Here is a 72,089-nt window from a genome sequence, read left to right on the forward strand (position 1 = left end):
TTATCAAATCACACAAAGCTCGTGTAGAAACAAACAAACAAATGAACAAAATATGTTCTCCTTCATTTCTGTCAACCACACGTTTCCAGCTATCATGGTTGCTAGGCAACCTGGGAAGCGCAACGGAGGCTAGACCGTCCCATTTCACAAGCCTCACACTTAGCGGTCTTTGAGTACGCGGACCTTGAGGCTGCGTACTTTAAGGCTGCAGACCCTGAATTGGGATACAGCCAGTGTCTGGCTCAGATGCTGGCAGTTCTCGCTGCAGTCTGCCGGTAGCGTCTCCTTTCAGGCCAGGATAGACGAACGTCACCGAGCAGTGACTCAGTTTGTGGTCAAAGGCTTGCACCCGTTTGCCACAGCAGATGATTTTCAGTAAGTGAATGTGTTTAATTGTAGGCAGGGACATTACTGGATATTCTTGTGTAATTGCTACAGAATAATTCATGTTATACTTTGTTATTGCTACAGAAGAATATTTATTTTATTATTTTACATTTACAATGTGGACTGGGGACCCTGTGACGCCCCATTGAAGAGCCGTAGGCTGGATCTCTTAAGATCTCACTGTTGGGTTTCTAAGGCCATGTTACTCCTAAATTTCTATCTTGTTCAAAGAGAAGATATAAAACAAAGTTCTAAGCTAATCGACCTTAGTGTTCTCCTTTTTTAAAAAGAATCGATAAGAGAATCGAATCGTTAAACAGAATCAAAAATGGAATCGGAATCGTGAAAATCTTATCAATACCCATCCCTAGTGATCACTGATATCCATAGAAACCTGAATTTTCTAAATAAATAAATACATTTGAGCCTTCACGAGTAGCCTAATTTCAGAATGTTTTATGGTCAAGACCAAAAAATAAAATTTTTCAAGTCCAGTCCAGTGCAGCTACAGACAAGGTCGATAGAACTGCAGCAAGCACTGGGCAATTACCGTATTTTTGCGTATAAGGCGCACTGAAACAAAACAGTCTGATAAGTCAAACTTTACTCAGCTCATTCTTCTTGCTTCCTCCACTTTCGTACCATTGATTTATTAATGTTGAATTCTCTGGCAGCTGCTCTATTCCCATGGTGTTGCAGTATATTACTGACTTACCTCGTATTGTGGATGGATTATCTCAGTCAATCTCCTGACTGAAGTTTGGTCCGTTTACAGCATCCTGCCATGTGATTGTATTTGTCCCTAACCATCAGGAACCCTCACGTTAACTTTTATCAAGTGGAAAAAAGTTAGCGTTCATCCTCCAGCTTCACTGTGATTATGTTATGCTAACATAGCTGTGTAGCTAGCCACCACGTAGCACATCATTATATACCAGCTAGCACAACTTCCAAGCACAACTAGAATTCATACATAAGGCGCACTGTCAATTTTTGAGAAAATTAAAGGATTTTAAGTGCGCCTTATAGTGCGAAAAATACAGTAACTTCATGCAAGCGTACAGTCTAAAGGGGAAACAAAGGTTATGGTGACACAGGGCGACTGTGGATCAGGTGTGTGTGTGTGTGTGTGTGTGTGTGTGTGTGTGTGTGTGTGTGTGTGTTTTTGCAGAGAACTCAGGACTAACTAACCACTCAAATGTACACAAAATATTCCTCAATAACTGATACTGAAAATGTAACTAATGTAACTAAGATTCGCACTAAAATCTGAAAAGTTCAAATATTATGTGAGAGATTTAGAGACAGGCAGAACAGAGTGCGTATCGGTGTGTGGGAGGATGAGTACCACAAAATTATTTTGTTGCATTATCCATATTCGTTTGTATGGGCAGTAGCAAAGAGTTCTACTAACCATTTTGGTAGAAAATACTCTACTCTGTGTAGAATCAGGTGAGCAGGTAATTAAAAATGCAATCTTTCTATCAGCAGAAACATCAGCAAACACTGCCCGAGTGCAGTTTGTGTGTGTGTGTCACTAGCTGTATTTCCAGGGAGAGAAAAATTTGCAAGATAACTTTACTCAAAGATGTTTGAAGTAAATGCCAACTTTATACTGTCTAGTACAGTCATTCTCAAACAGGCCACGGGAAGTCTAAGATTTTTTTTTAAAGATAACATAATTATATATGTCACGGGCAGTGTTGCCAACTTAGTGACTTTGTCGCTATATTTAGCGAGTTTTCAGACCCCCTTAGCAACTTTTTTTCTAAAAAGCGACTAGCAACAAATCTGGTAACTTTTTCTGGTGTTATTGGAGACTTATTTATGATGACTTTTTGACATGAAAGCGTCTATCGCTCTTTCGGTGCGTACATGCGATAGAAGTGACCAGAGAGTCAGGTTTACATGTAGAGTCAATGAAGGAGCACAATGAAGCACGGCTGCAGGTCCTGCGACAAATCAGAAGCAGATTTGCATCGCGAAAAGGCTTTTCTGCCTTATTCGCGCAAACAATTAGCGCAACTGTTATGGCCCTGTCCATAATCTATTTTGGTGGCTGTTGTTGTCTGTGCCTTTAAGTCTTTGCAGGTCCCGGAGTGGATGAGCTGACGGCTGCTGATTGGTCCCCTGGCCATGTGATCTTCTTCAAATCCCTCACCAGCAGTTGTCCCGGGGCAGCCACTGACAGCAGCAGCAGACCTGACCCTGGCCTCCAAAACCTGAGACTTTTGTGCTTGTGATTTTTGCGGCTTTTCTGAGTTTTGTATATAGTGTGTACATTAGTTTTCATTGTAAATAGCACATTGTAAATAGCACTGCAACAGAAGGGGTGAGCTGCCTTATTGTTTTTCCTTGCACTGTTTTCTCCTGTTTATTTCAGCTAGGGAGTTAGGTGTAGCGCTTGTCTTTTGTTTGATGTTTGATTTCACATAGGGTTTTAGATAGCACCTCCTCCTGACTTAGTTTGTTTTGTTTGTTATTTTGGCCTTTGTTCACCCCGGAGCTTCATTTTTGCAGTGTAGAAAAATAAATCACGATTCACTAAGAAATTGGTTTCCCTCTGTGTATGGTTTTGGGGACCAGGGCGGGGCAATCTTTTCAAACTTATGTTGCGTTCCTGTACCCCTAGACTGGGGCGTAACAGCGACTGACAGAGGTGGGACCAAGTCATTGTTTTGCAAGTCTCAAGTAAGTCTCAAGTCTTTATCCTCAAGTCTCAAGTCAAGTCTCAAGTAATGTCAGGCAAGTCAGAGTCGAGTCTCAAGTCACTGGTGTAAAAGTCCAAGTAAAGTCAGAAGTCTGAAATTTTGAATTTCAAGTCCTTTCGAGTCTTTAAAAAAAATACGAAAAAAAGCATGTTGCAGTTTTATGCTAAATGTAAATATTAGACCATGTAATTTTTAAATCTGTGTTTTTCTCAACACATGACAAAATAGTGAACTTAGAAAATATACACAAATTGTGAAATTGCACCTCTTTAAAATGCAGCTCAATTAAACCTAGCTCCAAGAATAATTTTCACCGACAGTTCTGAGATAAGCTGCATGTTATTCTTGGATGCGGTTGTAGGACCAGCTTTAAAATCGCATGACAAAAATATCATACATAAATAAATGATATTTTTTTTAAAATATCATTTTAAAAAAAACTGCATCACCAACGTAGCCTGGAAAACATTTGCTAGTTAGATGAAGTCAGCTATCTCATCTTAGCATATTTATATGCATATTTATAATCATACGGTTCTTGGAGTGAGTGCACACACTCATGAAGTTTAGTAACTTCCGGTCACTGCAACAAGCCCAGGTACAGTTTACCGACGGATGGGTGCAGGACCTTGAAATGCACCGTGTAGAAAGTAAAGACCATCGTACGTATCATAAGTTTACCAGTCTCACAAATCGTCGTCATAAATACACATTCGTTAACCGTTTATTAATAGGACCTTTGAGCTCAACGGTAATTAATTAGCAGTGGAAATAATTTCTGGTAGCATCACAGAAATGTAGCAGTGACAATAATACTGTATGCTGTAATCGTACTGGGCAATTAGTGATACAAAAAACCTGTTTTATCCTGTGAATAAAAGTATATGTTTTTGTCAATGTACCATGGTAATAACAGAAGCGAAACACAATATTGTGTCAGGATAATTTACTATTTATGCACAATAAACAAAGGAGCATAGCGCGACAATTTCTGTTCAGCGCCAGACTTGCTTGTAACCTATATCACCAATTATGTTAAGAAAAATGACGCATTAACTACAACAGCAGACTGACCTTTGTGGAAATGCTTGGAGCAGACTAACCTGTGAGCTGGAGTGTTCTGAGACGTTATATTTGATCTTTGAATGGCTGCAATCCAGTCGCCTCTTTGTTACTTCGGAAACATGGCTGAACAATTTCTCTTCAACGACGTAATCCGATAACAACCGATCTCTTTACCCGTCGGCTTCCCGTGGCTGTCATGCGACCGGCTATTGAAGTTAATAATACAACAGCTTCTTGACATTTTTGTGTTTCTTTTTATCGCTGTGTAACTGATTTCAATTGAAAGCCTGCGTGCGCTAGTACCGCTTGCCACGAGTTCCCAGAATCCTTTGCGGTTCTACCCGTGAATGACGTCACATTTTCAATCTCTATATAATATGCATGTTAAATTTTATATTTGGGGTAAAATATCAAGTCTTTTCAAGTAAACCGGTTCAAGTCCAATTCAAGTCCCAAGTCATTGGTGTAAAAGTCCAAGTCAAGTCACAAGTCTTAGAACATTTTTTCAAGTCAAGTCTAAAGTCATAAAATTAATGACTCGAGTCTGACTCGAGTCCAAGTCATGTGACTCGAGTCCACACCTCTGGCGACTGATGCGTTAGAAGCGCAAAGTAAAATACGCGTGGCATTTTAGGTGGTGCATTTTGTGCATTCGCGCTTATCGCATCTGCCACTCAAGTTGGAAAAATCTGAACGCCACAACAACCAATCAGGTGACGGGTGTCAGTGATGCTGTGACTAAGTGAATGGAGTCAGAGCATCAGCAGGACATGGATACTGATAAACACCATGGCTAATCACCCCGAGCTACATGACGCCAGCTGTTTTCTATACAGAGACATGAATAAAAAAATAAAAAAGGTTAAACTATTTAGACAGGAAAGCTCTTAAGAGGTTTGTGGGTGGCTCTTAAAAGAGCTGTTGTGGCTGCAAAGGCCCCGCTCTCTCTGTCGAGAAGTGAGCCATGAACAGCTTCCTCACCCGGACACCCAGGCCTAATGGCTCCACCACAGCACGTCCTGCGCCGCTCTCATATTATAAACTTTTACTAACCACAGGCAGATGGACAAGCGCTCTGCAGTTGTGATTGAGCGCCTGTAGTTGGTGTCTAGGTGGGCGATGCTTGGACCGACGCGGAACAGCAGCTCCTCAAACTGGGCGAGGGACAGACGGTGGTACCGCTGTCCCTCATCCAGACGCAGCTCCTGGAGCAGGTGCTGAAACTCACCAAACTGCTCACGCTTCTGGAGGACCTGATGGACCCAGGTACGGTGAGGATGTCCTTAACACTGCTGCTCTGCTCTTCTCAGTAAATAGAGAAGGCATACTCTCTCTTCAAACGCTAGATTGACGGCTGCCATCTTGCAAACATACCATCTGGCACTACTTCCTCCCACATTCCCGGTTACGTGCATGAAAATTGCATATTTTAAAGAACACGCTTCAAGGTGCGAATGTGCAAGCGACCAGCTAGGGGCGTTGTAACCAACAATGTAGGTTACAATTACATTAGCATGACCAATTATGCAAATTAGGCAATGACATCATTTAGCAACTTTTAGGACAGCCAATAGCGATTTTCTTTACTGAGGAGTTGCCAACTCTGGTCACGGGTGTGACCAGTCACGCCCTTCTAAACGAGGCAGCAGCATGGGGTAATTACAGAAGCAGAAAGATGTAGAACCCAGTCAAATTATACAAAAAATATATATACACTTTTTTTTGTCCCGTTTGGATCTTTAGCCATCAGAATTGTTGTCTTAAGGCCAAGAAAGATGCCAAGCAGATTTACTTTACCAAGTGGATCATCATGGCTTTGCCATATTGGTCCATTTGTTTGACCTTTATTATAATTATGTATTTATTTGATTTTATTTTCGGTTGCTACAGACCGGACAGACATGACTGAGGGATAGGACAGGGAGAAAGAATGAAAGAAAGAGAGGGAGAGAAAGAAAGAAAAACAAACAAAACACCTGGATCACCTGTATGGAGAAAAAAAAAGAAGAGAAAGCAAACAAAAAAGAGCAACATAATAAATACAGCACCATCACAATAAACTAGCTAGCAGTAGATAACAGTAGATACTAAATATTGCAGCACAGAGTCCGGGGCAGCCCACCCGACTCCACCGCAGAGAAAACTGCACCCACCCCATCATCCAATCATCTCCCAAACTACACAAGACAATAGACACCCAGGTTGAGTTCATTCTCTACCTCTCCTATATCTCTCCCCCACCTGCAGAGTGAGCTCCTGTAGAGAGGAGACCACCTGCAAAGATATAACAGCCTCCCCACCAGTTAGAGAGCCCCCTAGTTGGGCTAACATACAGTTGATAACTATCCTGTGGAAGTCGTCCGCCATCAGCCTTGCTCAGCAAACAGCTGAACTTAGTGCCGCTTTCCAACGATGCAGTGTCGCGGTGAATAAGATCCATAGCAGATGATGTTAAAAACACACTGAGCGCATTAAAGTTAGTCGCTATTTTTCTATTCAGTTTGGTGAGACTACATACGTTGCAGATACGGCTAATTTGCTTGTTTACATTAGATATGAACACGAAAGTGCAGCTCAAGAAGACTTTCTGTTCTGTAAGTCACTTCAGACCAGAACTACAGCTGAACACATTTTCCAGTTATTGAATGAATTTTTTCAAGGAAATGGGCTGGATTGGAAAAGGTGCGTTGGAGTCTGCACGGATGGTGCTAAAGGTCCATGACAGGTCGCCATAGCGGAGTAGCAGCCCAAACTGCAGTATCCATCGCGAGGCCTTCGCAGTGCAAAAAAATGCCTGAAGAAGCTGTACTAGACTCAGCTGTGAAAACTGTCAACTTCATAAAGAGCAGGTCGGCGCACTCTCGCTTATTTCATGTGCTCTGTGATGAGATGGGCAGTGAACACCTCCAACTTCTGCTCTGTACAGAAGTAAGATGGCTTTCAAGAAAGAAGGTCCTTTCTAGGCTTTTCAAATTGCACAGAGAGATTCAGATGTTTTTACAGGACAAAAACTTCCCCTCATCAGATGTTTCTGAAGACACTGTGTGGCTCAGTCAGCTGGCATACTTGTCGGACATTTTCTCTCGTTTAAATGAGCACAATTTGGGCCTACATGGACTCTCCATCAGTGTTTTTGATGTGCAGGACAAAATCAATGCAATGTTGAAAAAACTGGAGTTATTTGTAATCAAAGTCAAGACAGGGGATGTTTCAGCTTTCCCCACTTTGGAGTGTTTCCTGTCTGACAACAATCTGACCTTCACCGATGGAGTCAGAGACAACATTGTTGCCACCTTGTATCTCTCAGACAGCAGTTCAGTGAATATTTCCCAGCAACAGTAGATTTTCTCCTCCCATTTGCGACCACGTATCTATGTGAGAATTGCTTGTCTTCACTCTCCTTCATAAAGACAAAATATAGAAACAGATTAGATGCTGAATCCAACTTTAGGCTGAAGCTGACCTCAATCAACCCAGACATCACAGAACGCCATGCACATCCCTCTCAATAGATATGTAGACCAAGTTGCAAATAACAACAACATTTAAATGTTTTGATTGTTTTCATGGAGCCGTTATTATTAATATCGCTTTTGCTGTGAATGTTTTCATGCAGTACATGATCAGTACAGTACAGTACAGATCTTACTAAATGTTTCAGTGCAGTACAGTTGTTATTTTCCCTTGTCACATCCTGAATGTTTAAATGCAGTGCACTTCATATTGTCGCTTGATGGGTGATTTAGTCAAGTACAGTTGTGGTGTTTTATGACAGTTAAAATAAATAACATTCCTATAAGAAATAAAATTATCTTGTGTAAACTGTATATGTTGTTAAAATAGGCCTATACTACTGTATTTTAATGTCGGTCATAAGAGTGAATAATAATAATAATGGATTGGATTTATATAGCGCTTTACAATGCCACTATTCAGTCACTCTCACATTCACACACTGGTGGAGGCAAGCTACAGTTGTAGCCACAGCTGCCCTGGGGCAGACTGACAGAAGCGAGGTATTTCAAGAGCTACATATTTTATGAGGTGGTAGTCATTGTGAAAAGTTTGAGAACCGCTGGTCTAGTATAAAGAGTGTAGTGTGATTGTAGGGGATGGAAATCATGGTAAATGGACTGATTCTTGTATAGAACGTTTCTACTCCCAGTGTACTCAAAGCACTCTATACAACATGCCACATTCACAGCTTCTAAGCTTTCAGTCAAAGCTAACATTCATACTCTGATGGATGCATCAGAGAGAAACTTGGAGTTGGTGTCTTGCCCAAATATATTTGGCATGCAGACTGGAGGAGCCAGGGTTCGACCCACCAACCTTCTGATGTAGATGACCTGCTCTACCTCCCGAGCTACAGCCAATCACATCATCCAAGATGGCTTGTGAAGGTGTGAACATCTTGTGAAACATCAGTTGTATAAATCCACACAGATCAGCAGGTTTGCTGATCACATCATGTACACTCTGCCTGTGCTGAGCCACGACACAGATTTTAGTGTTCCCCCATGAAGGTGAAGAGGACTGGGTGAAATGGGCACAGCTTCATTCCTGACAGTCAGCAGACCTCAGTCTCATGAGGTTGTTGAAAAGCAAATAAAAGTCACAAACTCCCAGTTAGAGAACTGGTCACAGTAACAAGATTAAACATTAAAAACAGCTTAAATGTGTTTATGTTACTTGTAGGGGTGCAACGATACAGAAAATTCACGGTTCGGTTCGATACTTTGTTGTCACGGTTCGATATTTTTTTGATACAAAAAACATGTTCATGCCTTTTTAATTTGTCATTTATTAAATTTCCACGGCACATTCTGCACCACATTTCTGTGCGTTCATCATTTGTTTGAAGCCAGCTCACCTCCTGCAACCACTTTTCCGAGAATACGCGATTCTTTTGTGGTTCGGACTCCTGACATTTCTTTGGAGGTGGAGGAACATCACAGTAATTGCTTAAAGGAGCTTCTGTTCATATTAGTGAATATTCACACACATAGTCAGACTTATGGAGCCTCTCACCACACTTCTTTTTCTCTTTCTATTTACAAACAAGGGATGTTTCTACATTCTCTCCACCTGTCTAAACGAAACACCCAGAGTACATCATTAGACATACACACACAATTATGGGCATGCTGAGGTTTGTCACATGGAATGTAAATGGAGCTGGCACCAGAGGAAAGAGGTTAAAGATATTTAACCAGCTTAAAAAACTACAGGCAGATGTTGTTTTATTACAAGAAACTCACAGACCTGTCACAGGTTTAAACGAACTTAAAACACCTGAGTTTCCTAACGTGTTTGCAGCCTGTTATAATTCTAGACAACGGGGAGTAGCAATCTTAATACATAAAAATGTTAATTTTACAGTACTCGATACAGTTATAGATCCAGAGGGTAGATTTCTAATTATTAAACTATCAATATTGAACAAAAAACTATGTATTGTAAGTATATATGGTCCAAATGTTGATGATCCCTCATTCTTCCACGGATTTTTTAGTGCACTCTCTGAACACCTCGATTGCACACTCATTCTTGGCGGTGACCTCAACCTTGGACTAAATGAAGACATTGATAGGCTCAACACAACAGGAACTCAGCGTAATTGGCAGTCCACAAATATGATCAAACAGTATATGAGCGACTTTGGTCTTTGCGATGCATGGCACTCCCTTCACCCCACCAGTAAGGAATATACTTTTTTCTCACATATTCATCACTCCTACTGTCGTCTGGATTATTTTTTGGTCAGCAGCTCACTGCTGAACGACATTTCAGACACTGAGATTCATCCTATAGCTGTCAGCGATCATGCTCCTGTATCTTTAACACTAATGCACAAGAATAATACTACGCCAAGTAAAAACTGGAGATTTAATATATCACTACTTAAAGATGAAGACTTTATTAAATATTTTAAAAAGGAATGGACTTCATATTTAGACTTTAATGACACTCCCGGAATATCTGCTTCTGTTCTATGGGAAGCAGGGAAAGCTGTGATGAGAGGTAAAATAATCTCTTTCTCATCACACAAAAAGAAAGAAGAAAACAAAAATATTCAGGAATTAGAAAAAAACATCAAATCACTAGAAGAAGCCTACGCGTGCGACCAAGATCAGGAAACATTGAACAAAATACGCAAAACAAAACTAGAATTAAATGAAACTATTAATAAAAAAACACAATTCCTTATACAAAGACTTCGCTTGCAGAATTTTGAACACAGTAACAAATCAGGTCGATTTCTAGCTAACCAGCTAAAAATAAATAAAGAAAAAACAACTATATGTGCTGCTAAAGATTTATCGGGGAACACAACATATGATCCTGGAAGAATAAACAACATTTTTAGGGATTTCTAATAGACTACTCATACGATAAAAACATCGAAGCCATAATATTATCTCTAGATGCAGAAAAAGCATTTGACAGAGTTAACTGGAAATTTTTATTCGCAACTTTACACAAATTTGGTTTTGGAAACTCTTTCATAAACTGGATAAGAATATTATAGAATTCCCCAAGAGCTTGTGTCAGAACAAATGACCAGACATCCTCCAGCTTCTGTCTCCTGAGGGGCACCAGACAGGGATGCCCACTCTCCCCTTCACTGTTTGCAATTTTTATCGAACCTCTAGCAGCAGCAATTAAATTTCTCAATAACTTTATCCCTGACCTGTCTGGTGTGTTCTTTGGACTTCATGGTGTTGTTGCTCCCAATATTCTCTTAGACAACCTCTGAGGCCGTCACATGGCAGTTGTGGAGCTGTTTTCCAAAGAAGAATGGGCAAGAATTTCAGTCTCAAGATGTGCAAAGCAGGTAGAGACATACCCTAAAACAGCGGTCCCCAACCTTTTTTGCGCCACGGACTGGTTTATGCCCAACATTATTTTCACGGACCGGCCTTTAAGGTGTCTCGGATAAATGCAACAAAATAAAACTTGTACCGGTACCGAAAAAAATAAGATTTATTCATAACACATGTGAAAAGACCCAGGAAAACCAAGTTAACGATAAAAGCGATAACAAAATAACGCTGAAAACCGATAAAAACCCTGAAAAGCATACATTTCACACCTGAGCCTCAACTCTCGTGGCCCGGTACCAAATGACTCACGGACCGGTACTGGTCCGAGGCCCGGGGGTTGGGAACCGCTGCCCTAAAAGACTGGCAGCTGGAACTGCAGCAAAAGGTGGTTCTACAAAGTATTGACTCAGGGGCTGAATAATTACGCACGCCCCAGTTTACTGTTATTGATTTGTAACAAATGTTTGGAATCATGTATGATTTTCGTTCCACTTCTCACGTGTGCACCACTTTGTGTTGGTCTTTCACCTGGAATTCCAATAACATTGATTCATGTTTGTGGCTGTAATGTGACAGAATGTGGAAAAGTTCAAGGGGGCCGAATACTTTTGCAAGCCACTGTAGGTATCGTGGTTGTATGTAAATGACAAAAGTAGTGAAAAAACAAGGAGGAAAAAATTGTCACCAGCCTTCACTCATAAAACTGTTCCTGTTTGGGGGTTCCTCCTTCAGCAGCTGAAACCGACTAACACCTCTACTGCTTAAATGACCAAACCAGTACCCCAGAAGATTGACTGACTTGATGCTATACGCTAATTAAAAGTGTTCCTTTAGTCTTTTTGAGCAGTGCATAAACAATAAACCAATTATATACGCTTGTATTATAAAAACTGTTGTTTATTAATGCATTTATTGACTACAGATGACCAAGAAACAGTTCTGTCTCTTTATATTCACCCATTCAAACTGACACTAAGCCCTTGTGGGACCTATATGAACTATCCAAAAGGTGCAGGAGTCATGTGTTGAACCATTTTGAATGGCTGCTAACTAGGTCTGGCTGTGACTCAGTGTAGGTCAGTGGCTCCCAAACATTTTTTGCTAAGCCCCCCTTTGTCTAACAAGAAAAATGCCCCCCCCCCCACACACACACACACACACACACACACAAACACATCTGCCAACCACACACAAACCATATTTTGTTCCACTGCGGTTTATTTCACACCTCAAACATTTAGTAAACAATTAAGCAAATACAAGTAATAATAAATTAATAAATAAATTACAAGTAGTAATAAAATAAACTACTCTACTAACTCTTTTATGCTACGTCCGCACCTACACGGGTATTTTTGAAAACGCAGCTGTTTCGTCCACATAAACGGCGTTTCCAATCACCGAAAACTGAGATTTTTTAAAACTCCTTTTTTGCATTTACATGTGGACGAGGAATACAGAGTTCGTCACGCAACATCAAAGGTATGTGCCTTTATTCACGTCACGCTGTGCGCCACGTTATTTTTTACATGAGATTGTCATGGTCCTGGGCCGTGTTGGCCCAGTATTCTTAGTTCTCTTGTATTTTTGTATTCAGTTCCCTGTTTAGGTTCTGTTTCCGGAGTTGCCCTGTTATGTTGTTCCCTGTGTGCTTTCCCTTTGTGACTCTCACCCCCTGTGTGCCCCTCTATGTATTCATGAGCCCTTGTCCCCTTTCGTGTTTTATTCCATGTTTTCCCCAGCCTGTTATGTCTGTGTTCTCCCCGTGCTCTCTCCTCCTGTCTGAACCTCTGCGTACTTCCTGTTTTACTTTGACAGTCTCTCGTCAGTATGCGTCATGTTGTGTTCACTCCTGCCCTGTCTCATTATGATTATCTGTGTCAGCTGTGTTCCCCGTGTGCTCCCACTTCCCTCGTTAACCCTCTGTGTATTTATGTCTGCGTCTCCCTCAGTTCTGTGTCGTAGTCTCCCTCATAGCTGCGTGGATTTCCCTGTGTCTCTCTGCAAGTGTTAGTTTTTGTTCCCAGTTTAAGTTTTGTATTTCTTGTGATCTGCCTTCCAGCATTAAAGCTGTGATTTTGAGTTTATCCCCTGAGTCCGTGAGTTTGCATTCTGGGTCCTCATCCTGCCTGCCACGCAGCGACCATGACAGAGATGAATTGCAGAATGGCAGATAGAGACAAAATACTGTTAATCTGACTGTCTGCAGGTTTTACACGCAGTTACTGTCCCTCCATTTACAAAGCCAGAGGCGTCACAGTGTCATTATTTTACATGTAGTTGTTTTTTTCCTGTGTAATAATATTCAACGTTGCTGTCAATACATTTTTCAAAAACATGTCTCTCTGTGCAAAAATGGGTTCAAAAACATAAACAGCTGTGGGATCCTGTTTTTCCGTGATTTAGACAGGGGGAACAAAGTGTAGCAGGATCAGCCTGATATTATTTGTATCCCGCTGTAACTTTACTGTATAAAGAGCAAACATCTCCAAAATGTCAGGAGCAGTTAGTCATTACAACAAGTGTTTGTGAACTAAAAATCAAGAATGTGGGATCCTGTTTGTCTGTGATTTGAACAGCCCAGTGCATGCTCCCAACGCAGCGGAGACCTACCTCAGCACTTGTGCAGGTGAAACCAAAGGGCAGATTTGCTTCACCATATTTTCTAGTCTTTGGCTTAGAATGAAGTTGGTTTGGAAACATATATAGCGATGCTTCATCTCCTGCTTTGCGTTTTGTGGGCGCCCCGTGCTAGCAGTGTCCAAGCGTTTTTTTGGGGGGGGGGGGTTTCCCCTTTTTTCCCCTTGCAATGGCTCTGCGCCCCCCTTAGGGGGCGGGCCCCACACTTTGGGAAGCTCTGGTGTAGGTCATCTACTAACTGGAAAGTTGGTGATTCAATCCCTGGCTGCTCCTACATGCGAAAGTATACTTGGCCAAGATACTGAACCACAGATTTCACTCTAGTATGGTCACTGGAGTGAAAATAGGAAAGAAAAGTGCTTGTGTGGATGAATGAATGAATGAATGAATGAGCCATGTCGCATAAAGTTCTTTGAGTGCTTGAGTAGAGTAAAGAGCACTACACAAGGACCAGCCCATTTACAACTGGATATAATTACTGTTCCAGTGTGTTTTCTTGTGAAACACATGATTTGTGATTAAATGTTTCTACAGCAGTGTATCTAACGTGTATCTAATGATGTAAGATTTGGTTAAGCACATAACTGTACTGACTTAGCCTTAAACCAGAGAAGCAGCTAAAAGCACCCAAGGAAGAAGGAGAGTTCAGCTAACTAAATGAAGTTTACATCAAGTGAGTGGACCTTTATTTTGAACAAAGACTGTGTGTGTGTGTGTGTGTGTGTGTGTGTGTGTGTGTGTGTGTGTGTGTGTGCGCGCGCGCGCCCCTTCCCTAACTTGAAGGCTGATTGGTTGGGTGTTGTCAAGGAGATGACTGGACACGAGAGGATAAGGTTCAACTCGAATAACAAAGTAACAGAAGAGAGCAGCACACCGCTAAACAGACAGTCACACTCTTGCATGCTGCACTTTCTATTTTGGACAAATGTGACAAATTTAGGTTAAAGTGACTCTGTTAACCTGTGAACTGACTGAACCCTCCTCTGCTTTTCACGTTCGTATCCCAGTTTGGATAATGGAGAGCTGCAATCAGCGGGTGTTCACACTGCTGCTCCTGCTGCGCTGCTTCATGAGTCTCTCCACCTCGTCCATCGACACCAGTAAGTTTTTAACACCCGGATACAACTGTGTGAAATACTCCACAAACTCAACTAAAAGAGGCTTGGTGCACGTGTGTGTGCTGTATTTCTCTGTGCACAACGCTCTGATTGCGCTAAATATGTGAGAGTCAAAGTAACAAAACAAAGACATGCAATCATTTTTAAAATCTCTGTGAGTGTGTTAACAAGGTTTTTCCAAAGACACCAGCAACACATTTCAAATAAACCAGGCCAAGTTTATTTGTTAGTATTTCTACTAATTACTTCAAAAACATGAGAGGCTGAGACGTTCTAGTGCTTCAGTGTGTGCTCAGGCTGTACTGCTGTCCATAAAGTAGAAATCACTGACTAGGCTCAGGAACACTGACCCTGTATATCACACACGTTTTGCCTTCTACATAACTTCTGTTGAACTAAAGGTCTATGAAGACAGTGCCCAACAAAATTCGGCTTGTAATCACAAACAAGTGTCACAGTCCACCGTGTCCATTTCACAGTTTGCCTGTCCAAAGCCTGAAACGTCCCGCATGCAGAAGTTGCATTACTAGAAGGGGGAGATAATATATTTATAATATATATAAGTCGGTAGGAGGGATGGGTACCGTTATCCGGTGCCATGATGGCACCGGTTCTGACATAAATGGTAGTAACCAGACCGAAAAGCAGCGCACATTTCGGTGCTTTATTTCGGTGCTTTTTTTTCCTGAGCTGTGATACACTTCTAGCCAATCATTTTACGTTTCCGAGGATAGTAGGCGGGCCCAGGTATGTACGTTCTTTTAGAGCAGAGCTACAGATTAAAAATGCCCAAGGCGAAGTGATCAAAGTCTGGCTGTATTTCACAGCAAAATATGCAAACTCAGCAGCAACAAGTGCTTTAAGCTGATACTGTGATACTGTCAAAGGAGGTAACACCTCGAATCTGATGAAACACCTGGCGACGCATAGCGTTTTCTTAAAAGTCGAGAAATGCACCGTATTTGATAGCTTGCTGCGAGACCTCACACCGAGCACATCTACTGCGGGTGTGGTGCCTGTTATCGGACCCGGAGTTAGCAACATCCCCCAAAAACCCGAAGAGGAGAGTCCTGGCCCCTAGCCCTGCCAGTGTAGCAGAAATGATGAGGATGATGATGCAGCAGCAGCCATTCTTCTCTGCGTGAGTAGCTTCATGTTGTTCGTGTGTAATTTACGTTGAGTAGGCTAACCACGTTATTACATTAATGCATGTAAGGTGAACTAGCAAACACCGTCGTAGTTACATGCGGCTGTCTTCTTGTTTGATGGCAGATACTCCCTTCACCCTGGCCAAAAAGGCTAAAATGACCAAAGAAAAAGTGGAAAACAGTTAAACATGAGAGGTTTTTGGACAAAGTTGGTGTTTTTTCCATTGTTTAAGCACTGCTTCCAGCCAAGAGTGATACCATATATGCCCTATAGCTGCAGAAAAGGCTAACATTGTTATCTTTTTACAAAAAAACAGCTGAACATGAGAAGTTTTTGGACCAATTTTGTGTTCTCCATTCTTTAAGCACCGGTTTGAGCACCGTTTAAGCACCGGCACCGTTTCAAAAGTACCGATTTGGCACCGGTATCGGATAAAACCTAAACGATACCCATCCCTAGTCGGTAGTGAGATAAACATGTATGATGTACACTCCAGAGTCCTTCATCACTAGAAACAATTAAGCTAGGCTGCTAACATGTATTTGCTTGTAAATGTGTTCTGTGTCTTAATAAATTAATTATTGTACATGAAATATACAGATGGGAGCCAAATTCAAGAGCAAACCTAGACCAGACCTCTAAAGTAAGGAGATGTGATGGCTGATGTTGTTATACCTAAGGGTTTGTCTTACTTATGCTCACACCATATGAGACCAAATATTTTAATTGTGGGAGAAATTTAAAAGGTCAAAGTGGGACATGACCAGTAGCGTGATGGAGAATGACCGAGCTAAGATCCTGTGGGACTTCCAGATACAGAAGAATTGGTTCTTATACAGGACTTTTCTACTCTGAGCACTCTATACAACTCGTTCATTCACCCAATCACGCAAGCTAAGTTGTTAAGTGCTCCCTATCTAACATTCACACTCAGAGAGCAACATGGGAACCACTAACCTTCCAGTTAGTAGCTGACCTGCTGTGACGGAGTGACCCGTCTCAAGGCAGAGTCCGCTGAGTATGGCACCGCCACCATTAGATCACCACCATTAGTTCGATTTGGCACCCGGGGCGGCGTATCTTTCTGACGACCGAGTAGAGGAATAAAAGGGGTGAGGAGCAAGTTGTGAGCCGCATCGGGGGAGGCTAGATTTTGGTTCCCACTTACTTGTTAAGGGCGTCGGTCGGGGGGACGTGCGGGGGATCGCCAATCGTGCAGGGTGACGCAAGCCGATGGTATGGGGGTGTGGGGTTTAAATAATGAGTTCACGTGTGTCTGGACCGTCATGAGAATGGCCTCATTACGTGGGCCGTTAATGTGTATATGAAGTCGGGTAGACTTCCGGGAAATAGTTGAGAGCCTGTATCAATGTATATGTTTTGTGAGTGTATAATGAAAAAGAAATTCTGGGGGAGGGAGACGGGGATTAAAGTTAGAATAAAGAATTGGTGGTGACGCCAAGGGGGAGGGGTTACGGGATATAAGAGACGGCGAGCCGGATATGAAGGGGGGTGTGTGTTGTAACATACAGGCTGTGTAGCGTGGCTCTCAGTTTTATGTCTTTGCAACCATCTTTTTATGCACTGGGGAGGCCGTTTCAAATAAAGTATCCACACTAATACCTTACCGACTACGCCTGTGTTTGTCCGGGAGAGGTCTGGAAGGGGACCCCGTGACACCTGCTCTACCACCTGAGCTACAACCACCCCGGACAAAATGGTGGTGGCTAACCAACCAGACATAGTGGTGGTGGACCAACTGAAGAAGACGGCCGTAGTGATAGATGTAGCAATACTGAATGACGGCAACATCAGGAAGTAGTAACACGAGAAGCTGGAGAAATACCAAGGGCTCTAGAAGATGTGGAGGATGAAGGTAGCAGTGGTGGCAATCGGAGCGCTTGGTGCAGTGACTCCCAAGCAAGGCGAATGGCTCCAGCAGATTACAGGAACAACATCAACAACATTGTCGAAGACCCAAGCTTGCAGCATGAAAAACAAAAGTTTGATGCTGATGCTTTGGTGCCTGCTTCCTGAACTGACACTGGGAGCTGGTTCCACCACAGGTGATGGTCCTGGTTGAAGATTCACTGAACTCAGAGTGCCTCCACACTCACCAGAATTCAGTCTAATAGAAAATATTCAGATTTGGTGGAATGGGAGATTTTGAACACACACAGTGGGATGCCTTCTACATCCGGGTGTCCCCAAACCACCACCCACCTGCTCTTGGATAAAGGACTTCTTGGTCAACAGACCCCAGCCGGTGAAGCTCGGCCCTCACCTCTCTTCCCCTCACACTCTCAGTCCTGAAACTGGGAAAATGGTGTGCATCAAACAACCTGACACTTAACGTCACCAAGACCAAGGAACTCATCCTGCACTTCAGGTGGAACAGAACTGCCTCTGCCCCCCTGCACATCAACGGAGAAAGTGTAGAGCGAGTGGAGTCCTTCAAATTCCTTGGCGTCCACATCTCTGCAGACCTCTCCTGGTCAACTAACACCACGGCGCTAGTCAAGATGGCCCAGCAGCGGCTACACATCCTAAGGGTGCTTGCACAAAAAGTAATCAGTTCTCTGCCTGTCTGTCTCTGTCATCCAGTACTGTACTGTGTATTTATATTTATATTAAGTGTATAGTTAAATTATTGTATAGTCTTTATAATGTGCTAAGGTACCCATGCACTTTTCTAGAGCTGTTTCTAATCTTCTTATACTATGTATAATGACAATAAAGGCTTTCAATTTAATTAAATAGTGTCGCTAACAAAGTGGCCAGTGAGTGTATTTCTGTTGTTTGTATGTGTTCTTGAGTGCTTGTACAGCTTAGGCACTGGACAAGCACTGTTGACTGGTTGTTGGTTGCTCCAGTCTGCAGGCCAAATATCCTTGAGCAAATTACTAACCCTAAGTTGCTCTCCAAAGCATCCATCAGTGTATGAGTGTGTGTGAATATTACGTAGAGAGAAAAAGTGCATGTTGTCTAAAACACTGAGTGCTCTGGGAGAGTAGAAAAGGACTATATAAGAATGGGTCAAATGACCGTTTTTAACCTCTAGGAACTCATGAAAGCTGCCCAAGAAAAAAAACAATTACTAAACTACAAAGGTTATCAAATCAAATCTAAATATAACCTGTGAGCATTGTGAATAACCCCTCGTCTGTCAGCTCAACAAATAGACTTAATTTACAATACATTTTTGAGAGATGAATTGAATTTTCAACCTGCAAAATTCTTTAGTGAGGCCTCTGTACCTTCTGGTCACCCGTGCATTGGATGTTATCCTCTCCAGGTCTTGTATTTACTTAGGCCATGTGGAGGGGATGAGCTGTTTCCCACCAACAGGGGCTCATGTGCCCTAGGACATTCAAGTTGCCATGGAAACAAAGCTAATAAACTTCAGGGGTGGTCATAAATTTCCTCATTATTTGGCCTGTGGCCCAGAGGGAAGGGGCCATGGGTGACAGTGTGGAGGCTGCCGGAGCCTGCTTTTAGATAAGCTGCGTCTTAGACGTTGGTCCCACGGTAGATTTAGCAGACCAGGTCTACAATGTTATGATATGTGTGTCCTCCGAGGATCTGCTCTTCAGATGTGGTTTAACTAACTCTGACCTATCAGGCTAAAATGGTCCTGTTCCTTGTCAGCCAGCTATTTTTCTGCCAAGGGTGTTGTTTTGACCTCCTTGGCATTTTAATAATTCTGTAACTCTGTTAAATTAAAACCACATTATGTTATTTTTCATGACTTTTGTTTAAATGGGCTTATTTAGCAAATATTGAATTTTTGGGTGTATGGGATCAAAAGGAAAAAAGTCACGACAACTTCTACCTAGAACCACCATTTAAACCTGTCCTGCATGAATTATGACACCATCAATCAGGATTTGAAAAAAGATTTTTGAGCTTAATTTTTTTTAAATTTACTTTTCAAAGAGTTTTTTTTACAAGTACACTGGCTGACCAGTGGGTGGCAGGGTATGGAGTGACACATCAGTGTGTAGTGATTTATGTGCAAGTATACCATCAACACTGACACAAATACAAGAAAACCACCTATAAATACCTGTCTACTGTAGTGAGCACTGTGTGTGAAAGGGTTAATGTAACACCAGACTGGTTAGCACACATTTTGTGCGCACATTTTGAGTTGAAGATTGATAAAAACATCCCAGAGCTAGCCAGAGATGACTGAAAAACATGGTAGCACCAGAGATACTCTGCATAGACCCAATAAGGAAGAAAAAAAAACAGAAAAGAAGAAGGAATTCAAATTTTAGTCAAGTGTAAACCAAAAAGCTGGTATCTTGGGTTGGTAATTGTGAACAAAATGGTATTCAGGTGGAAGCCTTCATCTCGTTTGCAAATCCATATCTGTGCTGATGTGCAAACGTTAGTTTCATTTTTTTTTAAAAAGACACTACTGAATTCTTTTGGTTTGTAAGAACATTAAACAATGAAGTCAGAGTTGCACAGTTTACAGAGAATGGGAACGCGAAAATATTCAGCAAGCTGAAATTTGTTGGCTGACGTTACACGACAATAGCTTTAAAATGAAAGGAAGGCAACATAAACTCAAACAACCATAATGGTTCGAAATACTTTAAAATACTGTGAAAAAAAAAAAAAAAACCAAAAGCAACACAACTCAAAAACACAGAGTGTGTTCAGGTTAGCCCATTTTTAATAAAGAGAAATTGATCAAAGTAACCTTTTAAAAAAATCTGTAACAACCTTGCTTTGACTGTGTAATATGTGGGAAGTTAGTCTCTTGTTTTTTTTCTTCCCTGTCAGTGAATGTGGTAGATTTCTGTGGCCAGACAATCCAAGGTGACGGTATGATCATCAACTCACACCAGGAATCCAAGAAGTACTACTTTGTGATCATGGGGACTGATTGCCACCTGACAATGCAGGCCAGCTCTCCCAAAGACAAGGTCCAGTTCCATTTCCGCTTCTTCCTGGTTTACAGCTTGCTTAGAGTGGCCCCCCTGAGTCCTGCGCCTGTCTTGCCAGAGTCTCTGTCCCCCCACGGTTCTGCCCCTCTCAGCCCCAGATCGCAGTCTACCTCTGGTGAAAACTCAGAAGATCCGTGTCATGCCGGCTCTTACGTTCAGTTCTATGATGGTCGGGACACAACCTCGCCTCTCTTGGGGCCTCCTCTTTGTGGGAAGAGCCCACCCCGACCAGTGCTGTCCACAGGAAACTACCTGACCCTGAGGCTGGTGACCAGGGGGACTCAGCCTCGAGTTGACTTTGTGGGGGACTTCACCTCCTTCAGACTGGGTAAGAAAAACACGGTAAAGGTTATGAAAATGTGTTTGAAAGTCAGTCTTTAGCTAAGAAACAGGAGACCTTTAATCAAACACATACTTTAGGAAAGTTCTGCTTTGTTTTACTTCAAATTCAAATTCAAATTTTATTTGTCACGTACACAGTCATACACAGTACGATATGTAGTGAAATGCTTGGACAACTGCTCGTGACCTAAAGAAAACAAAAAAGGAAAAGGCTATGAATAAGAAAGGAAATAAATATGAAAAATTAAAAAGGGTAAATTTAACTAGGAAGGAATAAAATATAAATTAAGGTTAAAAATGAAATAACTGTACAACACAAATTAGAATGAAGGGTAAATTTAACTGGGAGAATAAGATAAAATATATAAATTAAAGTTGAAAATAAAATAACTGTACAACAAAATACACAATATAGAACTATATAAGAATGTATGAAGAAATATAAATAAATATATACACAATAACAGCAGCTGTACAAGTATTAACTGGAAATGAAGAATATAATGTCCAGTGTTGTGCAATCCACATTACTTGAAGGTCAGCTGAAGTTAAAAGCGATGACAGAAGAAGCTTATAAGAAACTGGAATAACACGTCTTGTATTTTAATGTAACATTTTATTTTGCAGATACAAAATGTCACTGGAGATTTAACAGGATAGACAGATGCTGCATCATTTAAAGTCAGTGTTAATTTAATTTGAGAAGTAGCGCTGGGGGCTTTTGGCCTACTACTCCTTGCAGAAACTCTCTAAATCCTTTAGGTGTCGTTGCTGCAACTTGGCAACTCAAAACGGGAGCTCTGTCCACAGATTTCCTACAGGACTGAGGTCTGGAGACTGGCTAGGTCACTCCTGCAACTTGTGCAGGTCTGCAGGGTTGTCACTGACAGCTCTTTGATTTTACCCATAGTAGTGCTGAGGTTGGAATGGAGAAAATCGGTTCTGTGAGCAGGTGTGATTTCTTTTTTTTTGCCTGTCCGGTTTGGTTCCTTAGCCATCAGAATTGATATCTGAAAGCCAACAAAGGCACCCAATGGATTTACTTTTCCAAGTGGATCATCACGGCCTTGCCGTTTTAGTCCATTTGATCAACCCTTGTTGTTATTATTTATTTTATTTTATTTTCAGTTGTTACAGACGGGACAGACATGGCTGGGGGATAGGAAAGGAAGAAAGAGAGATGAAGGAACAGAAAAACAGAGGGGAAGAGGGACAGTGAGAAAGTAAACTTAAAAAGAAAAAAAATCTCCCAGATCACCTGTTGAGAGAAAAAAAAGAAAAAAAGAGAAAACAAGCAAAAAAAAGAGAGCAACATAATAAGTGTAAATAACAGTAAATACTAAATATTAAATGTTTTTGTGCAGCACACAGGACCGACAGCACACAGTGTGCTTTGAGGTAGCAGCCAAGAAAAGTGTAGCTTGTCTGAACACCCGTGTGGATCAGTGCGCTTGTTTTCAAAAGGTTTCTCCATGTAATGATCTGCTAGAGGGTGTAGGGAGCCATAGCCCTGTCCCCCAGGGCATGAAGCATGCATGGAGGAGATCCAGGCCCCAGACATCCAGAGGCTCCAGAGTGCGAGAGCCCAAGGAGGTCCACTTTAAGGGCAACCATGCCACCCTCCTGAGAAGATTTGAGGAGAGCCCCAGACGAGAGAACTCCCAGCAGCCACAGAGCAGAAGCCAGAGGGAGCTGCAGTGGCGTGCCCGCGGGCTCTGCCGGCAGCCAGCTGTGCCAGAGTGAACCGAGCCGTAGGCCCAGAGGCCGGAGGGCCCCCCAATCCCCGGAAGAGGCCTGACCAAGCCATGGGCACCAGGACCCGCCAAGCGGCCACCAGGAGTGAGCCGGTACATACATGAGCGCCCAGCCCTGGACACCACCTAGACCCAGGAGATGTAACCCTTTCCCCTGAGGTGGAGACAAGCATACCGCTCCCGGCTCTGCAGCAGCCGGGAGGCCCTGCATCACAGACCCCAATTGGACGGCCAACTCCTCCTCCCAGCCTCTGCGTCCCAATGGCTAACAGAGAACAGGGGGGGGTGAAGACCCCATACCTCCCTCCTCCCACTCATGTGTAGTGTTGCTGCGTGCTGTTCCCAAGTGCATTTAAAACACGGGAGGGCATGGTGCTGCTGGCAAAGAACAGCAGGTGTCAGCACGGCCCCTCTCGAGAACCCTCAATGTCTACATGCATTTAAAATCAAGAGGCGGCCACCAGCACCAGAGGTGAGGTTCAATACACAGACCGTCCCCCACCCCCAAGCCCCTATATGTGTGTGTTATGAGAGTGTGAATAATGCGGATGTCTAGGTTGTGGAATAAAATTGAGGCGCAGGCGGCCAGAAGGGGACAGAGGGGACACAGCAGGTGTGATTTCTAGACATGAAGAGCTGAGATCAGGAGTAGCTGTAATTGATTTACTGATTTGTTCCTATGTATGTGCCATTGTAATGTATGGGCACAGCCAGTCTGTGGGCTGATATTTGGTGAAAGAAAAGAGAGAGACTGGTCATTTCTGTTTAAAACTTACAAATTCAACAGGGCATCAGAAGTATTCCCCCCAGTGCACACTGCTGAATAGTGCAAAAGTTCATATTTAAATTCTTAAACAGTGATGTAGATTGTATTCAGAGTAGTTGTAAAAGCAATGAGAAGTCTTTTGTTTTAATATTAGTTGTTGGCAGATCACTGGAAATAGACCAACGTTTTTTAGGGTTTGCCAAGTTTTCCACTCAGGCCTTTTATATAAGTGCTGTTTTGTTTCTTTGGGGATATTTATTTGATATCTCCCTTTGAGGTAGCAGCAAGGGATCAATTCATTATCCCGCCTCACTGTATCTGCAGCTAGACTTTGTGACTCTGTGTCAGCAATACGTGGAGGCTTTACATTTGCAGATTTCTGTTTGCCATACCTCAGGAAGGCCAGAAGGTAATTTCTTCAAATTTGGTAGATATATTCATTCTTGTCCTTACCACATCTTCCATTATAAAATGGACCAGAACCAGAACACAGGGCATCTTTCTTCAGGAGACAACACTTTGATTTCTTGTCAAGCTGAGTTTGTTGTCGCTTGTTCAGGTGTTTATTGTGTCTTTCAGTTTCCACATAACACTGAGTAGAGATGTGAAAACAGATTATTTTGCTCAGTGTACATTGGTGCTGTTTGTGGTAAAAGAACGTCTTCGGTATGGTTTGAAGTTTGAAAAAGTTTTGTGTCTAACATTAGTTTTGTGTCATGCAGCAGACACGTAGATTTATATTTAAAAACAAATCATCTGTATATTTTTGTGCACGTGGCTTAATAAGTTCATCTGCATGTTTTCAGTGGGAGAAACGTTTTGTCATCATCCAAGTGACTTCCTAAACGTAAAGAGCAGTGTGTGAGTGATACACTGTGGCTGTGGTTTCATGGTCAGAGTAAGGTTACACCAGGTGGAGCAGAGAAACATGTGAATTTAGATGATGATGCTGAGATTCATTGACTGAATTCCACCATCATATCAACTTTATACCACCTAGAAAAACAGACAGCATAAACAGTGTGCTGTCAGTGTGGAGGATGGAAATCAGCCAGGACAACTCAGGAAACATCTGCTCACATCTGGTTGATTTAAGTTGTGTACATCCACAAAGAGCAGCAGGTCAGCTGATCACAGCCTGTACACTAAGAAAATCTACTGCAGCTCTTAGTAGAAATTATTGAGAGTTATGATTATTTTCCCCACACTGAGCCACTAAGACCAATTATAGGGTTCCACACCCGCTGAATCCACTTTAACCTCTGACTGTACACATTTTCTGTTTTGTTTTGGGGGGGTTTCAGTTTCACAAAAATAGAAACATCCTCAAAAGAGGGTTTAAATTTATTGATGTCTTTATTATCCAGGTGAGTAAATCCCAAAAAGTTTATTCTGTTCATCTGGACGTAGCATTTTCAGTGGGAGAAATGTTTGCTCATCATCAGGTGACTTCTTCAGTCTCACCTGACTGCAGGTTTCAACCTTATAAACAGGACATTTGCATAATGACTGAAACCAGTACCACTGAAGGAACACTGATCATTAATATGCAAGTTCTCATGACTATATATCAACAACCACTGGTGTCTGTGAAGGTTCTCAGTCATCCAGGTCATCATAGTCAAAGGAGCTTTCAAAGAAAAGCGTCTGGACTTCTTTAAGTTGCTTGAAGACGTTTCACCTCTCATCCGAGAAGCTTCTTCAGTTCTAAGGTCAAATGGTGGAGAGTCCCAGATATAAACCTAGTTGGAGTTTCCCCCCACAGAGGGACAAAAGGACCCCCTGATGATCCTCTAATCGCCTGAGCCAAGGTGTGAAACTGGGTGTGGGTCCCAATCAGCCAGAGTTTCAGGTGAGTTCATTGTGAAACCTGGCCCCACCTTATCAAATCAAATCAAATCAAATCAAATCACTTTTATTGTCACATCACATGTGCAGGTACATTGGTACAGCACATGTGAGTGAAATTCTTGTGTGTGAGCTTCACAAGCAACAGAGTTGTGCAAAATACAATAATGTAAACAAGCAAAATACAAGAATGGCTACATCTGAAACTAATAAATATATGTACAATATATAATAGTATATGCATTTCTGGATGTGTATACTAAATATTTTTCTACGTGTGTGTGTGTGTGTGTACACATATTTTACAAATTAAATAGAGTAAACAATAAATAAAATATATAAAATATACAGAGTGAGACATGTGCAAAACAGTGGCATTACTGTACAGTGTGGAGTGCATAATGTTGAAGTTCCAGTAGTGAAGCTGAGGTGTCTATGACGTGTTCAGCAGTCTGATGGCCTGATGGAAGAAGCTGTCTCTCAGTCTGCTGGTACGGGACCGGATGCTGCAGAACCTCCTTCCTGATGGAAGTAGTCTGAACAGTTTATGGCTGGGGTGACTGGAGTCCTTGATGATCCTCCCCGCTTTCCTCAGGCACCGCTTCCTGTAGATGTCTTGGAGGGAGGGAAGCTCACCTCCAATTATCCGTTCAGAGCACCGCACTACTCGCTGGAGAGCTTTGCGGTTGTAGGCGGTGCTGTTGCCATACCAGGTGGTGATGCATCCAGTGAGGATGCTCTCAATGGCACAGCAATAGAACGTCCTGAGGATGCGGGGGCTCATGCCGAATCTTTTCAGTCTCCTGAGAAAGAAGAGGCGCTGCTGCGCCTTCTTCACTGTTTTGTTTGTGTGTACTGACCACGTAAGATCCTCAGCCAGATGTACGCCAAGGAACCGGAAGCTGCTCACTCTCTCCACAGCAGCGCCGTTGATGGTGACGGGGGTGTGTACTTCTCTGCACCTCCGGAAGTCCACTATCAACTCCTTTGTCTTTGCGACGTTGAGGGTGAGATGGTTGTCTTGACACCAGTGGGTCAGGGCGCTGACCTCCTCCCTGTAAGCCGTCTCATCACCGTTGGTGATAAGACCCACCACTGTAGTGTCGTCCGCAAACTTCACAATGATGTTGGAGTTGTTAGTGGCTGTGCAGTCGTAGGTGTAGAGTGAGTACAGGAGAGGGCTCAGTACACACCCCTGTGGAGCACCAGTGTTCAGTGTGACGGGGGATGAGGTGATGCTGCCCAGTCTGACCACTTGGCGTCTGTCAGACAGGAAGCTAAGGATCCAGCTGCAGAGGGAGCTGCTCAGTCCTAGATCCTGCAGTTTCCTGTCCAGCTTCGAGGGAACGATGGTATTGAATGCTGAGCTGTAATCTACAAACAGCATCCTCACATACGTGTCTCTCTTCTCCAGATGTGACAGGGCAGTGTGTAGTGTCAGGGCTATGGCATCATCAGTGGACCTGTTGTGGCGGTATGCAAACTGTAGAGGGTCCAGTGAGTCGGGTAGTGCAGAGCAGATGAAGTCCCTGACCAGCTTCTCGAAGCATTTGCTTACGATGGGGGTCAGGGCTACAGGTCGGCAGTCGTTCAATGAGGAGGTGGTGGAGGATTTGGGTACAGGGACGATGGTGGCCATTTTGAAGCAGGCTGGGACTACAGACAGAGAGAGGGAAAGGTTGAAGATGTGCGTAAACACTCCAGCCAGCTGAGCCGCGCATGACTTGAGGACGCGGCCGTGAATCCCGTCCGGACCAGTAGCTTTGCGTGCGTTCACCTTCCTGAAGCACTTCCGCACATCCTCCTCAGACACAGTGTGCGCACTGACGTCATCCGCGGTGCGCACACTGTCCGGTCTCATGGTGTTCGCTGTGTCGAATCTAGCGTAGAATACGTTTAGATCCTCACACAGAGAGGCCGTGGTCTGCGGTGTGCTGGTTTTCCCTCTAAAGTCTGCGATCGTGTTTAGTCCCTGCCACATACTCCGAGGGTTGTCAAACTGTTGCTCCACCCTGTCCCTGTACTCACGTTTGGCTGCTTTGATCGTCTTCCGGAGTTGGTAATGTGCGTGTTTGTAGTCCGATGTGTATCATGCAAATTCCTGAGATCAGATGGCCCTTTAGATGCAGATGGACAGCTGAGTCTTGTCCTGTGGAGGTGGCTTCTCTATGTTGTGCCATGCACTTGTGAAGTTTGCACTTTCCATCTGCATCTAAAGGTCAAAGGTCACTCTTTCGAGGATGCCAATGTTCACATTTTGGACAGAGAGGACAGATGGTTTGAAAGAGGAGTGAAAGAAGCATCTATGTCCACTGTGAGCGACCATCTTTGAACAGAGGCGGGGTTTACGACACCAACTCTCTGCCATCTATAATCCAGTTTTGAGATCCTTCCCAGACGCCTTAACGCCCACTCACATCCTGGGCCATCTGACCTCAGGAATTCGCATGATAAGGTGGGGCCAGGTTTCACAATGAACTCACCCGAAACTCTGGCTGATTGGGACCCACACCCAGTTTCACACCTTGGCTCAGGCGATTAGAGGATCATCAGGGGGTCCTTTTGTCCCTCTGTGGGGGGAAACTCCCACTAGGTTTATATCTGGGACTCCCCACCATTTGACCTTAGAACTGAAGAAGCTTCTCGGATGAGAGGTGAAACGTCTTCAAGCAACTTAAAGAAGTCCAGACGCTTTTCTTTGAAAGCTCCTTTGACAACAACCACTGATCAATGATCCTTGAGTCATGATCAGTGACCATGGGAAACCTGGTCATTGATCCACTCTTTGTGGATGTACACGACTTAAATCAATGTGGAAATCAATTTACTGACTGGTGGAATTCAGTCAGTGAATCTTAGCATCATCAGCAAAATTCACATGAATCGCTGCTACACTTGATGTAACCTTACTCTGACCATGAAACTACAGCCATAGTGTATCAGTCACACACTGTTCTTTACTTTAAACCCATCACACTACAACTAACTAACCTGTTTATCCTGCAGAGGATTTTAATGCAGCCTTTGAATAACACACTTGGTTTGACTCAGTTTGTTTTGCAGCATGTTTCTCAATGTGATAAAACATAATGTCACATAGACTTAATATCTGATTAAAAACACGAGGACCTACATGGAAGCTTTAAATTCCCAGTCTATCAAGCAATACTGAGCATCCTTCCCTTTAAATCCAAGCTCTCTTCTTCCTCTCCTGTCCTTCTGTCTTAGTCTTTGGCCATGGAGAAAGACATTACCATATGGCCAGAGGGTGCCTCTCAGCAGCTGCAGGACTGTTTTGACAGGACTAACTGGGATATCTTTGAACATCAGGAATTCAATTCAATTTTATTTACACAGCGCCAAATCACAACAACAGTCGCCACAAGGCACTTTATACTGTAAGGTAGACCCTACAATAATACATAGAGAGAATAACCCAACAATCATATGACCCCCTATGAGCAGCACTTTGGCAACAGTGGGAAGGAAAAACTCCCTTTTAACAGGAAGAAACCTCCGGCAGAACCAGGCTCAGAGAGGGGCGGGGCCATCTGCTGTGATTGGTTGGGGTGAGAGAAGGAAGACAGGATAAAGACATGCTGTGGAAGAGAGACAGAGGTTAATAACAGATATGATTCAGTGCAGAGAGGTCTGTTAATACATAGTGAGTGAGAAAGGTGACTGGAAAGGAAAAACTCAGTGCATCATGGGAATCCCCGGCAGCCTATGTCTATTGCAGCATAACTAAGGGAGGATTCAGGGTCACCTGGTCCAGCCCTAACTATATGCTTTAGCAAAAAGGAAAGTTTGAAGCCTAATCTTGAAAGTAGAGATAGTGTCTGTCTCCTGAATCCAAACTGGAAGCTGGTTCCACAGAAGAGGGGCCTGAAAACTGAAGGCTCTGCCTCCCATTCTACTTTTAAATACTCTAGGAACAACAAGTAGGCCTGCAGAGAGAGAGCGAAGTGCTCTAATAGGGTGATATGGTACTACAAGGTCATTAAGATAAGATGGGGCCTGATTATTTAAGACCTTGTATGTGAGCAGCAGGATTTTGAATTCTGGATTTAACAGGAAGCCAAAACAGGAGAAATCTGCTCTCTCTTTCTAGTCCCTGTCAGGACTCTTGCTGCAGCATTTTGGATCAGCTGAAGGCTTTTCGGGGAGTTTTTAGGACTTCCTGATAATAATGAATTACAGTCGTCCAGCCTGGAAGTAATAAATGCATGAACTAGTTTTTCAGCGTCACTCTGAGACAGGATATTTCTAACTTTAGAGATGTTGCGCAAATGGAAGAACGCAGTCTTACATATTTGTTTAATATGTGCGTTGAAGGACATATCCTGGTCAAAAATGACTCCAAGGTTCCTCACAGTGTTACTGGAGCCCAAGGTAATGCCATCCAGAGTAAGAATCTGGTTAGATACCATATTTCTAAGCTTTTCAGGGCCGAGTACAATAACCTCAGTTTAATCTGAATTAAGAAGCAGAAAGTTAGCGGCCATCCAGGTCTTTATGTCTTTAAGACATTCCTGCAGTTTAACTGTGTTATCTGGCTTCATGGACAGATAGAGCTGGGTGTCATCTGCATAGCAGTGTAAATGTATGCTATGTCTTCTAATGATACTGCCTAAGGGAAGCATGTATAATGTAAACAGAATTGGTCCTAGCACTGAACCCTGTGGAACTCCATAATTAACCTCAGTGTGTGAAGAGGACTCTCCATTTACATGAACAAACTGGAGTCTATTAGATAGATATGATACAAACCACTGCAGTGCAGTACCTGTAATACCTACAGCATGTTCTAATCGCTCTAATAGGATATTATGGTCGACAGTATCGAACGCTGCACTGAGGTCTAGCAGGACAAGCACAGAGATGAGTCCACTGTCAGAGGCCATAAGAAGATCATTTGTAACCTTCACTAAAGCTGTTTCTGTGCTGTGATGAGCTCTGAAACCTGACTGAAACTCTTCAAATAAACCTCTGCAGATGATCTGTTAGCTGTTTGACAACTACTCTTTCAAGGATGTTTGATATAAAGGAAGGTTGGAGATTGGCCTATAATTAGCTAAGACTGCTGGGTCTAGAGATGCTTTTTGAGTAAAGGTTTACTCCATGCTGCCGTAACACACCTGGAGCTATGTGTGGATGCTTTTCATGGATTACTGCTAAGCTTTTAACACCATTCTTCCACACAAACTGGTGGTTAAGCTACAGGACCTGGGGCTTCCATACAGCACCTGCATGTGGCTCAACAGCTTCCTCTCAGGCTGTAGACAGAGAGTGAGAGTTGGCCATCACACATCCTCAGCCCTGAGCCTCAGCACTGGCTCACAGAGACTGCTGGTGTCCTTCTACAGAGCCACCAACAGACACAGACCTATTGCATATGCATCTGGTACACTAGCTGCACCGTGGCTCAGAGAAAAGCACTCCAAAGGATCATTAACACCACCCAAAGGATCACTAGCTGCCCTCTCCCCACACTGGAAGATCTACACAATACCCACCGTCTTAAAAAAGCTGCTGCTACTAAAAAATGTCCATCACGCCACTCTTGAATTGATCTATGCGCTGACTGAAGCATGTATGTGGGAATGTATGTGAATGTGTGCTCATACTACTTTTATTAGCACTTTAAGTGTTTTATTTATTGATTTTATTGAATTTTATTGTTTTATTTATACTTTCACATTTTTATTTTTTATGCACTGATCGGGGACCACTTATAATGTGGTTGTACCTGTGACAATGACAATAAAGACATTCTGATTCTGATCTTTGAGTGAAGTTAGCTCTCTTTCATTTCTCTCCCTGTCAAATATGGCAGCTGGACCTTTAGCTGCAACACACTGAGGCTATGTCCACACATCATTTTCTCTCCATTTTGGCCTCCCACACTGAGACAGCGTTTTCCTCAAGGGAAAAACGCAGCGTTTTGAAAACGCTCTCGAAAACGCTGCCCCGGCGCAGTGTGGACACTAGAAAGCGCAGACTTTCTAAAACGATGACACATTTTAGTCATGTGATGCAGTCATGTGACCACTTAAAAAAAGATAGTGGAGTGCATTACAGCAGTTGTTTTGATTGCTCTCAATTTTGACAGCCCTAAAAAAGATTATTATCAGTTTGTACATGCTCCAGATAGCTTTACTTCAAATTCTTTCATTCCTACTCGCTTTTGCACCTGTGGACGCACAACTCTGTGAAAATGACTGAAAACGCTAGTGTGGACGCGGAGCGTTTTCAGACGAAAACGCCGTTTTCAAATCTATCTAGGCTAGTGTGAACGTAGCCTGAGAGACAAACTGCACACACACAGTTTGTGTTTGTTGAGTTGATAGAAACGCTGTGTTAGAAATTACCTCACACTTAAAAAGTATTACTCTCTTTATGTTGGCTCCTCTTCTGTAGGGCTAGCTAGATGCTGAAGTACCACAGCTTACAGACAGTTGCAGTCGTTCTAGTGCTGTGGCATAAACCAAACAAATTTGGCAAAATTCTAATCGGTTTGATGTTTGACGCATTCAACTCAAATCCATCAAACCAAAAGTAACAAGCCTGTCAGGGAGTAAAAGTAAAAAGCAGTCAGGAAATAAACTTCTCAAGTAAAGTACAGATACATGTTCTTAGGTAGAGTAAGGAAGTATTTGTACTTCGTACTTCCCACCTCTGACCGTACCTACCATACCTATTTTCTGTACAAGGTAGAAATCCATTGCATGCACTGAATGTGTGTGTCAGTATTCAGTGGCAGTAGTCTACCCACTACCAAAGTAATCCCTCTTTTTCACTTTCTTTGTTGTCTTCTTCTTCCTTCAGGTTTTAATCAATCAGATTGCAGCAATGAGCCTTACTTCACTTGCAGGAATGGAAAGTGCATCCCTCTGAGTTTGGTGTGTGATGAAAAAGGCATTGATAACTGTGGGGATGGAAGTGACCTGGAGGAAAACCTCACCACAGGCTGCAAAGGTCAGTTAGGCTGATACTTACTTAATTAGGAAATTTGAGGATTTTGGAATACTGTAAACAGTTTAAGAAATGTATTGTAAAGCTTACCAGTGAAACACCATTTGTAATATTTAATAGCTGACCCAAATCTGTCCTTCTTCAGAAGGTCAAATTTTACCTCCTGAACCTTCACCAGCAATAGCAACCCCTCCTCATCCCTTTCTGAGTCCACCCACTGTGCCCTTCCTGACACGTATGAACTGTGGTGCGCCGATTGGTCCTCCCAATCCTGAGTCGGTAGCAGGTACGTAAACTTGCAAAGACAGTGCTTACACCCTGCAGTCAGTTGGCTGCTAAATAACAAAATTCAGTTGCACTCAAGAGTAGTCCAATAAAATTTCTTCAGTCATTGTTTCCCAGAAGATCATTATCAGATGTGATGTGGCCAGTAGGGGTGACTGTGGAGGTGTCAGACTGTTTGAAAGCCTCGTTACAATTCTGGCACAATTGCTTTAAATGCTGCAGCTTTTACAAAGCCTCGCTTTGCCCAGCGCTACAGAGCTCTATCTAGAGGAGCAGACTGCTTGCTTTCAGTGGTCAGAATTTCATTCATGTGCTTAATTTATTGTGGAGAAGTAAGTTATAGCAAATATCTACAGAGCAACATAATCATAGTCAAAGTGACCATTCAGTTGAAATAGTGGAGGGTTTTTTTAAAATATATTTTGGCCCTTTGTTCATATTCAGATATACTTTTAAGGAACTCTCTGCAGCAGGAACATAAAGAGAGGCTCTGAAGTGCTGATGGATGGTCAGGCAATCTGTGGTTTATGACTTTTTGTCACCGTTTGTTTGGTAGAGAACTCAATCGCAGGACTCAGAAGCTTAGGGAGAAGATGAAGGGTTTATTTGTGATATTGCACCAGGTGAAGATATATAAATATATACAATGGGATAAGAAAACACAGGGCTCAAGGGAGTCCAAGGCTGAGGGAAAGGTCTGAGGCAGGCACCAACATTAGTTCTTCTTTACTCCGTCCGTGACTCACTCAAGCAGTCTGATCTAAAACGCTCACCGTCACTCACACACATCCACAGAGTTCAAAGCGACAGGGGACACAGGCAGGGGATCTGGGAAGCCTGTACACAGGGGAAAATACATCAGGGAGAAACTCTGAGAAATCTCAAGGAAAAGATGCTCAAGTGGCTGGGCTACACTGACACTATTCAGTACAACGATCCAGCGAGGAAGCAGTCGCCTGCCATCTTAAGTAGTCTGCCAGGTAATCACTCACAATGAGAAGCCAGAGTAGGATTAGCATGAATGAGCAACAGGTGTGCGTTGAAGGTGGGTGCAGAGGTGGGGGAGCAAGGTCCAGCTCTGCCCTGGTGGGAGAGGCGAAGGCAAAAAAAAACACACCACACCGGATCCTGAGATTCGTGACACTTTTTTTATGAATGGATGATCAATGGGCAGGACATTTCCAAGTCCATGGACCCTGTTGGGTATCACTGAATTGTTGACTATTGTTTTTTTGTGAGGTGGAGCTTCCCCACCACACACATAAATGAATGTACTTTTTCACTGCTGCTGTTTATTTAATTATGACTGTCATTTCCGATACAAATAACTATACTTTGTTTTAACTCTAGACTCCCCTGCCTCTTTGTCCCTGTTGGTTCTCTACATCATCATGGGCATGGTGACAGGTGGCATAGTGCTCTGCTGGTGCTTCTGGTCACCTGGCTGCTTCATGTGGCGAGTTAGCGCCTGTCGCTTCTTACCCTGCTGCAACTCAGCCTGTGCCTCATGCCAGTTGTGCACTCACAGCTGTATCCGCAATAAGGAGCACCGACCGGGAAAAGTCACTCCACACACACATGCCAGTGGCACACCGATGGGGACCGCGGTGGTTACTACAGCAGGTGTGTAAAGCAGCAGGACTGTCCAACAGGTCACGATTGGTACACAGAGATATGGCATGGACATGAATCATGAAGGCTGAGTGGTGTGTGACGATGTGTGAGACTCTGGCATGGACAGATCTGATGGAGTCGATTAAATGTGTTTTAAATGTAATCACACAGGTGGTGTTGTTTATGTTACTATGAGAAGATAAAGCAGGATAGAATTTATATCTGCAATTTAGTATGAAAGTATGTGATCAGTGTTTAGTCATATACATGCTATTTTCACTCTGTCTTTGAAGTAACTGTTTAGTCATGCTGTGAAAATATACCACATGTCCACAAAGTATGCTGAGGTCATATACTGAAGAAACAGCAGTGGAGTGGCCCACCTGGTGACAACAGCTGTTTGTCCCTTTGAAAAATTCACTTTTCACTCTCCATGCTGACATACTGTGGGGGAACATAACTAATCCATCCCCTGATAAATTTGTAATGTTTCTCAGTTCCAAAGAAATGAACAGTCTCTAATAAAACCCAGAAAACCACATAACAAACGCTATAAATTGATTTGGATTTCATTAAGTGAAATTCGTGGTGAACCTGTCCAATGCAGCCAGAATACTGCTTCCCACAGATTGGTTGTGTGCCCATGTACCACACAGATCCTAATCAGTCAATGAATTAATCAATCAGAGACTGCTAACCTCAACTCATTATTTGTATAAAGCACTTCTGTCTGCAGAACCAGTTCCTTCATTCCGACCTATCGACCACAAAGGGTAAGACCAAATAGCTGATAAAGGAAGTCAGGGACACAATTGTAGACCTGCACAAGGCTTGAATGGCCTATAAAACCATCAGCAAGTACTAAGTCCTGTTTCTCTTGGGAATCAAATAAGGAAAATTGTGTTCGTTAAGTTAGTTCTTTGATGTAACAATGCTTCTTGGCAATAAATCTAATAACTCTAAAAGGCTGTGTGTATGATGCCACATTTTTAAGGAAACAGCATTTGTATTTGTGTTGTCTCTTTATTTTGAACATGTTAAAATAGTATAACAACATCAACAACAGAGAAAAAGGAGACAAACAAACAAAGAAAAACAAAAGCAAAACAAAACAATAATAATTAGAAATTATAAATAATATGTTTAAAAAGCAGCTGGAAGAAGTGTAAGCTTATTTAATCCCACCCCTTCTCCCTCCTTTAGTAACTAATAGGCTACACCTTTTCTCCCTGTCCATTGTACATGTATTTGCTTTTATAACTGTAGTAACACGTCAAAAGGCTACTTTTACATTTACAGATATATATACTTATGTAAACATACTTGTGCACCCACACATACACATCCCTGTTGTGAAACTAATGGGGGAGAACACCAGATCAGAGCCTTTCCTCCTCCCTGCACTTTGCAAAAACCATAGTTTTGAACCTCTGTTTAAACTGAGTCATGCTTCAGTTCTTCACTCAGTCTGTTCCACAGCTTTATTCCACACACAGAGATGCAAAAGCCTTTAAGTGTTGTTTGAACACAGGGATGTTTTACATTTATTTCCCCCCCTAACTGTATCCCTCTACTCTTTTAGAAAACATTTTGAGAATATTGTCAGGAAGTGGGCTGTTTATTGCTTTATATATAATTTGTACAGTGAGAAAATGAACCGGATCAGTGAATTCTATAACCAGTATTATGGATTATCCTTATGGCCCTTTTTGCAAAATGAATATTGATGATAGCAAAAACTTAAAAGCACCAAACAGCTTATTCAGCTATTGTCTCCTATTTGGTCTCTTTTCATTGGTCTGGATGGTTGAAGTCTGAAAAGAAAAAAAGAGACTCCACGTGCTCCCAGTACCTGCGTTTGGTATCTCTCATCGCACGCTGCATGCCATATGAGCCGCTCAAATCGCCAGTGGTGAGACCCACGTTGTAGGAGGCGGTCCTGGCGTTCATTGCAGTGCGGATCGATCTGTCCACCCACGGTTTCTGGTTCGGGAATGTGGTGACTCTCGCAGTGGGGATAATCTCCTCCGCTAGCATATTGACGAAGCATACTGCTACTTCCGTAAACTCGTTGATGTCGACTGGGGCATGCTCTGAACATGTCCCAGTCGACATTGTTGAGTGCGTCCTGCAGCGTAGCTTCTGATTGGGCAGACCAACGTTTCACCTCCCTCGTGGTTACTTCTTCCCTCCGTATGTTTTGTTTATACTGGGGAATGAGGAAGATGGCGTTCAAAACGTTCCAGTGCAAATGCCCCTGACAGTGAAGGGCAGTCACGGCAGGCCTCCAGCAGCCCTCTGACACTGGAGAATGGCTCTGTGCAGTCTGTTCAGGATTGTCTGGATAGAGAGCCATCGGCCACATCATCCTGGAAGCCCTGATTACCAATTTGAAGATTGGCTATGGTTCCTAAATGCTGATAGGTGTGGAAATGGGATTCTTATGTTGTTGTCTTCTTTGGACACCCGGGCCCTATTTCAGGAAGCCGGTTTAGAAAACTCAGAGTGAAAAACGATACTCAGGGTTGAGTAACCCCGAACTGTCCAACTCGGAATATTTGGTTTCAGAAAGGCTGATAACAATTAGTTCAGTCAACGCGGAGTTGCTTTAACCCCAAGTTAAGCGCGCGCACGAGGATACATCAAGCCCTGATTAGTGGAGCACAGATTAAGCGAGTCACCATGGAGACGGAGGGAAAGAAGGCGCGGTCAATGTATTTCACAGCGCTTGAGGCCAAAATTCTGATGGCAGCATATGCCGATAACATGCAAATTTTGCGGAAAAAAGTAACACAGCCTCAGCTGCAAAAGAAAGAGAGCATGCATGGCAAAACATAGCCGACAGAGTCAATGCGTGAGTGTTAATTTAAACATTGATCGAGGGATTTCCACCCATTTAACACGTTATCTTATTATATTTTATTTTATTTTTTATTTCATACATTTTATTTTGTGATGTGATGTGAGCGCAGGTGCAACCCAACAGGCCCCAAACGTTCCTGGCAGCAAGTAAAAATGAAATATAAAAATATAGTCCAAACAGGTAAGGTGTAATTGTATTATGAGCCATAGTGCTTGGTCTGTTTGTCCCATGTAAATCAATTGCAGTTAGAGGCTACATTAATTTCCCCTCTGTAAGCACTTATTGAAATTATCTGAGCACATTACAAGTACATATTTGCTTACTCTGTATGCTCAAATGTGACCCGTTATAGCCAACAGAAAAAAAGCGGAGGCCCGAAAAACAGGTGGGGGTCCTCCACCACCACCACTCACAGAGCCTGGCCACTTGGCTTCCACATTTGTGATAATGTTGGCAGCATCACATATGATCTTCACAGTGCAGAGAACACAAATTAGCATCCATTACTATAATGAAATAATTTGTTAGTTTGAAATGCTACAGGGAACTATGTACCTGTACATTAATGCTGTGGAAAGACTTCCTGTTCACATAGTCTCCTTCATTTACTGAAGGAGCAATGATTGGAATGTGAGTGCCATCTGTACAGCCAATCACGCCTGGGAACCGTGAGAATAAATGTAAGATTTAAGTAGTAGTTCAAGTATCACCACATCATGAATTAAGTTTCGTTCATCCTGATACCTGCAATTTTGTGGCATCCCTCTTTGATGAATCTTGTGGGTCTGTGACCGGGGAACACCACAGACGAGTGCAGGAGACGTTTCAGTGCAACTGTAACATTCCTGACTGCCCGACAGACGGTAGCCTTGGAAACGTGCTCAGCGTCACCAATATTATACAGAAAGCTCCCGTTTGCAAGAAACCGAAGTGCAATACAAATAATATGTACAGAACTGAGAGAATGTCCGCGATGTGTCACATGAGCAATATGAGGCCTGAGGATGTTATTCAAATAAATTATAGATTGTGCTGAAAAACGGTAACGTTCGCACAGGAAATCATCAGGAAATGATAAAATGTCCAAACGCGCTCTGATCACTCTCTCCCGGCGGGGAGCTCTGCGGAGAATTTGGGCTTCAACATCTACTGGCTCTTCAAGGAAGGAGCACGCCATGTCTGACACTTCCTACAGTCAGGTTTCTGACAAAGAGGCGGGGACAGTCAGGGTTAGTTGAAGTAAACCTGCTAGGGGGCAGGTTAGCTTCACGGAGTGTGTCGTCATAGTAACTCACTCAGAATTAATCTAAACTCGCTTTGTGAAACCGAAAACCCAGAGTTTCCGTTAACTCAGGGTATACTTACTCAGAGTTTGCACTAAACCGGCTTCCTGAAATAGGGCCCTGCTTCACAGTCTGTCTCTGACATCCCCCATTATATGGAAGTTGAACTTCATTTTGGAGATGGTTCTAGGGATCATTCCAAATAATGCTGCAATTTGGTTTTGTGGAACACCAGCTTGAACTTGTCCAATGACAGGGCCCTATCCAGTCAAAGATGGGACAGACGGACAAACACCAGCTGACCACTTTAGCAGGGTTCATGTTTGAATGCTGCAGGCATCAATCAGGCACCTGACTGTCAGCACCTGTGATACCAGCAGCTCAAAACAAGGCTCATTAGCAGAATAGGTTGTTTGGGATTGACAGGGAAGATTTGTAAGTTTTGCATGAGTGTGACCCACATACTTAACTCTGCTGCTGCTCAAACCATAAATGCGTTTTCCTTACAAATGTGGCACCTTTTAAGGGAAAAGGGGCTTTTCCCAGATTAAATGCAAATAAGCATTGTTCAAACAAACTATGATTAAGTGACCCTGACCAGATGATGTTTTGGCCTTTCTCTCTCTGACTTGCTTGTTTACCTTTGTCTGTATGTTTAAAACTTTATATAAAGTAGAGGCTAGAAGGACTTTGTTTGGTCTAAAACTTAAAGGCAAGAATTTATTATTCATTTGCTAATAAAAGATGTTGTTGGTAACTTACTTATATTTATTTCATCTGGTTCCAGTTTCCATACATAACATGTATGTGTGACGAGGTGCAGCTAGACTGTACAATACAGGAGGTATGTAACCGAAAGGCTTTCACTTTGGTTCTATTTAATTCCATTTGATTTTAATTATATAGCATCAAATCACAACAACATTTGCTTCAAAGTGCTTTATATTGTAAGGTAAAGACCCTAGAATTGTCAAGAACCATAGTTCTAACACGCAAGCTGGACCCAGAAGCAAACACAGTACGCAGGAAATGCACGCAGAATAAACTTTATTTCTTAACTAAAGGTGACCCGGAATAACCAAAGGGAAATGTTAGAACAGAAGAGACCGGGAGATAAACGATTCGGGACCGTGGGAGGCTGCAACAGAAAAGGGAGAGCGTTACTGGGGAGCAGGGAAAAGACAGCATACAACAGGGTAGACCTATTTATCTTGCGATCGGGGCCAGATGGTGGAGACCGGAGGGAGGAGTAAGTGTCTGCGGGAGAGGATTCCAAGGCGACGGAGAGGATGATGACAGGTTGTTTATCTGAACTCCAGGAGGACAGGCAGGTGAAGGCTCGAATACGCCAGACAATAACCACTGAATGGTGACTGACGGACTGATGTGGACCAGCCGGCCGTGTGGGGTTAAATAGTCCTCCTGATGATCGCCTGGAATGGGATGCAGGTGTGAAGACGACAGCCACACCCGTAGGCGTGGGCATCCCCACCGCTCCTCAGACACCGAGCCGCGGCCCATGACAAGAATAATACAAAGAGAAACAGAGAAAACTCCAACAATCAAATGACTGCCTTTGAGCAAGCACTTTGGTGACAATCAGAAGAGAAAACCTTCTTTTAACAGGAACAAACTTCCGGCAGGACCAGGCTCAGGAGGGGGGGGCCATCTGCTGCGACCGGTTGGGTTGAGGAGTGTGATAAGACTTGACCTTCGCGGCTAAAGAAGTGCAGGAGACAGATGCTGTCTAGTGTAGCAAGTGATTTATTCACCATTTTGTAACCAACCAGTATTTACAAAAATAAATAAAAAACTCCATGATTAACTCAGGTCGAATCAACAGAAATTAAGGTCAAACTGCACACAGCTACACTGACCTGGTCCTTCCTCTGAACACCTGCATTCCTCTGCGTAAAAGGTCCACTCACCCTTGGACTATTCAATTAGCAGTGTTGGGAAGGTTACTTTTAAAATGTATTCCATTACAGATTACATGCCCCAAAATGTATTCTGTAACGTATTCCGTTACGTTACTCAATGACAGTAACGTATTCTGAATACTTTGGATTACTTAATATATTATCATGCTTTTTACAACAACGTGAATGTACTATTGCTGTGTGATTTATTACTATTACTGAAGGTCCGCGACTCTGAACTGTAGTAAAGGGACCTCTGACTAATACGGCGGGGTCCCTGTCTGTTACGGTTTGGAGGAGGACTCAAGCGCAGGACTCCGGTTCTGATGCTCACAAGAAGGGTTTATTTACAAGTCACCAGGTGTATATACAAGAATGTGCGGGGGGGGGGGGGGGGGGGGTATATACAGCTGAGTGGGGGGAGAAGGGGTCTCCAGGGAAGTCCAGGGGAAAGCACGCGTTCTTCAGTATATCCACTCACACGATCACAGGCTCACACTCCGACACTGCCACACGGGAATCACACGGGGAAAAATCCAGGAAGCTCTGTAGACAGGGAGACAGGGTTAAGGACGACGCACAGAGGAAAACACTCTTAACTAAACTTGCTGTAGCTTGACTTCACTAACGCGTAGTAGACAACGATCCAGCGATGAACAGCAGTCACCTCTTGGCTTAAATGCTGCTCCCCTTAATGAGACCCAGGTGTCTCATTTCCCGAGGGCGTGGGTCGAGGGCGTGAACCCACAGTGAGTTCCGCCCCGGCGAGAGAGAAGAGCAAGAGAGAGAGAAACAGAGAGGGATGATCAGCGTGCAGCTGATCCGCCTGGCCGTGACACGGTCAGCTCGTAGCCGAAAAATAGCTTTACTTTGTTGTGTGGGTCAACTTTTCTTGTGAGAGACAGAGAGAGGCGTTGAAAGACTGCTCCAACGGAACTTATTGTTTCAGAGGAAAACACAAACACAGCGTACAGTTGAGTCTTAATAGCTTACTTACAGCTGGGCTCGTCAGGCACTCTTCTTGGCTGCAGTGGTTATTATTATATTTACATGCTTCCAGCTCCCGTTTTTCCTCGATGACAACTCGTACCTTTCCACTCCCCTTTTTCTCCCTCCTCGCGCTCACAGACACATAACGTGTATGGCAGTCCATTCTCCCTGCAACACGGACTACACTGCCCATGATGCTACATTCTTTAGAGCTATGCTTGTAGCATTCTGCCTGTTAGCTTAGCACAACAACAACAACAACAACGAAAAGGCGCTCTCTCACCCAGGAAACACACAGTCACAGAGAGAGAGAGAGCGTCGCCCTGTAACCATGGCAACCGTAACGCTGCCGCCTGGAACAACAGACCGTAGCTGTCAAACAAAACCCAAACAGTCCTGACCCGCGACAAAATGAAACAGGAAAGTACCGCAGTGTAATCCATTTATTTCAACAAAGTAACTGTATTCTGAATACCACCTTTTTAAACGGTAACTGTAACGGAATACAGTTACTCATATTTTGTATTTTAAATACGTAACGGCGGTACATGTATTCTGTTAATCCCCAACACTGTCCATTAGGTAGGTGAGACAAGCATTTCAATACTCAAACCTATACTGCTACTCCTTCCTAGCAATAAAACTCTACGGTGTACTCAATACATATTGCACCAATAACCCTTATCTGTATAAACACAGTCTAAAATCAGCTTTATTAAATTACAAAGATCCTCCCCCTTCTTCACCTGGTCTCTTCCTGTGACCTCAGAATAACCAAGAAGCTATACATATAGAAAGTAAAACTATATTTCCTCTGTTGTTCCTGGAACACAGGTAGGTAAGGTGAGCCCTAACTAAACCAATTAACAGTTGAAATAAAGAACATGTTAACTTAACAAACTTTTCGGAATTGATTTAAACCAAGATGTTATGTTACATAATCTGTAAAAGTGCAAAACATAAACAAACCCGCGATAGTAGATGTTTGCCTATTGCAGACTACATATGAAATGTGGTTAAATCAAAACAAGAATGTTAACTAAGAATATGGACAAATGGTGTTCTCACCCACTTTGTCACAAGGAGATGAAGACAAAAAAAAAAGACACACAGAGATTACTAAAAACTAAGGATTAAGTGCAGAGTGGTGTATAAACACATAGTACTGGAAAAGAGAAACAGTGCATCATGGGATTCCCCCAGCAACCTACACCTATGGTCTTTAAGTGATGACGTGATCAATCCTGCTTCCGAGTTTAATAATCTGTTGTCTTTTTAAAATATTTTAAATATTTTGTTTTGTATCTTCTTCTATTTAATCTCAACACGACCCTAAAAACAGTGATCACTGTCTGCCTCTCTCAGTTTTTATTACCACTGTTCATTTTAAAACTTTGTTTTCAAACCCGTACAGTGTAACTACAGCCCACCCCATGCAGCAGTATATTAATGACTAACCTCTTTATTGTGGATGGATTATCTCAGTTGTTCTCCTGACTCAAGTTTGGTCCGTCCGTTGTCCCTAACCATCAGGAACCCTCACGTTAACTTTTATTGAGTGGAAAAAAGTTAGCGTTCATCCTCCAGCTTCACTGTGTTTATGCTATGCTAACATGGCTGTATCGCTAGCGATCACGTAGCACATCATTATATGCTAGCTAGCCCAACTTCAGTAACCCTACAAACGTCACTGCTGTTTAGTTTCCTGTCTTCATTTATGTTGGAAGTGATAGCAGAGCTGTACGTTTGAATTTTTTCAGAAATCTGTCAGTCAGAACATGCTATGTTATGTTTAGAAGGAAGGTAGCAAGCTAACTTCCTGCTAACTTCTAACTCTGTTAAATTTCATAAATTCTGTTTTCATGGATGCCTGGATGTTAAATTTAATTGTTACACCTGGTAAAACAGCAACACTGATCATTTTATTAAAGATGAAAGAATTTAGACAGTTTTTAACTCTCAGTAGTGATGGGATTTCCGGCTGTTTTTAGAGAACCGGCTCTTTCAGGTTGTTTTGTTGCTTTAATTAATTTATTATTAACAACAATACAAAATTATAAACAAAAGGAATTACTAATGTAAAAAAGAAACCCATGGTTTTATTTATATATGTTTATATATAAATATATACGGTGGCCCCTAGAGACAAAGCACGTACAAATTACAAAACACATTTCTAGCGTTAACTGAACTTCCAAAACAGAGCTACCTAGACACTTAAATTACACAATTGAAAGCATATGTGTATTGTTTGTGTATTTATATACAAGCACTCATATATATTCAAATAATTTTAAAAAATGTTCATTTACATTTTACTACCACACACCAAAGCCAGTCGTTGGTACTTCCTGGCTTGTGTAGCCACTAGGTAACAAAAGCTCAACACTGCCCCTAGCATCCTGGAGCACTTCTGTTGTGTTTTGTACGTTTTGGAGTTTGTACGTGCTTCGGGGTTTGTACGTGCATCGGAGTTTGTACGTGCTTTGTCTCTAGGGGCCACCATAGATATACTTTTATTTATTCACTCCACATAAAATGTAATAAATAAATCATATAATACAAAAACCAACTATTTACATTTCAACTTTTAACTATTTAAATTTTCAGCTTTTTCCTTTCAAACTAATTTAAAGTGAAACAACACAAAACACTGCAAACCACAACACAATTAAATGTAAATTAAAATATGAAAACAAAAAGAAGATGCACATAAGATAAGATAAGATAAGACTTTATTGATCCCACAACGGGGAAATTTTTGCGTCACCTCAGCTCAAGTACAGATATATGAAGGAAATACAAAAATACAATTAAGTACAATCAATGAAAAAAAAGTAAGATAATACACTATATACAATGGTAGCATACACAGTATGTGATTATGGATATAGTTGAAAATATGGAAATATGGAAGACATAAACTATATAGCTTGGAAGGTCATGGAAGGTCCATTATGCATGAAGTGGTGACCGTGGATGTTCACAGTGTCCAGTGACTTATGACATCGTGATTGAGGAGTTATAGAGTCTAACTGCTGTTGGGATGAATGATCTGCGAAAGCGCTCCTTCCTGCAGCGAGGGTGTTTCAGTCTCTGACTAAAGGAGCTGCTCAGCCCACTCACATACTCATCCAGTGGGTGATATGGGTTGTTCATGATGGATGTCAGCTTTACTAACATCCTCCCCTCACCAACCACCTCCACAGACTCCAGGGGACATCCCAGCACGGAGCCAGACCTCCGCACCAGTTTGTCAATCCTGTTTGTCAATCCACATTCTCTGTCATATGGGCCTGCATGAATAAACTTTCTGAATCCTTCATCATCTGCAACTGAAAATAGTTGTGGATGATTACTATACCTTTCTAATGTGACGTTGTTGTCCCTGGCTCTCTTTCTCTCTCCCTCCCGCTCTGTTCCTGTGCTACTGCGAGTGTAACTACCGCCCCTATCATTACTAGTGGGCTGCGTCCCAACTGCCTTTAAACACACAACAGTGCAACCTGTTCTAAAAAAAAAAAAAAAAGCAGCCTTGACCAGAAAAATCCTGCAAACTATAGACTAGAGATGGACCGATCCGATATTACGTATCGGTATCGGTCCGATACTGACCTAAATTACTGGATCGGATATCGGAGAAAAATAAAAAATGTAATCCGATCCATTAAATATCACGAAAGCACCTCACAAAACTTGCAACACGCCGTAACTCGCCTCAGAACGTCGGAGCAGTATGCATCACGTGATAGAGCAGCTGTGGCATGCGGGACCTGTGGTGGTCTGGATAGCATTTGGAGCTTCGCTAGCAACCCGGCATTTCATCTCCGACAAAGTTATCCCCGAGAGAAGTAAAGCAAGTGTGTAAGTCCATCTCTGAATGTTTGTAAAGCATTCCTGCGTTAAGCTTAACAAACGACTGCCTCTCTTGCTGCTACTTCAATCATGAAACTGCTTAACGATCAGCTGATCGGCTTTTCTGTCGCGAGTCCCTGTCTCTAGTTTGCTTTTGGCCCACTTTGCACCAGAAAGAGGAAACCAGCGGCTGAACAACAGCAGCACGTTTAAGCTTGATCAGCTATTGTTAGAATGTATTTAATATTACTTTCTACTCGAGGATCTTTTTCTACGTAGCTGACACTGGTAACTGTGCAGGGGCGGATCTAGCAAAGTTTAGCCAGGGGGGCCGATAGGGCATTAACAGGGAAAAGGGGGCACAAAGACATACTTTTCTTTCTTATTCTCATTTAAAATGTCTAGCTTTTAATAAATAATTATCTGACACCCAAAGTTTTAATTTGATGTAAAATGAATAGAAGTCAATTACTGTATATAGTGACTATTAAGTCTAATATATATACCCTAGTAAGCTATAGTACATTTTCCTTTGGGAAGGTACCATCTGTGCAGTCTGCAATTTTGTTGAAGAAAGATGTTGAATCTATTTAATATTTCTTGAAAAATAATTGATTTCTGTGCATTTTTTTCACACTGCATCAAATTAAGGTTGATTACGTCGATTAAGCATCATGAGGTGGAGCGTGAGGGGTGGTTCCCTATTTTTTATTTATTTATTTTTGTTGTTGCTGGGAGTTGGAACCCTATTAGTTAGGTTGCTTAATATTTATGCTAAGTACTCTTTAAAATACCAGAATAGAGAGGATGGTGTAGGTTTAAGTTTATTAGATTGATCAGTATTGCTGAACTATGAAATTTTTTTTTTTGCATACAGGTATAACAGAATAGCTTTAGTGTAGTTGTTGTTTTAAACTTGAGTATGAACTTATACAAAATGCAGCAAGATATTTAAAAAACAGTTTTGTTGATTAAAAAACACTATATTGGATTCATATCGGTATCGGCAGATATCCAAATTTATGATATCGGTATCGGACATAAAAAAGTGGTATCGTGCCATCTCTACTATAGACCAATCTCCAAACTCACGTTCTTATCTGAAGTACTAGAGAAAATTGTCTTTTTGCAATCTAAAGGCCTATTTAAATACAAATAATATTAGTGACAAATTTCCGTCTGGCTTTAAACCATACCACAGTACTGAAATGGCTCTGCTGAGGGTCTTCAATGATCTTCTTTTAATTGCTGATTCAAATCGCCCCGCTGTTTTCATTTTTATTGGACTTGTCCTCAGCTTTCGATAAGGGAGACCATGATATTCTTTTAAGGAGGCAAGAACATGCTGTAGGTAGGCATTGAGGGTTTTGCCATTAACTGGTTTAAATCCTACCTCTTGGATAGATCTTTTTCTGTGACGATGGGATGTTACTCGTCCACCGTGGCCCCTCTTTGTTGTGGTGTGCCCCAGAGGTCTGTTCGTTTTACATTCGTCCCACCAACACAACAACCCTCTCAACCCTGCTTCCCCGTGATTTAACACCACAGGTGTGATCTGCAGGTGCGTCCGCACGGCACTACAGACCACGCCCCACCACAATTATAAATAACATTGCGCCTAGCTATCTTGCTGACCTTCTTAGCTTGTATACTCCTTGTCGAGCCTTAAGATCATCCTATCTGGAACAATCCTGACATATTACAAAACAATAATATGATAAACTTTCCAGATTGGAGTGGTAAAGGAATCAAATATTTAGAACATATACTAGAAGGAACAGAATTTATTTCATTTGACAGACTAGTTACACAATATGGGATCAACAAGAAAAGATTTTTAGAATATCAACAAATTAAATCCATAGTAAAAAAGAAATTTAAACCGGGTAAAGTTGAACTACAAACACCACCAAGTGTGGTTCAATTTCTTACTCTTAAAACCCCCAAATTACTATCCAAAATATACAGAATGCTTTCTAAAACAGATGAATCAATATCACTTCCTATTGCAAAATGGGAAGCGGATTTATCAGTTAACTTAGACCAAAACTTCTGGTCTCAGATTTGCTTAAAAACCTTTCATCTAACCAGAAATCCCAGTCTTCAATTAATTCAATACAAAATACTACATAGAGTGCACTATACAGGGAGTGCAGAATTGTTAGGCAAGTTGTATTTTTGAGGAATAATTTTATTATTGAACTTCAACCATGTTCTCAATGAACCCAAAAAACTCATTAATATCAAAGCTGAATGTTTTTGGAAGTAGTTTTTAGTTTGTTTTTAGTTTTAGCTATTTTAGGGGGATATCTGTGTGTGCAGGTGACTATTACTGTGCAGAATTATTAGGCAACTTAACAAAAAACAAATATATACCCATTTCAATTATTTTTTTTTACCAGTGAAACCAATATAACATCTCCACATTCACAAATATACATTTCTGACATTCAAAAACAAAACAAAAACAAATCAGCGACCAATATAGCCACCTTTCTTTGCAAGGACACTCAAAAGCCTGCCATCCATGGATTCTGTCAGTGTTTTGATCTGTTCACCATCAACATTGCGTGCAGCAGCAACCACAGCCTCCCAGACACTGTTCAGAGAGGTGTACTGTTTTCCCTCCTTGTAAATCTCACATTTGATGATGGACCACAGGTTCTCAATGGGGTTCAGCTCAGGTGAACAAGGAGGCCATGTCATTAGTTTTTCTTCTTTTATACCCTTTCTTGCCAGCCACGCTGTGGAGTACTTGGACGCGTGTGATGGAGCATTGTCCTGCATGGAAATCATGTTTTTCTTGAAGGATGCAGACTTCTTCCTGTACCACTGCTTGAAGAAGGTGTCTTCCAGAAACTGGCAGTAGGACTGGGAGTTGAGCTTGACTCCATCCTCGACCCGAAAAGGCCCCACAAGCTCATCTTTGATGATACCAGCCCAAACCACTACTCCACCTCCACCTTGCTGGCGTCTGAGTGGGACTGGAGCTCTCTGCCCTTTACCAATCCAGCCACGGGCCCATCCATCTGGCCCATCAAGACTCACTCTCATGTCATCAGTCCATAAAACCTTAGAAAAACCAGTCTTGAGATATTTCTTGGCCCAGTCTTGACGTTTCAGCTTGTGTGTCTTGTTCAGTGGTGGTCGTCTTTCAGCCTTTCTTACCTTGGCCATGTCTCTGAGTATTGCACACCTTGTGCTTTTGGGCACTCCAGTGATGTTGCAGCTCTGAAATATGGCCAAACTGGTGGCAAGTGGCATCTTGGCAGCTGCACGCTTGACTTTTCTCAGTTCATGGGCAGTTATTTTGCGCCTTGGTTTTTCCACATGCTTCTTGCGACCCTGTTGACTATTTTGAATGAAACGCTTGATTGTTCGATGATCAGAAGCTTTGCAATTTTGAGACTGCTGCATCCCTCTGCAAGATATCTCACTATTTTTGACTTTTCTGAACCTGTCAAGTCCTTCTTTTGACCCATTTTGCCAAAGGAAAGGACGTTGCCTAATAATTATGCACACCTGATATAGGGTGTTGATGTCATTAGACCACACCCCTTCTCATTACAGAGTTGCACATCACCTAATATGCTTAATTGGTAGTAGGCTTTCGAGCCTATACAGCTTGGAGTAAGACAACATGCATGAAGAGGATGATGTGGACAAAATACTCATTTGCCTAATAATTCTGCACTCCTTGTACAGGTCATCGGATGTCCAAGATGGGCTTTACGTCTACCAACAACTGCTCACACTGCCAAACCAATTCACCGGACAATTATATCCACGCTCTTTGGTTCTGTCCACCAGTTCAGAAGTTTTGGCGCGAGATATGTGAAGACTTATCAAAGTGTCTGAATGTAACATTCCAACTTCCCCCTTAGTGTGTTTGTTGGGCAGCTTAGATAATGTCACTTCAGAAAAGAATATAGCCCATATGGTTTTCACTGCCCTATGCATAGCCAAGAAAACAGTCCTCATGAACTGGAAAAATAAAAATAATCTTAATTCTAACCAATATAGAAATTATCTATTAGATTACATTAGTCTTGATACAGCCTCTGCCACCACATCAGATCAATTTCTCTGGGCTCCTTTGATCAGCTCCATCACCTAGTGGGGGTGGGGGGGTCATAGTTTGGTCCCGCCTTCACTGTTGTGATTGGTGTGGGGGTAGGGACAGGCTTAGGGCATCGGGGGGTTCCCCGGGGGCGTCTTCCTTGGGGGGCTCAACCCGGGGTAGCGGTCATGGCCAATTAGGGGCTCTGTTGGCTCTTAGGTGACGGTTTCCTCGTGGATGCGTGCAGCGGGGCTAGGGGAGGGTCTGTGCTGACGGACGTGGGTTACTGACCTGGTAGCCTGTCTGCCCCTGGGTGGGTTCGGGACGGGCGTGGGGTTCTGGGGGTGCTCCGGCTCTGGGTTGGGGCCCTGGCCGGGCCTCAGGGGCTTGGGTCCTGGTTGGTGTGTTGCCGGGGTTGTGGGCGGGTGGGTGTATGGGGGCCCAGCCCTGGCGCAGGGTGCCGCCGGTGCGTCGAGCCACCTGGGGGGCTCTTCAACTGGTGGGGGAGATTGTCACACCTAGCAGGAGCTTTCCTCTCTTCAGGAGCTCTCTCTGCAGGAGGGGGAGATACAGGTGGAGGAAGATCTCAGCCTGGGTGTTTATTGTCTTATGTAGTCTGGAAGATGAGTGGATGGTGGGGTGGGTGCAGTTTTCTCTGTGGTGGGGTTGGGTGGACTGTCCGGGGCTCTGTGGGGCCGGGGGGCGCTGCTGCGCTGGGCCCCGGTCTGGATGGGCCTGGGCCCCCTTTCCCTGGCGGGTCGCGGAGTATGGGGGTGCCTACTGGGGTCAGCGGGGGAGCTGGCCCCAGGGAGGGGTCGCTTGCCCCTCCCTTCCTTCCCTCCCCATCTCCAGCTGCCTCCCTCTTCCCGCTCCACCACAACCACCCACACATGCAGGGCCTTGGAGTAGGGGTATGTCACCAGGGTGCAGAGGAGGCTACCCCCCCCCCTGTCCCCTTCTGGCTGCCTCTGCCTCAATTTTATCCGACAACTTAGACATTCACATTACTCACACTCTCATTACACATACATATAGGATCTTGGGGGTGGGCACAATCACGGAGTCCAAATTACCATCAGGGTGTACACCCCACCCCTGACGTCGCTGCCCACCTCTCAATTTTAAATACACGTAGACATTGAGGGCTAGCAGGAGGGACTATGCGCTTACCTGCTGCTCTCTGGCAGGTAGCTCCATGTCCTCCTGGGTTTTAAATGCACCTTTGAACACACATGCATCACAGGCCCCGTTCTCTGCGGCCTGCTGGAGCGGGGGGGCTAGAAGGAGGAGTTGGCCGTCCGACTGCGGTCTGGAGTGTGGGGCCTCCCTGCTGCTGCGGAGTCGGGGCGGTCTGCCTCTCCCCACCGCAGGGAAAAGGGTAACACCACCTGAGTCTGGGTGCAGTTTCCCCCTCCAGGGGCAAGGGTACCTAGACCCGGTTTGTAGAGTACGCTTGGGGAGTGTGATCGTGTGTACAGCGTCTCTTTATGTCTGTCTCCACGTTGGTTGAGTGTGAAGTAAGTGCATATGAGAGCATGAGGGTGGGAATGGATGTTTGTGTCTGTGTGTGCCTGTATGTCTGTGTCTATATGTCAGGTTGGGTATCAGACGCCACCTCTCTGGGGACATCTCAGGCCCTCCAAGGTTTGGAGGCCTATCTCCCCCCACCACTCCCCCTGCCGGTGGCGGACTCCCTCAGACATCGGTGCGTTGGCGGTTCTTTGTGTCCGGGGGTGGGCGTCCAGGTACCCACCGGCTCACTCCTTGGTGGCTGCTTATCGGGGCCTGGAGCCTGGGGCTCGCTCGGGCCACTTCGGAGGTGGGGTGCCCCCGACCTCTCGGCCTGGGGCTCGGTCACTCAGGCACAGCTGGGGGCCGGCAGAGCTCACGGGCGCGTCACTGCAACTCCCCCTGGCTTCTGCTCCACAGCTGCTGAGTGAGCCCTCATCTGGGACTCTCCTCAGCTCTTTCTGGGACAGTGGTGCGGCTGCCCCTCTGTTGGTCTTCCTTGGTCTCTTGTGTTCTGGGGGCCTCTGGATGTCTGGAGTTTTGATCTCCTCCATACCTGCTTCATGCCCTGGAGGACGGGGCTGTGGCCCCCCCACACCCTCTAGCAGATCATTACATGAAGGAACCTTTTGAAAAAACAAGCGCGTCCATGCTCACAGGTGTACACACGGGTGATCACACCCACAAACTACACCCTTTTTGGCTCCTACGTCAAAGCACACTGTGTTCTGTTGATCTTATGTGCTGCACAATAATGTTTAACATTTAGTATCTACTGTCATATTCCCATATATCATTGTGATGTTGTTTATTCTATTACTCTTGTTCTCTTCTGCTTGTTTTCTTTTTTCTTTCTCAACAGGTGACCCAGGTGATCGATAGATGTATTTTTTTTTTCTGCTCATTCTGTTGGTTTTTGTCTTTTGCCCTTCTCCCCCGTCCCTCTTCTCAGCTGTTTCTCTTTCCCTCTTTCTTTCTCCCCTTCTTTCCCCCAGTCAAGTCTGTCCCATATTCAGCAAGTGAAAATAAAATAAACAATAAAAGGTGAATCAAATGGACCATTACGGCAAGGCTGGGATGGTCAGTTTGGTAAAGTAAATCCGTTGGGCATCTTTCTTTGCCTTTAGACAACAATTCTGATGCAAAAGAGCCAAACGGGACAGGCAAAAAAAAAAAAAAAAAAAAGATCTGGTCACTTACTCTCGGTCCAACCCAGGTCCCGCTTGAAGACCAGGGGCAATTGTGCCTTTGTCTCAGCTGCACCGAACCTCTGGAAAAGTCTTCCTGTTACTATTCGTGCCTCATACTCTATTCAATCTTTCAAAACAGGGCTGGAAACATACATACATTTCATTTAACATTCCCCACTAGCTAGTGCCCTTATTTCATCTATTTTACGTTTTAAGATTTTAACCTTCTTACTACATTTTAACTTCTTACTGCATTATTATTATTGTACTTTATTGAGCCCCGTGGGGAAATTGCTCTCTGCATTTAACCCATTCACTCAGTGAAGCAGTGGGCAGCCATTGGGCGCCCGGGGAGCAGTGTGTAGGGACGGTACCTTCACTGTTAACCTTTGCTGTATTTTTCACAGTAAAATACCACAAAATGCCCAGTAACTTACCTGAAAACATTTCTACAGTTAATTACTGTAATTTGCTTTGCATTATGGGTATATTAAGGTTTTTTACATTTACTTACTGTATTTTTTAAAATTGCGGTAGTAGTTATACCTACCGTTAACACATTAGCAGTAGTGCTACTGTATTATGTGATTTGAATGGTTCATCATACTGTTTGTGTATTTTTACTCTTTCAGTGGTTGGTTGCAATAGTGCATTACATTTTAACTCTTTCACTGCCAACCATTTCCAGATTTTCCTCCAACCTATGCCATTTGTCAGTATGATACCAGTGAAAGTATTATGGTTTTGACTTTTTAGGGGACTTGCCTGTGTGTAAGGTTCAAGAATTCTGATCATCTAATCTGCTGCATGCAGTTGTATGCACATGCACAGCTGCTGCAAATGTGTGCTTGCCACTGCGTTGCCAAAGGCGAACTTCAGTCAGTGGAGAATATTGTAATAATTTGGTGGAGGCTTCTCAGTCGAGCAGTAACTGAATTGCTCATTTACATGTACAGAACTCTTCTGGGAACTAGTCAACCCAACTTAGTGAAACACACACTGAATGCATGCTGGCCCCGCCCACCAACCTATCTCTACCAACCACCACTCCATATCCTGACTGACATGACCTGTGATCCAGTGATTGACAGGAGAGGAAAGACAGGCCAACTTTGTTAACTCTTCGTTACGATATGCTCGAGAGGACAAAAGATTTTGCACCTCGTTATTGTTGGACCTCTGTGTGGAAACTGCAAACGGGACGTCATAAGGTAATGCAAAGGACTCTCCTACCTAACATACTCGTTTATTAATTTTTAAGAGCATATATATTTTTTGTGTGGGGGGGGGGGGAGGGGGGGCTTAAATTCGGTGTTAGCTTGGTCGAAATAGCACATTAGCTGAATTATTCTGGAAAAAATAGGTTTATGTGTTTTTTTCTTTTCTTATTCAAATAAATATTTAGATATATATTTTCCACGGGGAGGGGCGAGGAACACAGGCGCAACGACAGTCTTTGTCTTTTTCCCGCCGAGTGTGGTGCATTGTCCTCCTGCGCTTCTGTTCTATGACTTTTGAGAAGCTGGCCATGCTAACAGTGGGACATTTAGCTTCAGCTAAAGCAGCAGGTAAAAATACACATTTAATGAGAATAATGTAAGACAACTTTTTTTTTTTGGAAATTTAGAGACTGCTAAAACAATCTTATCCAGTTTTGAGCTTGCTCATGTAGGTTAGCCTGCTTTATTTAATTTTGTGTGAGCTGCAGTGCACAACATTAAAAAGTTAATATAACGTTAGGTTGGTGGCGCGAGGAACTCCAACCTAAGTTTAATATTTATTATTTTTTTAAGTGGGAAGGGGAGCATGTTTTTTTTCCTTTAATACAACGTCTTCCAGGGTCTTTTTCATATGAAAACCATGTAACGTCTGTGTTAGGTTGGTCAAAAGGGAATTAGTTGAATTATTCTGGAAAAGATGGGTTGTGTGTTTTTTTTCTTTTTTTTACTTATGTAAATATATTTTTCAAGGGTTAAATAAATGCAACATTAAATTAACAGTTGTCTCTCTGTCTTTTCCCGCCCAGTGTGGTGCATTGCTGTCCTCCTGCCCTTGCTGGCCGCGCTGACAGTGTGATGTAGCCTCAGTTCTTTGACAGACAAGACAAAACAGCAGGTAAAAAGACATATTTAGTGAGAATAAAGGTAGACAACATTTTTTTGGAAATTCAAATTCAGACACATGCAGCCATGTACAGGTGTAAATTTTGTGGTGTTTTTTGTTCAGAATTAAGACAATTTTGTTATCATACGAAGAAACATCAGCACACAGCTAATTATCGATTCACATGTGGAATAGAGCAATGTCCTTCTTCCTATCGAACATTTTCTGCATTCAGATCCCATATGCACAGGAACCACCGCTATCGCAGGGCTCAGACTAAACACACCCATTTTAAAGGAAATCTTGCTTGTGGAGTTGAGGCATGTTTCTATGTGGCAGATAATTTTTCAGCATTATGCACTCATTTGAGATTTCATATTAAAGATGGCAAGAAAGTTGTCTGTCCTTATGATGACTGCCACAAACATTTCAGAGTGCGCTCATCTTTTGCCACACATTTATCCAGGAAACATAAGCCGGTGATAACAACTCAGGTGTCAACTCTCCCCGAAAATATAGACTGTACTCAGCCTTCTGAGGAGACTCTGACTCCAACTCCATGTGATCATCTAGAGGAGTGTGATAATCAACAAGAGACATTTTTACATAATTTGGCTCTTTTCTACCTGAAAATGCAAGCCAAGATGCTGTTGCCAGCGAGCACAATACAATGTATTCTTGATGGATTTCTGCATGTCCATAGCACTTCTATGGCAGATGTTTTTGACAAGTTGAAGGGCAAGCTTTCTGAGCTAGACATACCACAAACTGAGATAGAAATGATTATTCAAAATCTCTCTAAAGAGGATGTCTTCACAATATACAACAAAGGAATACTCAGATCTGACAAAACAAGGAGAACATTTTACAAGCAGTATTTTGACTATGTTGAACCCACCCAGATTTATCTGGGAAGTGATGCTGCTGGAAAGGAATGCTTTTGCCAGTACATTTCCATCAAAGAGACATTAAAATCACTCCTTAGACAGTCAAGTGTTAAAGAGCAATATCACCAATCCAAAAATCATACCTCTTCCAACATGGTTGTAGAGGATGTGGCAGATGGAAGAAATGTGAAAGAAAATGCTCTGTTAAAAGACAATCCTTCTTCATTGTCCATCATCCTTTACCAGGATGGATTTGAGGTTGTGAATCCTCTTGGGTCAGGGAAGAAAAAACATAAAGTTTTGGGGGTTTACATGAGTCTTGGTGAGGTCCAGCCACACAATCGCTCTTCAGTTGATCCCATGCAGTTGGTGATGCTGTGCAGAGAAAGGGACTTCAAGACATTTGGTCAGGAGAAAGTTTTCTCAAGTATTATCACAGACCTTAAAGATCTAGAAGATACAGGGATTGAGACAGATGATGGAAATACCCTCAAAGCGGCCTTGATTTCCATTTGTGGAGATAATCTTGGTTCACACTGCTTAGGTGGTTTCACTGAAAACTTCAGTTGTAGTACGCATTTTTGTAGATACTGCTTGATTGAAAGGACAGACTTTGAAAAGACACCACTAAAGCTTGGTCCAAAAAGAACCATCACTGGTCACAAGGAGAGTGTACAACAGCTATCCACCACTGACCAAGACATGGTACAGGGGGTAAAGTTTGACTCACCTTTCAATTCTCTGAAATATTTTCATGTCTGTACTGGGCTTCCCCCATGTTTGGGTCATGATTTATTTGAAGGTGTAGTCTCTAATGACTTGGCATTGTACATCAGTCATTTAGTGAAACAGGAAAAGCATTTCACTTATGCACAACTAAACAGGTCGATCACACAGTTTAAATACTCAGGGAATGATAGTCTCAGTAAACCATGTGAGGTTAAGGAGTGTGGCAAAAAACTTTCTGGTTCTGCAGCACAGAACTGGTGTCTGTTGCGACTGTTGCCATTGTTGGTTGGTGACAGGATAAAAAATCCTGAGGACAGTCAGGTCTGGCAACTTTATCTACAGCTCAAGGAAATGGTTGAGCTCATATGTGCTCCCAAGATCCATCATGACCAGATTGCATACCTTAAGATAATAACAGAGGAGTATGTTCATTCAAGACACACAATTTTCCCTAATCACCCACTCAAGCCCAAGCATCACTATTTACTGCACTATAGTGACCTCTTTTTGCACTTTGGGCCTCTTATTCGCTTGTGGACTCTCCGGTTCGAGAGTAAGCATTCGTATTTCAAGGAATGCGCCCGGAAACTGCACAACTTTGTTCACCTTTGTAAAACACTGGCAGAAAGGCACCAGCTGCTTCAGGCGTACCTCAGCAGTGGACCATTGTTTGCTCCAGCAGTTCAAGCAGTTGGTGAAACTAGTGAATATGATGAGCAGTTGTACAATGGTCTAATTCAGGAGTCTGTCAGGACAGCTGGCTTGATGAAAGAAACAACGTCAGAGGTATCAGCAGTAGTTTACAAAGGAACAAAATATTGCAAAGGGCTTGTTGTTGCTATGGGTCATGATGAATGTGGGCACATCTTTGGAAAAATCTCAGTGATCCTCATCAGTCACAAACAAGTACACTTTGTTTTGGACATCCTTCAATCTGTGATACTGATCAACCTTGGACTTCACTGTCTACACAATTCTGAAAAAAGATTCATATGTGTTCAAGCAGACAGTTTGTTTGATTACTACCCTCTGCCAGTGTATATCGCTTCAGGTTTAACCGTTGTATCTTTGCATCATTCAATATCATCCTCTTAATTCATTGCAGATATGGACAGTGGCAGCCTACATCATGAAATTAACCTGGCATTACCTGACCTGCATGAAGAGACAAAGAGGGCAGTTATTGAGCACCTGACAGACATTATTGGTGTTAGAAACAGAGAAGATCTCCTGTTTGTTGAGCCTGATGATATCAAGCCTTTCTTGACACCAATTCAAAGTCGAAGACTTGTTCAAGTATTCAGAAAAGGTGAGAATGCATTAATGTCATAAATGGTTGCAGTCCTATCTTGAAAATAGTTGTAAATTAGTTATTTTGAGAGTTATTTTGAAATTGTTATAGCTTTCAAAACTAAAACTAGCTTTCATTGCCATTGGTATTATTTCTCCAACACTCTTGCTTTTGTGTCTTATATAAGAGTATTACTCAATAAATACTCCAAAAAAACCATCTGTACATAGTTAATGTGGAATTGTTCTGCTGTGTTTATGTGTGTGTGTGAATATCGACGACCAAGTGGAGTCTGGCTCTTCAAACAACCCAAAGGAACCTGAAACCACCTGCTCAACAACTGTGCAAATGCCACTACAGGGTAATTCACTCTGTTCTGCACAAGCATCAGGTCAACTCCCTTCCACACAACCAAATGTAAGCAACACCTCCTGGATCAGCAATTTTTCAGTTCCCTGGGAGAAGATGCCAACAAGACTTTCACAGGCCTTGGCAACTGGTGGAATGGCTCACCCAGAAGACAGGAGAATAATGATTAGGACTGTTGTAGAAGGAATGCGAGTACACTGCCCCAACCCTAACAGAGCTGCTTGTGGGGAGGTAGCTAGAGCTATTGTATCTAAGTATCCCGCTACCTTTGCAGATAAGACTGCAGAAGGTGAGCAATTAGGCTGTGGTTATTATTCCCTACTCAAACAGCTTAAAACAAGAGTTGAACATGTAAATAGAGACAATGTCAGCAGCAGAATCCGGCAGCCAAGGAAAAGGTCTACCAGGGAAAACAATGAGGGTGATGTTGCCATCAAAAGGGGGAGATCTGAACTTGATAGCTATGGTTGCATCAACTGGCAACCCACAACCCTACCAGAAGGAGAAACGAGTGAAACTTTGGAGACAAAAAGACAGACTATGTCAACTGTCTTCAGATCAGCAGGTCCTCAAGCAATTGAAACAACAGATGTAAATACTTATATGTCTTTGACTTATATTTACCAGAGGCACATGCTTAATTCTTGGCCTGCCCCCACCTTATGTGAGGTTCAAGAGCATTGGCCATTTCTTTTTACTAAAAGAGGCCTCTGCACTCACTTCCACACACTCACAGATATTGAGGTAGAGACACGTCTCAGTGAAGCCCTTCTTACGAAAGGAAGGAGAATTTTGAACTTCTTTCAAAGCCAGAGACTTCAGTGGAACAAGGAGATTGAACATCTGCTACGTGAGTGCGACAGTGCAAAGCTGAACCACAACCAGATCGCCACAGCAGCCATCCTCCTTCTGATGAAGTACTTCCAAGAAAAAGAGGACTCAATCTTCATCTTGGCTGACGTAATTATATTTAAAATTTTACACATGCACTCTCAATACTGTCAACATAAAGAAAGGAAAATATTTCAATGATTTTGGGTATCATCATTCAAATCAGTTCATTTTGTGTTTTAAAGGCTTTTTCCACCAAGATGTCTGTTGAGAGAGAGATGACCTTACCTATCACACCAAGGGTAATAGCGCTTGGTAAGTAAATAGTTTCAATCCTGTTGTAATATTTTTGTAAAAAATCTATGTAATTATTGTGGTATTTGTACCCACAACAACTTACTTAACAGGGGTTTGTCTGTTTTATATTGTATAAAAATAGAATACACACAGTTTGCTGCTGTTTCTCTTATTATTTATTATACACAATGACCAACAGGAAAAAACAGCCTAACACTTCAGCACAGGCCAAAATGCAAAGACATAAGGCAGTTTTTTCCTGTAATTGATCATAATTTTCATTAGATAATAAATAATAAGAGAAATAGCAGCAAACCGTGTGGATTCTATTTTTGTACAGTGTGAGGCCTGCTATCCAGCATTCTTGTGGAAACCTTATTTGTAAGGGTGAGCACATTGTCTTATTGGACTCTTGTCTGTTTTTAGGGAATAATTTCATGTCTGCAAGCCGCTGGATGATCAGTTTGGAGGGCAAGGTATTTTATGAGCCTGAGCAGATGCATGACTTTGCCAGCACCCTTGCTGTCTTCTTTGCGTCATACTACGTTTTCAACCTTGAGTATCAGGAGTCAGCGTCCATCACACTGGAGATGATACAGAGGTAAATACTTTACACCATTAAAGCTTACACCATTTAAGAATGAAATATATGTGATAGCTTGACTACAGTTGCAGAAACATATTGCTGTAACGTATGTTTTAATTTTGAAATTAAAGCAGCCTTTTTTCTGTTAAAAGGTTCTTTGTGAGGATCAATCCAGACATGGGAACAAAATGCCCTGCAAAACTTGGTACAAGCCGCAAGACAGGTCGTGTCGTAAAGAGGAAAGTTACAAGCATCAGCCCTCGGATCACCACCTTCCTCCAGCGGCTCTCTGAGTTTGAATGGAGGACTTCCAACTAGGTAAGAACAGAGATGATAATATCTTTTACATAGCTGATAATTATATACATACTGTACACACATCCATACAACAGTATGAATGATCTCAGACAGATGTGAACAAGTGAATAACCTGAGCAAACATGAATATTGATTATGTGTCTTTGACAGGTGGTGATGTAGACTACGCTGAACCCGACCATCCTGGTAACGGAAATCTAAATCCCATGTCACATTCTATTTCCTGGGACCCACTGATAATTATTACATTTTGTAAATGAGTTTTGTTTTACAATTGTAATAGTTTATTTAATGTTCATGCTGGTGGGTTTGTCCTGTTTTTAGTGGAATGAAAAACTGTTTTCCTTAAAAAAATCAGACAGAAAGGTGAAGGACTGTGTAGTTTTCATGTACGCTTCTATTTATTTTGGTTATTGGCATTGTTTTTATTCAGTTGAAAAATGTTTTTCTTGTTAAAAAAAAATATCAACAATAAATGTTGGTTTAATTCACTATTCTGAGACTACTTTATTGAATTATATTGTTTTTTGTAAATGTTCTTATATTGAATATGAATGTTAATATTATTTTATATGCTGTAAAACACAATTACAGTCTAAACAAATTATACTGTACACAATTACAGTGTTATACCATAAACCACATTTGCAGTACAGTGATACTATAAAACTTAATCACGGTAAGTCTTTCTAACTGTAAACCACGTTTACAGTAAAGCTGTTATACTGTAATATATGTTTACAGTAAAGCTGTTATACTGTAATATATGTTTACAGTAAAGCTGTTATACTGTAATATATGTTTACAGTAAAGTGGTTGAACTGTAAAACATCACAACAGTAAAGATACTGTAGATCAGTAATTACAGTAACTTACTGGCAATAGTGTTGCCAGTAAGTTACTGTAAAAATACAATAAAATGTCTAACAGTGTTGCTCAGGGGTACCTCAGGGTAGCTGTTAAGGGGAATCGAACCCCCGACCTTCCGATCATGGGGCAACCACTCTACCTACTGAGCTATCCCTGCCATATTCCTGCTGATTCCTCTAAATATTATTTTATATTTATGAATTGGCTCTCTCTTACCCGTGGCCCTATTTTATTTAGCCCATACTCCTGGTTTAATTAGTGCTTCCCATCTGTTAGTATTAGTACTAGTGTTTGTTTTTTTGTACTAAATTTTATAACAATGTCTTATTGAATTATTGTGAAGCACTTAGGTATACCTTTAGTTTTAAATGTGCTGTATAAATAAAATTATATTTTATTGTAAATCTATTAGCCGCAACCAGCCAACCCACCACATTAGATCATGTTCCAGTTCATCATATGTACAGAAGATGGCGCCTAAAACTTTTTAAAACTTGAAGCACCTTTTTTTTTTTTTTTTTTTTTTTTTAAATCCAGCTTGACAGAGAGTTACATCTGTGTCTGTTTTTGAGAGCAGGGATCAATGGTGTAAACTTCATGCTTGCCTCTCCCGGCCGGTCACGCTAAGGAGCTCAAATTCCCAGACCAGTCTCTCTCAGCCAGTTTATTTCAGCAGCCCAATCATGCATGTTAATTGTCTCTTGTGCTATTTAATCCCACATGACCAAATCAACTGCAGGATTCTAGCAAAAAAGGTCGCATTTAACCCTTGTAAGCTCGCAGCGTTGCAGCAACACATCCAAAGTTAGCAAATTCAAAGTTTGTTTTCTCATACTTTGCTCTGTAATCAGAAGGTGATGTTCATAGTTTGAGCGCAGTCACGTTCTGAGTAACCAGCCTAAAATGGTGAAATAGGCTCAAGCCTTTTGTATTCAGACCTTACAGATATTCACTAATAATGAAATCTGGCTACAGTTATAAAAGTCATCCTCTCGTCTGCAGAGTGATCTTCCACACCAAAGCATCAACTGTGTGCGCTCAGCATGCCCTTATCTCACTTCTTCCCTTAAACTCAGGCTTTTCACTCATCTTAACCTGTAACTTTGTCCTCTCAGATGAGAAATCAATTTGTGCACATGCTGTGAAGTTTCTGGGCACTTTAGGCATCCTAGATAATCAAATGCTGCTTCTGGCTCCCAATCCATTAAACATTAGCTGCCTCCTCCGCTTGGCCATCTCAGTCGCTTGTCGTAGTAGTTTTACCTTCTTCAGTCATGTGCATTACTTTAGACTTCTCATCCTGTGCAACTTCTACCACGTTCTGTCATTTAAGGTCACTGTCACTTAGGAAGCTTTATCACACCTGCTCAATATTTTAAATGGTATATCCTTTTCTATGTTTTCATTATTCTTCTTTTGTAGTCCATCGTCAGGGTTTGGGTGTTACTATTCGTATTGTTAAAAGTTAGCAGGTTTAGCCCCATTTCCTGTTCTCCCTATATTTCATGCCTGTTGGCAGCATGGGTCACAGACACAGTACCATGACAGGATCAGTATAGTTATTCTTAAAGAATCAGGAGTGCTGTTAGTGAAAAGACAAACAGGTTCTTCTTTGACTAACAGTGGGTGTAAAGACACGAGTGTGTTTATGAAACCACAGCACTGTTTTTAGGAGGCACAGTGAATGCACACACTTACATATGACAGTGTTAGCTCATATAAATAAACTATAACAAAGAACTGCCTAAGGATGAATAAAAATAGAAAGCTGAGGTTTCTCTTTTTTTTTATGTTCTTTAATCCGGTCTGGCAGCTTTTACCATCAGATTTATGATCTGAATGAAGTGCTGTGCCAAACAACAGCTCATTTTCTAAGATCAGCTTTATAAATTCTCTATTGGCTCCTCTTGTTCAGGGCTTATCTGTTTGTGTCATTTCTGTTTTTGAGTTTTAGGTGCTATAAGAGAGTACAAATAGAAATGCACACATCCCCTGGTGCGATTAATGCACAATCACCAACTGCACCTGTAAGAAGGACAAACATAAAGCACCTGGAACATAAAAGTTCAAAAATGCACAGGTACATAAATCAACAGTCTTCTTGTGGGTTACGTGAGTGTGAGAGAGAGTGTCTGTGTGTTTTTGTCACAAAATGTACTTGAAAATGAGTGGGGGGAGCTCCAATAAACCCCCTCAGAAGCCAGAAGAACAAAGAGAAGGATCCAGGAGAACCAGGCGATCCGCAACCCCCAACAGTGCTGAAGATCTAAGGCCACATATCTCTGCAATATCTGCATGCCAGAGCAACAGGAGAAGAAGGGAGGCCCTCGACGGAGCGACCGCTGCCAAGGGCTGAGAGGACCACAGGGAACAGGCAGCAGGATGTCTGTCTCAAGTCACTCCATTCAAGAAAACTGTGTAAAAATACCCTCACCTTTTTGATAAACTCCTCTTTTTCCCCAGATATGTTTACCTGCAGTTCCTGAAGACACTGTCATGAACCGGCTATGAAGCAGGCAGACTGCAACACAAAACATGCTCTACTTTTGGAAGGAAAACTAGAACACAACTAAACTTGAACAAACTAAACCCTAAACACAACGACAATGGACAGAGGGCTTAAATACACAAGGAAAAGAAGAAGAAAAAGGGAGGCACAGCTGAGGCTAATCAGACACAACGAGACAAAGGAAGCAAAGACGAGGTACCTTCAAAGTAAGACAGGAAGTGACACGCACCGTGACAATAGAACACAGAACACGCAGACATGAATTCAGCTAATCCAAAATGCTCCAGCAAGAGTCCTGACAGGGACTAGAAAGAGAGCATACTGTATTGGCTTCCCTTCATTGGCTCCCTGTTAAATCCAGAATTAAAAATCCTGCTCACATATTTTTGATGTTGGTTAGCTTCTGTCCCATGATAGATTTATTCCATTTTTACCTGCAGGAGCTGCATTGCAAATAAAGATCTTCTTATGTTCGCTAGGTTATTTCTTAGTTTCTTGGCAGCCTGTAATGCTTTTATCATCTATGACAGACAAACTCTCCTGGACATTCATCAAAACTTGCAATCCGGACCTTCAGGAACCGACTTTTGTAAATGATGGTTACACACCTTAGCTACCTGGGCAGAAGAAATGCTGGAGAAAAAGGGAGGAAAGCACCGGGATTCTGTCTGAGAAACAGACAACGTTGCACCCCGCTTCCCAGCATTCTTCGAACATCCAGTCTCTGGAAAACAAGCTGAATGAACTAAGGGCCAGGATAACTTTCCAAAGGAACATTAAGAACTGCAACATCGGTGTTTTCACAGAGACATGGCTGGACCCTTCCTTCCCTGACGCAGCCATTGTCCCTGAGGAGCTCTCCATTCACCGCCAGGACAGAACAAAGGACTCGGGTAAATGTAGGGAGGTGGCGTGTGCGTAAAGACCAGTGTACTGATGTACACACAGTTTTGTGGGGGTGCTCTCCTGATCTTGAACACCTTATGATCAGATACAGACCCTTTTATCTGCTGTCACAACCTGGCTCATAGGAAGTGACAATCAAGAGGGAGACCACACACAGGCTTTTAAAGGCTGTAAGACACATTTAATGAAAATAATGTAAAGCAACTTAAAGACAATTTAAAGGACATAGCAGCCAGAACTGAAACTTCCAAATGAACATGATGGGTGCCAGACAGAGAGAGCCAGAGCCAGTCAGAGCCTCCGCTGGTTCAGTCAAGGTGTCTTTATATACACTGGGACTGGCCTTCTCAGAGATACTTCAAAGGCTTGGCTACACTGACGCTAGGTAGTGTGACGATCCAGTGAGGAAGCAGCACCTCCTGCCATCTTAAGTAGTCTGCCAAGAATAAGGCTGTGTCCCAATTAAGAGACCGCACGCTTGAAGTACGCGCACTACGCGTACGAGAAGTGCGGAAGTGAGAGGCTTGTGAAATGGGACGGTCTAGTGTTCGTCGCACTGTTGCCTAGCAACCATGATACTAACCGCGAGAAATGTTACAGCATTGTGTGACAGAAATGAAGGAGAAAAAATGTTTTGTTGGTCATTCATTTTTATCATGACATCACTTTGATTAGTTGAGTATCTGAGGCTGAGACCACGGGACTGTAAACATGATTGTTGGGCTTCATTTCTGTGCTGAACAGTCATTTAAGATTAGTTAGTAAATAACAATTAGCTCATGTTGTTCATGAGACTAAAATCATCTCACTGTGGTGATGTAAATATAATACGGCCAATAATATAGTATTGTCAGATTATTATGAGATATATATATATATATATATATTAGGGGTGCAACGATACTCGTATCGATATTGAACCGTTCGATACAGTGCTTTTGGTTCGGTACGCATATGTATCGAACAATACAACATTTGTAATTTATTTTATCAATTTTCCTTCTGACGATGCTGTCTGTGTTGAGCGCTCAGTGAATCTGCGTTCGACTACTCCGCCTAGGCTGCACTGTCGAGCGCAGATCCACTGAGCGCTCAACACAGACAGCATAGTCAGAAGGAAGAGCGCAGGGCAAGCTAGCGAGACAGAAGTTAAGCTCTCCTTTTAACATGGACCTCCCCCACCCTCATTCAGATCTGGCGTTTGGAATTATTTTGGTTTTCATGTGACGTATGACCCTGAAGGTAAGCGAGTCATGGACTAAAGTAAAACAGTATGTTGAATGTGCCATGCAATGCTCAATTACATTGGTGTGAACTAGTGTGTTAGCGCAGTTAGCTCGTTAACGTGTTGGCCGTCTAGCCCCATGCACGGGGCGATCGGCGGTAGCTCGTTAACGGAGATTTGCCGTGTTGTGGCGTTAAGGTCATTTCAACGAGATTAACCTGAAAGCACTAGTGGGAACACAACGAATATGACTGCACATTTACACCGACATCATCCTAGTGCAAAGACAAGTGGAAGCAGACAAAAAAAAGCAAGCATGCTACAAACTTTAGCCGAGTCATTTAGACAGCTGTTAGCACGTGATTCTCCTTATGCTGCTGAGAATATAGCCCAGAAGAAGCGGATAGTATAGCTTTTATTTTGGAAAGAGACATTTCTCTGTAATAAACTCTCTTTTCCAAAGATGAGTGATTCCTCAATCAGATACAGGGCTCGCAATATCGCTAGCCCGACGTCCCGGAGCTAGCGATTTTTTCAGTCGGGCTACCAAAATCTATCTCTTCCCTGCCCGTCGGGCTATTGTAGGAAGGAAAAATATATGTCAATGCTTTTGCATTCTTTCAGAAATGTAGCTGGGTAATTATGTCATTGGCATCGGTGAGCCACTGTCAATATGTGACATATTGAAATCGCGTTTGAATTTGCGCTTGTTTTTTTGCTTTCACTTTGCAATGACAGCACTGATCTGTGAGTGATGATAATTTGTGCACCAATTCCTCTGACATCGTCTTATTAATCGTTAGCTTACTATGCAAACATGACAAGTGAAATCTCCCGCAGCTTAAACATGTGAGAGGTTGATCGCGCAGAGAATCGCTGAGCTTATGTGAGTGAGTGTGTAAAAGCATTTCAGTTCTGCTGAGCCAAATAAGACAGGTCAGGGTGAAGAAGTGACAGCCAAAGAAAAGCTTACCACAAAACGGACAAGTTATGACAAATCAGACTATAAGGCAAAAAGAAAGTGCAGCTTTATGGTTTCATGGACAAAAGAATTTCTGTGGCTGCAATATGACGAGCTATATAACCAGGGCTGCACATAAGTGGTCCGCAGGTGCGCATTCGCTGTCAAAATAAAAAACAAGCACAAGGGTTAGGGTTAAATTTAAAAACTGTACTTTTGAGTTAAAACATATATTTATAATTTTAATAAATGACAAATTAAAAAGGCATGAACATTTTTTTTTGTATCGAAAAAATATCGAACCGTGACACCAAAGTATCGAACCGAACCGAACCGTGAATTTTGTGTATCGTTGCACCCCTAATATATATATATATATATTAGGGGTGCAACGATACACAAAATACTTTGGTGTCACGGTTCGATATTTTTTCGATACAAAAAAAAATGTTCATGCCTTTTTAATTTGTCATTTATTAAATTTTCAAGGCACATTCTGCACCACATCTCTGTGCGTTCATCATTTGTTTGAAGCCAGCTCACCTCCTGCAACCACTTTTCTGAGAATACGCGCTTCTTTTGTGGTTCGGACTCCTGACATTTCTTTGGAGGTGGAGGAACATCACAGTAATTGCTTAAAGGAGCTTCTGCAACATCTTTAAGAGTTCTAAACAAATGTCTGTCCTCCTCCAGAAAATCCTATGTACGCAAACACGCGTTGCAACTTCTTATCTTGTGCGCGTTTTTTATTTTGACAGCGAATGCGCACCTGCGGACCACTTATGTGCAGCCCTGGTTATTTAGCTCATCATATTGCAGCCACAGAAATTATTTTGTCCATGAAACCATAAAGCTGCACTTTCTTTTTGCCTTATAGTCTGATTTGTCATAACTTGTCCGTTTTGTGGTAAGCTTTTCTTTGGCTGTCACTTCTTCACCCTGACCTGTCTTATTTGGCTCAGCAGAACTAAAATATATATCCTGCTGCTTTTACACACTCACTCACATAAGCTCAGCGATTCTCTGCACGATCAACCTCTCACATGTTTAAGCTGCGGGAGATTTCACTTGTCATGTTTGCATAGTAAGCTAACGATTAATAAGACGATGTCAGAGGAATTGGTGCACAAATTATCATCACTCACAGATCAGTGCTGTCGCTCTCTATACACAGTTCGCACGATTGCAAAGTGAAAGCAAAAAAACAAGCGCAAATTCAAACGCGACTTCAATATGTCACATATTGACAGTGGCTCACCGATGCCAATGACATAATTACCCAGCTACATTTCTGAAAGAATGCAAAAGCATTGACATATATTTTTCCTTCCTACAATAGCCCGACGGGCAGGGCAGAGATAGATTTTGGTAGCCCGACTGAAAAAATCGCTAGCTCCGGGACGTCGGGCTAGCGATATTGCAAGCCCTGTATCTGATTGAGGAATCACTCATCTTTGGAAAAGAGAGTTTATTACAGAGAAATGTCTCTTTCCAAAATAAAAGCTCTACTATACGCTTCTTCTGGGCTATATTCTCAGCAGCATATTAAACATATCAGGTCCCCATAAGGAGAATCATGTGCTAACGGCTGTCTAAATGACTCGGGTAAAGTTTGTAGCATGCGTGCTTGTTGTTTTTGTCTGCTTCCACTTGTCTTTGCACTAGGATGATGTCGGCGTAAATGTGCAGTCATATTCGTTGTGTTCCCACTAGTGCTGTCAGCGTTAACCTCGTTGAAATGACCTTAACGCCACAACACGGCAATTCTCCGTTAACGAGCTACCGCCGATCGCCCCGTGCGTGGGGCTGGACGGCCAACACGTTAACGAGCTAACTGCGCTAACACACTAGCTCCCACCCATGTAATTGAGCATTACGTGGCACATCCGACATACTGTTTTACTTTAGTCCATGACTCGCTTACCTTCAGGGTCATACGTCACATGAAGACCAAAATAGTTCCAAACGCCAGATCTGAATGAGAGTGGGGGAGGTTCAATTTGCCATGTTGCAAGGAGAGCTTAACTTCTGTCTCGCTAGCTTGCCCTGTGCTCAGTGAATCTGCGTTCGACTACTCCGCCTAGGCTGCACTGTCGAGCGCAGCTCCACTGAGCGCTCAACACAGACAGCATCGTCAGAAGGAAAGTTGATAAAATAAATTACAAATGTTGTATTGTTCGATACATATGCGTAGTGAACCGAAAGCACTGTATCGAACGGTTCAATATCGATACGAGTATCGTTGCACCCCTAATATATATATATATATATTACAGGATATATTACAGCAGTGAGCTTGAACTCTGGGTCAAAGACTCAAATTGCAGTTATTTATATTTCCTGTCACCTTAAATCTTCACTCAAGTATCTGTGACAGTGTATATACAGATGTGTTATATATAAGAGACAAATATTGTTCTTTTAATATGTTGGTACTAAATTTGGCTCAATGCTTACATATATGTGTAAAAAGGAAATGTAGGAGCTGTGATAACTGTGTCTGATAGAATGAAGAGTCGACTGATATATGAAATATTCCTTTATTGGGTGAGAAAATCAGACCATGTCATAACTGCTGTAAGTCACACAGAATAGATATCAGAGCCTTAAACAGGCTGACGTCTGCTAAATGGGTCAAACTGGGCAGAAAGTCTACAAACACATAACATCCTTATAGAATATGATGTAACACTATAGATCAACTTAGCTCAGAATATATAAAGCATATAAACAATTACAGCAATATGATGCAACAAACACAGCAGCTACTGATCCAAAATACTCAAAGCTTCATAGAACTGAAACCAACATTTATTTTAGCTCCATTCTGCTGCTGATACAGACTTTAGGTTTCTGAACATTAAACTTGTTGCTGCCTTTCATAGTGTGTAACTTGAAGGCCCTGAGTACTCTGAGTACTTTCTCCCACACTGGAAACACTGGGATGATCACATTATTTGAACATTACCTAATAAGACTGATTCAGCACAGACAGTTATGTTAAACTTTCCTAGCAGTCCTTCACAAACAGGGAACAGTCTGTCTATTCTCTCCATCTGTCAGCTGCTGCTGGCTCTTCCTCCTCCTCTTCCTCACACACTGCTGAGTTTGTCCTGGTGGATCATCAGGGCTGCAAAGCCTCACAGATGATGTGCAGCAGTGGCTCCCTCAGTCTGTCCTCACTCTGGACACTTGCAGTCGTCACACATGGAAATCAAATGTGTGATAAGCTGCAGGATTCAAACACAAGTGTAACTTATAAACACATGTTCATACTTTTATTCCACAATCAGAGAGAAAGAAACAGAGAGAGAGTGCAGGACAGACAGACAGGTGACAGTCTCAGGTGTACACACTGCTACACAACAGCACAGAGAAGCAGGATTTAGTGTTTGTGTTATTACGAGTGTAAACAAGAAGAGTCCCAGATGGTACAGTGGACACATGTGTGACTGCTGTGATTAAAGCATCTTTCTTTCAGCTTAACGAGTGAACCGTCAGCTCGTTCAAACACACGTTAAAGTCCGTTTGGCTCGACACCACTGAACAGAGGCAGCAATATAACACAGCTAACATTAACAGTGCAGTGAATCCTGCTTGTGCCGTGATGTTCAGGACTGCAAACCGAGCAGCATCACTGACTTTCAGCTTGTTGTGTTTGTGGATATATGACTGACTTTAATTATCCATAAATCATCAGATTCTCTGTCAGATTAAGGTCGACTATTGAACGGCGTATATTTAAAAGTAAAGGCTTTAAAACCAAGTTAACGCTGAAAGTACAAACATCACTAATGTCACATAACTTTGCCGACATGTGGCCAACAGTCATGTTTTAATGTTCTTCATTATTAAACATTCGCACATAAATAAGTGACGTCATATTCAGTACTTACTTTTGACAGTTCACTCTTCGGCCGCTCCCTTCTGCCGTATTCTGCGGCAAAATTATCCACACCCACCGCCGCGCTATGAATTGTGGGATATATGGGACCACGAAGCGTGCACCGGACCACGCTTGATATTTGGGGAAATCGAGGCGTATTTGGAGTACACTTCGGTCGTGTCCAAATTCATGGGCTGCATCCTCCTGAGGCCGCATTTGTAGACCGATTACGTCATAGCGACGCGCCGAAGGCTGTCCAAATTCGTAGACTCCTCTGAATGCAGCCGACAAATGCGTCCTCCTTTTCCCCGAATTTGAAGGATGGGTCGGGTGTGTCCTTCGTGGCCCACCATATCCCAGAATTCATAGCGCGGCCCAGCCAAACTCCAGTTTCCAACAATGGCGGCCGCTACTAAAATCAAATCAAATCAATTTATTTATATAGCACTTTTCACAGGATAAAAACCACAAAGTGCTTCACAGTAATATACTAAGTTTTAAAATTACTCTTACTAATCTTTCTATCTCTGAAGCCGCCGAGAACGGCACAACTCCCGGCTTCATCATTTTCAGATCACCGCGGACTTTCGCTGCTCGGGTTAAACGTGATATATAAGTCACTTAGACAACCTAAAAATGTTATTGTTGGGCTTTTTTCAGTGTTTTGTTTGTTCGTGAGTAAATCGGTTTGGCTGAGATTAAAGTTATTAGATTAGATAAAATAAAACTTTATTAATCCCCCGGGTGTGTTCCTCCGGGATTTTCACACAGCTGACTAAACGTCAAACAGAAAACTGATTAAACAGACGTGTGAGACGGTCGAGAGTTTACTCCAGTGTCCTGTAATGTTTTAGACAGCAAGGAGCAGACGGCGAGTTTAATAAACTGCACCGAGACAGCGGTGACGCTAATCTGAAGGCTGGACCGTCCAATTTCCCCAGGCGTTTACTTCCGGCCTACCCGACCTTCTGAGGACCCGGCCCACGTAGACCGCGAAGGCCGGGTCCTTCGAATTGGGACAGCCATCATCGCGTGGCGGTGACGTAATTGCACTCAAAATGCGTACTTCAAGCGTGCGGTCTCTGAATTGGGACACAGCCTAATACATGTGATGAGAAGCCAGAGCAACATCAGTGTGAATGAGCCACAGGTGTGCATTGAGGGCGGGCTCAGAGGCGGGGAAGCAAAGTCCAGTTCCGCCCTGGTGGGAGAGGCGAAGACAAAAACACACCACAACCTCTCCAGATCCTGAGAACCATGACAATTCCCCCTGGCAGTGACTGGTCCTTATATAGGCAGATTTTGAAATTAGCAACAACAAGGAGTCAGGGAACTTTTATCTGTGGTGGTGACTTCAATGTCACATTAAATGCTAAACCAGACTCTTTAAATGGAAAAGGTGATGCAAGGAACATTGGAAGAAGGATGGTACATTTTATGGACCATTAAGGACTACTTGATGGTTATTTATTGAATTTTATTGTTTTATTTATATTTTGATATTGCTAGGGATGATGCAATGATCGGGGACCATTCTTAATTTCGTTGTTCTCATGACAATGACAATAAAGTTTCTGATTCTGATTCTGAGAGATTTCCATCCAATTGATAGAAAGTACACCCTAGACTAGACTATATTTTTATGTTTACAAATACTCTTTTTAAAGTTAAAAGCTGTGAAATAGGTCTCTGTACCATTTCAGATCATAATCTGGTTAATGGTGATTTCTGCCTGAACAGCAAAAACAGATCTACCTTTTGGTGGTTGAACACAAATATTCTAAATTATCCCGATACTAAAGAGAGTTTGAAAAAAGAAATAGAGATTTATTTAGACCATAATGAAAATGAGGACGTATCTCCTGGAATATAATGGGACGCACTGAAGGCAGTGATCAGAGGGAAAATAATTAGTACACCTTACCTAAAAAAATCAAGTTGGGAAAAGTTTTTATATAAGGTGCTTAAGAATTTTGGTTTGGATAAATCTATGATTGACACTATTTCGGGTTTATACAATAAACCAAGAGCTAAAATCACACTCAATGGAGACCTCACCCAACCATTTATATTGGAGTGTAGGACACGACAGGGCTGCTGCATTTCACCACTGCTCTTTGAATTGTTTACAGAACCATTAACACTTAGAGCCACTTGTTAACACTTAAGCCAATGATCAGGCAGAGACAGATATAACTGGAGAAAGAATGGCA

At 42.4% G+C, this 72,089-nt stretch overlaps 2 protein-coding genes across 3 annotated transcripts; both read left to right on the forward strand.

Annotated features, from left to right (window-relative positions):
• The first annotated feature begins 14,477 nt into the window (after window positions 1–14,477).
• Window positions 14,478–35,404, forward strand: ldlrad2 (low density lipoprotein receptor class A domain containing 2). The gene is made up of 5 exons (XM_026169180.2): window positions 14,478–14,730; window positions 20,692–21,183; window positions 32,394–32,543; window positions 32,686–32,826; window positions 34,176–35,404. The coding sequence occupies exons 1-5, from the start codon at window positions 14,646–14,648 to the stop codon at window positions 34,454–34,456; spliced, it is 1,149 nt and encodes a 382-aa protein (XP_026024965.1). The 5' UTR covers window positions 14,478–14,645; the 3' UTR covers window positions 34,457–35,404.
• A 17,104-nt stretch (window positions 35,405–52,508) lies between these two features.
• On the forward strand, window positions 52,509–60,011 carry LOC113013937 (uncharacterized). 2 transcript variants are annotated; one of them, XM_080301453.1, is made up of 8 exons: window positions 52,509–53,319; window positions 53,514–54,223; window positions 56,933–57,136; window positions 57,405–58,447; window positions 58,564–58,633; window positions 59,042–59,216; window positions 59,354–59,519; window positions 59,670–60,011. In XM_080301453.1, the coding sequence occupies exons 3-7, from the start codon at window positions 56,935–56,937 to the stop codon at window positions 59,517–59,519; spliced, it is 1,656 nt and encodes a 551-aa protein (XP_080157579.1). In that variant the 5' UTR covers window positions 52,509–53,319; window positions 53,514–54,223; window positions 56,933–56,934; the 3' UTR covers window positions 59,670–60,011. The 2 variants fall into 2 exon arrangements, with proteins under 2 accessions (XP_080157579.1, XP_026010966.2); XM_026155181.2 differs by lacking the exon at window positions 52,509–53,319 and having other exon boundaries at window positions 53,460–54,223.
• The last annotated feature ends 12,078 nt before the right edge of the window (window positions 60,012–72,089 follow it).

Source organism: Astatotilapia calliptera, chromosome 5 (genome assembly GCF_964374335.1).
Source record: "Astatotilapia calliptera chromosome 5, fAstCal68.1, whole genome shotgun sequence".
Lineage (NCBI taxonomy): Eukaryota > Metazoa > Chordata > Actinopteri > Cichliformes > Cichlidae > Astatotilapia > Astatotilapia calliptera.

Coding starts and splice junctions, on each gene's coding strand:
- ldlrad2 (XM_026169180.2), top strand. CDS start 14,646: ATGGAGAGCTGCAATCAGCGGGTGTTCACACTGCTGCTCCTGCTGCGC. Junction 14,731..20,691: donor CACCTCGTCCATCGACACCA/GTAAGTTTTTAA, acceptor CTTCCCTGTCAG/TGAATGTGGTAGATTTCTGT. Junction 21,184..32,393: donor CTTCACCTCCTTCAGACTGG/GTAAGAAAAACA, acceptor TTCTTCCTTCAG/GTTTTAATCAATCAGATTGC.
- LOC113013937 (XM_080301453.1), top strand. CDS start 56,935: ATGGACAGTGGCAGCCTACATCATGAAATTAACCTGGCATTACCTGAC. Junction 58,448..58,563: donor CAATCTTCATCTTGGCTGAC/GTAATTATATTT, acceptor TGTGTTTTAAAG/GCTTTTTCCACCAAGATGTC. Junction 59,217..59,353: donor ACACTGGAGATGATACAGAG/GTAAATACTTTA, acceptor TTCTGTTAAAAG/GTTCTTTGTGAGGATCAATC.